General features: G+C 36.9%; 3 protein-coding genes and 1 long non-coding RNA gene across 25 annotated transcripts in view; 3 read left to right on the top strand and 1 right to left on the bottom strand.

Annotated features, from left to right (window-relative positions):
• The first annotated feature begins 6,474 nt into the window (after positions 1-6,474).
• Positions 6,475-20,439, top strand: LOC127643457 (sodium/potassium-transporting ATPase subunit alpha-1-like). Its single transcript, XM_052126223.1, has 22 exons — positions 6,475-6,619; positions 7,006-7,119; positions 7,242-7,301; positions 7,660-7,863; positions 7,991-8,104; positions 8,363-8,497; positions 8,586-8,703; positions 8,854-9,122; positions 10,407-10,715; positions 15,926-16,060; positions 16,145-16,340; positions 16,459-16,634; positions 16,717-16,853; positions 16,951-17,101; positions 17,197-17,365; positions 17,447-17,601; positions 17,689-17,812; positions 19,345-19,490; positions 19,615-19,745; positions 19,888-19,989; positions 20,097-20,188; positions 20,293-20,439. Exons 1-22 carry the CDS (start codon positions 6,608-6,610, stop codon positions 20,319-20,321), a joined length of 3,078 nt encoding a protein of 1,025 aa, XP_051982183.1. The 5' UTR covers positions 6,475-6,607; the 3' UTR covers positions 20,322-20,439.
• Positions 20,440-25,198: 4,759 nt separating this feature from the next.
• LOC127643461 (uncharacterized) lies at positions 25,199-28,353 on the top strand. The gene is made up of 3 exons (XR_007970521.1): positions 25,199-25,806; positions 25,879-26,032; positions 27,778-28,353. It is a non-coding gene; the product is annotated as an uncharacterized LOC127643461 (long non-coding RNA).
• An 8,137-nt stretch (positions 28,354-36,490) lies between these two features.
• On the top strand, positions 36,491-45,202 carry LOC127643459 (sodium/potassium-transporting ATPase subunit alpha-1-like). The gene is made up of 22 exons (XM_052126225.1): positions 36,491-36,621; positions 36,798-36,911; positions 37,542-37,601; positions 38,028-38,231; positions 38,521-38,634; positions 38,728-38,862; positions 38,942-39,059; positions 39,139-39,407; positions 39,586-39,894; positions 40,043-40,177; positions 40,269-40,461; positions 40,578-40,753; positions 41,220-41,356; positions 41,454-41,604; positions 41,716-41,884; positions 41,966-42,120; positions 42,203-42,326; positions 43,750-43,895; positions 44,017-44,147; positions 44,286-44,387; positions 44,815-44,906; positions 45,072-45,202. The coding sequence occupies exons 1-22, from the start codon at positions 36,610-36,612 to the stop codon at positions 45,098-45,100; spliced, it is 3,075 nt and encodes a 1,024-aa protein (XP_051982185.1). The 5' UTR covers positions 36,491-36,609; the 3' UTR covers positions 45,101-45,202.
• A 3,274-nt stretch (positions 45,203-48,476) lies between these two features.
• The window catches only part of LOC127643460 (uncharacterized), a 119,969-nt gene continuing 105,794 nt past the window's right edge, over positions 48,477-62,651 (bottom strand). Inside the window, exons 7-14 of one of the 22 annotated variants that reach the window (XM_052126246.1) lie at positions 61,519-61,818; positions 60,922-61,185; positions 57,230-57,337; positions 55,186-55,227; positions 55,053-55,091; positions 54,740-54,772; positions 54,135-54,222; positions 48,479-49,556 (exon numbers count right to left, since the gene is read on the bottom strand). In XM_052126246.1, the coding sequence (XP_051982206.1) occupies positions 49,463-49,556; positions 54,135-54,222; positions 54,740-54,772; positions 55,053-55,091; positions 55,186-55,227; positions 57,230-57,337; positions 60,922-61,185; positions 61,519-61,818 (968 nt within the window). In that variant the 3' untranslated portion in view covers positions 48,479-49,462. The other 21 variants (XM_052126243.1, XM_052126240.1, XM_052126237.1 and 18 more) reach the window with 21 other exon arrangements.

Here is a 62,651-nt window from a genome sequence, read left to right as displayed (position 1 = left end):
CCCTTGCATTTATGTTACTTAAAATAACCAAATAAGGCCTCAAAATAACTACATTGAAAATTAAAGTTTACAGGGACGGATTATGACTTGCAAAGTCATAGGGCCAATTATCTCCAAGGCCCACCCCCTCCACCCAAAAGTGGGTTGAGAGAGAGGGGGGGTTTGGTCTTCATGACCAAAAGGGTTTTTAAGAGGGGGGATCACCAAACTAGATAGTGCAGCCTTAAAGCCCAAGGCACCCCCGGGCAGTCAAGGACCCCCTGGGCACTGGCTCCATTGGCCCGGTCGGTAATCCGTCCCTGGGTAAAAATATTGATATATTTATTTTGTTGCACTAATACCGCTGTTCGAAAGATTTTCAAAAGAATCACAAAGTGCAATATGATTTCTGTAAGTCATCAAATACAAATGTCTCTTTTATGCAACGATCACTGCTGCTGTAAGACACAAATAGCTAAAAAAAACTTTATATCTGCTTTTAATTTAGAGCCATTACTTAAATGTCTGTGAGCTTGCTTGACTGAATAATCTAATAATCTTTGTTATGTCCAGAACAAAATATGCCATCCAGAAGGAAAATCATGCAAAATATGTGTATGACCCTTGATGATATCATCAAAGGGGAGGATCTCAGCTTTATAATGACACTTAGATTGAGCTTGTAGTCCACTCAGAGGCCGAGATATTCAATGAAATAATGAGGGTGTTGCTTGAACTGAACATTAGACTGAATGTCTATGGACGAGCACATCTGTGAGGGGTAAAATGTGTTAGAGCGCCCCCTACAGTTCACATCTGTGAGGGGTAAAATGTGTTAGAGCGCCCCCTACAGTTCACATCTGTGAGGGGTAAAATGTGTTAGAGCGCCCCCTACATTTCAGATCTGAATATTGTGATGGAATGTGATAGAAATTTTTTTTTTTTTTCCAGTACTTGCTGCCATCTAGTGGAATAAAATGTAACAGAATTACATGTTTACAAAGTTAGGACAACAAAACAAAAAAAATTGTTTTATAATAATATTATAAACACATAAAATATAATTTATTAATAATTGGAGTCTTTTATTATTTGGGGGTTTCTCTGAAAAATTAGCTGTGGACTTCAGCTACAGCTGAGTGGCTGTGGCTCAGGCGGTAGAGCGGGTCGGCCGCTAATCGCAGGGTTGGCGGTTTGATTCCCGGCCCGCATGACTCCACATGCCGAAGTGTCCTTGGGCAAGACACTGAACCCCAAGTTGCTCCCAATGGCAGGCTAGCACCTTGGCATCTCTGCCATCATTGGTGTGTGAATGAGACACTTTGAATACCGCTAATGTTAAAAAGGTGCTATATAAGAACAGACCATGTGTGAACGGTGAGCTTTTAAATTTGAGAGTGAAAAATTGCGAGCGGCAGCCCAAAAATGCTCCAGAGTTTAAGCAGTTAATCTATACGTTTATTCTTGATTAAATATTGATACTTTTCAGAACTAAATTTTTTTTGTGTGTGTATTTTACCATTATTCTGACTATTATTCTAAGATATAAGGAAATGATATAGAACATGCAGGTGTTTTCAAACGTTTGACTGGTCGTGTCCATGTTTTAATGTTGAAATTCCTGTACAAGGAAGAAGCAGAAAGGAGTGCTACTTTGTCATGTAACATCAACCATGGAGACAGACACCTCAGAACAGTGTCTCTGTTAAATAAAGATACCCACTGCTTCTCTCTCTTTACAACTTTATTATTAGCTATTTCTTAGTTTGATTTGTTCATCATAAAAAAAATATTGCTGCAATATTCTGAGAAGGAAAACGAGAGGCCAGTGCATAGATACATATTCCTCGCAATGCCCTCCCTTGCTCTCTGTGTACCCACTTTTGAAGGTTATATTATTAGCCATTCCTTAGTTTGATTGTTCATCATAAAATTTATTGCTGTAACATTCTGAGACAGAATGTGCCTAGTGTACATATTCCTCACAAAGCCAAGAACATATTCCGTATAATGAATTCTAGGTATTGCAAGAGTGCCCAAACCAGCTATTTCATGCTATCCCAAGTTAATAAGTGCCAGACTTTTATTTGAAACAAAAAAACAAACAAACAAAGAAAACAAAATATAGCTGAAAGCCGCAAATCTGGGGTCATGCGTACCAGCAGCATATACATGACTAAACAACAAAGTGCAGAACTACGACTTTAGACATGGCGGTTTAAAGATTATAAGTAGCTGTGACCCTGTTTGGCGTGTTTGCCGTTAAATTCAATGCACGATTTCAGGAGAACTGTTTTTACTGTTTTTTTAAAATGAACTGTTTTCATTTTAAGTGCTTCTATACGATACATCAGCAGTGGTCTGGACAGTAACCACTTGAATGATTGAAATGCACTTTGATTATCAACAATCATTAGTTAAATGACAATATGTCCAGATTGCAAAATCTTTCCAATTCCCAACGTGGTCTCATGAGAATTAATATTTAGTAAGAGGTGGCAAAATTGTAAGAAATGGTACGACTTGCCTCGAACAAGAAACCTACGATTTTCATTGCCATAGAGAAAAATAAAAGAACCAACGAAACATGTAAATCCGAAGTTTATCCTCTAACCCAGACGTAACCATAAATCCCTAATGATGATTTGAGCTAACATAATTATACGTAGACATACATCAGTCAGTTGTATTGCAGAAATGGAGTGATGGTGGCATAGTGGCTAAAGCACATAACTGGTAATCGGAAGGTTGCTGGTTCGAAACCCACAGCCACCAGCATCGTGTCCTTGAGCAAGGCACTTAACTCCAGGTTGCTCAAGGGGGATTGTCCCTGTAATAAGTGCACTGTAAATCGCTTTGGATATCAAAGCATCTGCCAAATGCATAAATGCATATATAGAAATATAGAAATAAATATGGAGTGACTAACAAACGGACGTTTCCTTTCTTAAAATAAAGTGATGGAATGAAGGATAGCTAAAATGTGATGCCTGTATTGTATTGTTTTTAAATTGTGTTTGTTGATTGATTGGTTGTTCATTGGTTGCTCCGTAATAAAAGTCGTACCTTTTGGTATAAGTCGTACAATATCTTACGATTTCGCCATCTCATACAAACTATTACGAGTTGTCATGAGACAATGTTGCCCATTCCATGGCATGTAACATCACAGAAAGCTAACGTCACCGTTTTCCAACGCATGCAGTAATAAAGAGCATTTTGTTAATTAAATGTTTTCGGTTGAGGAAAACGCTGTTCTAGTGTGGTTGAAAGGTGTCAAAAAAAAGCAGTACCAAAGCCCAATAAAAATACAACGTTTTTCATTTCAGTTCGTTCTGAGCAAAAACATAATTTTTTCGTTCTGGTTCAAAAGTTTCGCAGCCTCCTTTCGGTTAGAACAGAATAAAAGAACAGTTAATAACGATCTTTTTAAAGTGACAGTACTCTGCGCTAAGGGGCGGGTGCAATACCGATTACCAATGTTACCTTTAATAATGTTTTCCTTGTATCTGAATTAGCCGTGCATGTATACGTATTAATTATACATAGTTGTTAAAAAGGTCTTCATCACAATGAACATCCACAATGATAAGAAATATAGAATGCATGAGTTTCCTTCAGGATCAAATCACGGGCTTCGTTTTTTTTCGGGTAACATGAAGTGGTGTAGTTCCAAAAATATACTGTGATAAACCCTTTGGCCTTTAGTTTCATGAAAAAATGATCGGAATAAAATTAACCAGTTATAACCGGTTACCAGCATTTAAAAATAAAATGTTCACTCTGGAACAATCGAAAATCGTTTTGTTCCGTTTTTCCGTTACGTTCTGCTAAAAATGTTGTTAGTTTTCGTTCCTTGGACCGTTTTTAGTTCCTGTTTAGGGCTGGACTGGTAATCTGGCATACCGGCCATTTTCCCGGTGGGCCGACGCACTTTCAGGAGCGGACTGGCCATCGGGAGAACAGAGCGGGCCGGTGGGTCGGCCGCGAAATGGGCCTAAGCTAAAATGAGCCAGTAAGTTGCCACAAAACGGTGCCGTGATATGCAGAAAAAGACAGCGAACACCCCCCCACCCCGCTCAACTTTTGGGCCAGTTGCTGTGTAAAATCCTCTTCACCAAAAACACTGAAAAAATTTGAAAATGAATATTGTCCGACTTCTAAATCATCGTATTTTTTATCTACTCAACAAAACGGTGTTTCTTTTCTAAACTTGTTTTCTTTGCTTTCGATTCATATAATTAACTAATTTTTTGCATGACGTATGAATGTGAACCAATCAAGTATGCTTTGCATGGGACATGATGCAGAGAGTAAAATGTTGAAATAAAAATTTTTTTTTTTTACTTGCAAGATGAGAGAATGGGGGGGACGACGACTTATTAGTGTTTATTGTTATTTTGGGATTTAGAACCGATTCTGTTAGACTGGGTTACTATTGTGGCCAAGAGTGGCACTTTTGCTTTGGTTGAAGACGGGTACACAAAGAAGGAGCAATTTCTATTTACCATTTAGCATGCTAACGTATGCTATTGCTAGCTGAAAGTTCGCTAACTAGCATAATCTTATAACATAAATCAGTTCAGTGAAACAAAATGAATATGTAACACTGAATAAATGAATCACAAGGACACATAAAAACGCTGAGGCTGCTTCATTGGGTCATAAAATATATATATTTTTTGCATCCCATTATGTTGAAATTACGTGAACAAGTTATGTTTTTTGTCAAAGAATAAATGAGCTAACCTAAGAGGAAAAATTTGTTGTTGTAATGTAATTGATTCATGTGGAATTGTACATGATTACATCATATAAATTCAAAGCAAAGCATTTTCTCCAACACCGCATACTTTGGAAAACAATGACGTTTGGAGACTGAAAATGGAGGTCTTCAGCCAGACTCTTTTCTCTTTACTGACAAATTCATTCGTTTGTAGTAGCTATGGTAGTTTAGAAAATCCAACATCTGGCTGATAATTTTGTAATAATTGATCTAAAGATCAAACAACCCAAATTTAGTGAAGATTAGACAAATTTGGAGGAGATTCTTTAGTTTAAAAAGTTAAAAAATGGCAAAAAGATGGCAGACAGAAATGGATGCCACTAGGTTCATCGAACTTGGATGCAAACTCTGGATTTTTCATGCTGTATTATGTAAAAACTCACACCCTCAACTGTGTTATGATGCTACAGACATAAGTGTGGACAAAACTTTTAAAGTGGTGTGAAGGAGGACATGGGTGCTGTGAGGCTTTGTTGACTAACAACAGACACTAAACCATTTACAAAACACACACGAGGTTCATCCCAGATTAATCAGAATTCTTAGGGCTTGATTCTGCCCAAAAATAGAAGCAATTTGATTTCACAGATTTATTACAGTATGTTCGATGCCAAAGAACACAGTTTACACAGTCATCAATTATTTACTTTGGAAATGGAGAATTGACTCAAGCCATAAAACTACTATCAACCCCTATAAAATACAAGCTAGCACTAACATGATATTACATGCAGGTCCAAGCTGGTTTACGCTGGTTAGTGATGTCTGGCTGGTGGATAAATATAGCCACGATGCTCTTATCTGGTAATGCTGGTCACCAGCTAAGAACGCTGGTTCTTTCTAGTAAAGCCGGTTGACAAATGAAGCTTTGCGGGTTAAGCTAGTTAAAAAAGCCTAGTGGGAGCACCAGAACACCAGCATCCAAAACTCACCATGTGCTCATCGTTTAATCAGGCAAAGTAGAAATTTCACACAAAAAGAAATAACACAAAATGCTATACAAATTAAAATTGCTTCTTTGTTTTTACATGTCTGCTGCAGATTTATGAGCCTTGTGGCCAGAAGGCTTTCTATCCTACAGAAGGGAATGAAGTATGTCAACAAAGGTTTTGGTTCAATGAAACTGTGAAATATTGGCCTGATATCTATCAGCGGTCATTGTTTGTTCAGTTCCAGCTCATGGCAGCTCAAAAAGCCAGAAAGACCACCATGGGGATGTTATATCAATTTGATCTTTTCTTTCATAGAAACAAAAGTCTTCATCTTTGGTCAGCTCTGGCAACTTTCCAGTGATATTGTCCAGGCACGGCTTGGATTGGATTAGTATTTTGTACACAAGCAGTGGGGATCTTCTTGTAGGCCATAAATTACCTGTTTGGTATTAACTTTGTCCAAAATAAAATAATTTAATATTTAAACAACAGTAATTTGGTTCTTTCACTTAAATGATAACAATTGTCTAGTGGTGAAAACGAAGAAATATTCTCAAAACGTCACAGACAAAGAAGTGTTAACATTAAGCAGACGGTAATGCTAGTAAATGGTTATTAGCGAGCTACCACAGAGATCTACTAATGACACATCAACATACTGTATGTCAAAGACCAGTCCTTCAACTGAGTGTCACCGAAATGACCTATATGCATGAAGGTTAAATAGATGTTAAAAATGACAGCTGGTGAACTCCTCCCCAAAACACAGGTGAGTTGGCATAATATAAATTTGTGAACTTGGCTTGGACACACAGGGACTTGAGTGTCTCCAGAGACGCTATTGAGAAGACTAATTGGGGGTTCTTCTGAAATCCAAAGCATCAGAGTTTGGGTTGAAACAAATTCGAAAATGGGGCTTGGCGTGAGTGGACTATGGTCATCTTTATTATATTTGGTGAAAAGAGCAGCATATGTGGTGTTTTGAATGCTGGTCCCAATCACAGGATGCTGGTGTGCTGATTTGTGCCAACCAGCATCTGGTGTGCCAGCAGGCTGCTTGATTATCTTAACCAGCAGATCTTTCTTGGTCAACCAGCTTTACCTGAAAGAACATGCAGGTTTACCAACAAGACTCGCACCTAACCAGCATAAGCCAGTGTGAACCTGTATGGAAATGCATGAGGGTGTATGCTGGTCTTTTCAACAGGGATTTTGGTGGTCTCATCACACTTGGTTTAGATGTTTTTGTAATCAGGTAAGGTGTTGGTTGTATATGTTATAATATAAACTGTTTTATGTGTTTGACAGACGGGGAATGATAAGTACAAATTGACAGCGACTTCTGAAAATGAAGTCAAAAAGCCCAAAAAGGTGAAACAAAAGAAGAGGGACATGACTGACCTGAAAAAAGAAGTGGAACTGGTGCGTAATTCATTTACAAATACACACAGTACATGCATTACACATGACGTTAAAATGTCAACAAGGACGTTTACTCTCGACCAGTGTTGTTTGAGATTTCAAGCCTCTTTATTCTTCTATAGGATGACCACAAGTTGACATTGGATGAGCTCCACCGAAAATATGGCACTGACCCAAACAATGTAAGTAGAGCTTTAGTTAAACTTTTGGAAATTGTACATTTACATCCACATTCTTTGGCGATGCTAGTGCCATGCTCTTTCAGTTGAGCTGCAGGAACCCACACATTAAATATTTATGATATTTCTAGAGTGCTTCTTAAGCATCTTTATGTTTATACAAATACAAATGCTTAACTAAGTTAGGATTACTTACCTTATTTAAGTTCACTTGGTCACTTGTTTTCAGACTTGCTTTACGTTAAGCTGAAGATACCTTTCCTGTCTAATCAAAACATTTTCAGTACAAATTGTATAAGAATATCTGTCTAGATCTTTACCAATATTGGTAATTTAACTGCATTTTCATACCCTGTGACAGGGCTTGACCTCTTCTCAAGCAAGGGAGATCTTAGAGCGTGATGGGCCCAATGCTTTGACTCCACCTCCTACAACTCCAGAATGGGTGAAGTTCTGCACACAGCTCTTTGGTGGATTCCAAACTCTGCTGTGGTTTGGTGCATTTCTTTGCTTCATGGCTTATGGAATCCAGACAGCCTCTTTAGAAGAACCAACAAACGACAATGTATGTCAGAGAAAATACTTTGTCTTACTTACTTTAACTTCATTTAACTCCAATTGACTTAGTATCGCAATGAGATTATCATATTCATACTTTGTCCCCAACTAAATACCTAATTATGCTTTTGCAGCTGTATCTGGGACTTGTGCTTGCTTTCGTTGTTATAGTCAATGGATGCTTCTCATACTACCAAGAGGCCAAGAGCTCAAAGATAATGGAATCTTTCAAGAACCTTGTTCCCCAGGTACAGAAATTTACATTTACATTTATGCATTTGGCAGACGCTTTTATCCAAAGCGACTTACAGTGCACTTACAGGGACAATCCCCCGGAGCAACCTGGAGTTAAGTGCCTTACTCAAGAACACAATAGTGGTGTCTGTGGGGATCAAACCAATGACCTTCTGATTAACAGTTATGTGCATTAGCCCACTACGCCACCACCACTCCTGTGATATCTATGAGAAATGCTCATTGGTTTTTATTCTGATCATATACTGTAGCAAGCGCTAGTTATTCGTGATGGAGAGAAACATATCATCAGTGCTGACGAGGTGGTTGTAGGCGATCTTGTGGAGGTCAAAGGTGGAGACAGAATCCCAGCTGATCTTCGTATAGTCTCTGCACAAGGGTGCAAGGTAATATCTAAACCATTTAAAAATGCCAAGAAATCTATGCTTCCTCAAGTGAATGGCTTTTTATGAATCTTTCCTCCTTTCTTTCAAGGTGGACAACTCTTCCCTCACTGGTGAATCTGAGCCCCAGTCTCGTACTCCTGACTTCTCCAATGAAAACCCCCTGGAGACAAGAAACATTGCGTTTTTCTCTACGAATTGTGTTGAAGGTACAAAATTGAGACATCTATAGATAGATATATATATATATATATATATATATATATATATATATATATATATATATAAATATATAACACTTTACAATTTCTGAATGACTAAATTGCTTGAACTTCATGAAAATTCACAATATTTAACAGGTGCCGCCAAAGGTGTTGTCATCAACACTGGGGACCATACCGTCATGGGTCGTATCGCCACCCTTGCCTCCAGTTTAGACGGTGGACAAACACCAATTGCTAAAGAGATTGAGCACTTCATTCATATCATCACTGCAGTAGCGATCTTTCTGGGTGTGTCCTTCTTCGTCCTCTCCATACTCCTTGGTTATGGCTGGTTGGAAGCAGTCGTTTTCCTAATTGGAATAATTGTTGCGAATGTACCCGAGGGTCTCCCTGCTACTGTAACTGTAAGTCAGAGTGAATTTTAATAAAGCTTCTTATTAGTGGTGCTTGCTTTTGGCAAGGCATCTCTGTTACTATTGCTTTGACCATAGTTGAGGGATTTTCCAAAGTCCCTAACCTAGTTCTTCTTCTTCCGTGCAAATTTCGGCATCTAACTCATCCTGCACAGTTTGTGCTACGGAAATTGTGCCACTTAGTAAGGAGATGTTTGATATGACGTTTCTAATCGATTGGTTGTATTATGTTTGCTGGGTGGGTGAAAAAATCCCATGGACATTGGAAAGTGGTCAGAGAGTGGTCACATCATAGGGAGGTGGTGGGGGTGGGCTCATTTGACTTTAGCCAGCAAGCATTCATTAGCCGCATTTCCACTATCGGGCTAAATGAGCGCATGCTAGTGCAAGCCAGGGCCAGTTTCGTTCCCACTGTCACTTATGGGAATTCATCTTGCTTCCTCTGGGCTATCTCAAGTCAACAGCCAATGGCACAGTCAAAGGCGCAGCACATAACAGTACAGGTTCGGGAAATAAATTAATAAAAAAAATGCGGGCACAGAACAAATCTGTTAAAACACCCAATGGACAAAGCAGTGCCCAAAGAAATTACTTTCCATGGTTCAGTGAACTTTCATAGATGTGTGCTGGGACATCATACTGCTGTTAATGGAGAGACCACTCGGGACACCATGCTAACTTATCTTGCTGTTTACATTCAATATAAACTCATTATACTAGATAACATGATACCTCAGCTTGAGCTTCCTTCTTGCTTGTGAAATGGGCAGGGTGTGTGACGTTGGCACCACAGCTTCATATTAATAGCAGGTTTCTTGGCAACTCTGTGGAGTTATTGGCCCAATGGTGGTCTTGCGACTCTAGGTCCAAGGCTACTGGCCTCGGCTGGCCAGTTGATAGCCCTGGCTCGAACTGGCCCAATAGTGGAAATGCGGCTATTCAGTAACACCAACTGGCTTGCGATGCCCTAGCAACCATCCAGAGCATCCTTGAATCTGTATAGCAATTCTACCCAGCCATATCTCTGTACCAGAACATTGTAGAGACATGGGGAGGGGCTTTTTGATATGGGGCAGTGTAGTGAGGCCCTTGATGGGACATTGTGATAGCAGGTTTTGTTACGGCAAGCACCACATATAATTATTTAATCTACTGGATTTACATTGAATGGAATCATTTTGTTACAACACTCCCTTAAATCTAAGGCATATTATAGAGTATGCCTGAGGTCAAACATGTCAAAAATAATTACTCATCCTGTGTATACTCATGTAGGTGTGTCTAACTCTGACCGCCAAACGTATGGCAAAGAAGAACTGCCTGGTGAAGAATCTCGAAGCTGTGGAGACTCTTGGCTCAACCTCCACCATCTGCTCTGACAAGACTGGAACTTTGACCCAGAACCGAATGACCGTGGCTCACATGTGGTTTGACAACCAGATTCATGAAGCAGACACCACAGAAAACCAGAGTGGAACATCTTTTGATAGGAGTTCAGCTACATGGGCCGCCCTTGCACGTGTCGCTGGCCTGTGCAACCGTGCTGTTTTCCGTGGTGATCAGAACCATCTGCCAATCCTAAAAGTGTGTTTCTCTCAATATGTTCAAGGAATATTTCAGATTCAATACAAGTTAAGTTCAATCAACAGCATTTGTAGCATGAAAAAAAAATCGACTTGTGCCTCATTCATTTGAAAAAATATTTGTAGATTACCCCAGGGCACATACAATGTAAGTGAATAAGGCCAGTTTGTGAACATTAAAATACACACAGTTTAAAATGTATTGCCGCAGTATGTAAACATTACACATTTTAACATATTTAAGTGTGATAAAATCACTTACTAACCTTATCCGTGTAAAGTTGGCATGACAACGTAAACACTGTAACATGGAAAACATTGTAACACCAGTAAATCCTTGATTTTACCTGATTGAAATCATGTTAACATGTAAAATGTTAATATACATTGTGGCTGTTTTTTGCCATTAACTTCCATTGTGTACGGAGCACCCCTTAGAGAACAGGGCGGTCATTTTTTTTCCGGAAACAGTTTTAGAGATTTGCATGCCCTCGCAATATGTTTTGCATGGTACAGTAATCATTTACTAAAGTAACCATATTTTAATCTTGATATATGTAGTGAAACCTTGGTGATAATACAGGAAAACCAAAACTATTGTCATAAAAATCATTATTTTGTGGTTATTAAGGATTTACTACAAATATTTGTAATAAAACCATATTAACCACAAGAATTACCATGGTTAATCTATAGTAAAACCATGCTATATGTAGACAGTATATTTAATTAAAACCTTAAAAAAAAAAACACTTTTCATGATTATTACAATATTACTACAGAAAAAACAGGATTTCTGCCAAAACTATGGTTACTACAGTCTACAATATTAATATAGTAAAACTAGTTAAACTTTGGTTTTTGTATAGTAAAACCATAATAACCACAAAATTATTATTTTTATTACCATAGTTTTAGTTTTCTTGTATAATCACGGTCAAAATAAGGTTACTATAGTAAAACCATGGTAAACTCATTGCGAGGAAAGGCAAACTATTGCAAGAGCACGTAGGAACGCAAAACTCATTGCGAGGGAATGTAAATTATTGCGAGAGAATGCAAAACTTATTGCGAGGTAATGTAAAAATTTCTGCGAGGGAATGCAAAACTTATTGCGAGAGAATTCAAAACTTATTGCAAGAGAATGCAAAACTTATTGCGAGAGAATGCCAAACTTATTGCGAGGGAATGTAAACATTTCTGCAAGGGAATGCAAAACTAATTGCGAGGGAATGCAAAACTTATTGCGAGGGAATGCAAAACTTATTGAAAGGGAATGTAAACTATTGCGAGAGACTGCAAAACTTATTGTGAGAGAATGCAAAACTTATTGCGAGAAAATGCAAAACTTATTGTGAGGGAATGCAAAACTTATTGAGAGGGAATGTAAACTATTGCGAGAGAATGCAAAACGTTTTGCGAGAAAATGCAAAACTTATTGCGAGGGAATGTAAAACTTATTGCGAGAAAATGTAAAACTTATTGCGAGGGAATGTAAACTATTGCAAGAGAATGCAAAACTTATCACGAGAGAATGCAAAACTTATTGCGAGAAAATGCAAAACTTATTGCGAGGGAATGTAAACTATTGCGAGAGAATGCAAAACTTATTGCAAGGGAATGCAAAACTTATTGCGAGGGAATGTAAACTATTGTGAGAAAATGCAAAACTTATTGCGAGGGAATGCAAAACTTATTGTGAGGGAATGCAAAACTTATTGCAAGGGAATGTAAACTATTGCGAGAGAATGCAAAACTTATTGCGAGGGAATGTAAACTATTGCGAGAGAATGCAAAATTTATTGCGAGGGAATGTAAACTATTGCGAGAGAATGCAAAACTTATTGCGAGGGAATGCAAAACTTATTGCGAGGGAATGCAAAACTTATTGCGAGAGAATGCAAACTTATTGCGAGAGAATGCAAAACTTATTGCGAGGGAATGCAAAACTTATTGCGAGGGAATGTAAACTATTGCGAGAGAATGCAAAACTTATTGCGAGGGAATGCAAAACTTATTGTGAGGGAATGCAAAACTTATTGCGAGAAAATGCAAAACTTATTGCGAGAGAATGCAAAACTTATTGCGAGGGAATGCAAAACTTATTGCGAGAGAATGCAAAACTTATTGCGAGAAAATGCTAAACTTATTGCGAGAGAATGCAAAACTTATTGCGAGAGAATGCAAAACTTATTGCGAGGGAATGCAAAACTTATTGTGAGGAATGCAAAATTATTGCGAGAAAATGCAAAACTTATTGCGAGAGAATGCAAAACTTATTGCGAGGGAATGCAAAACTTATTGCGAGGGAATGTAAACTATTGCGAGAGAATGCAAAACTTATCACGAGAGAATGCAAAACTTATTGCGAGAAAATGCAAAACTTATTGTGAGAGAATGCAAAACTTATTGCGAGGGAATGCAAAACTTATTGTGAGGGAATGCAAAACTTATTGCAAGGGAATGTAAACTATTGCGAGAGAATGCAAAACTTATTGCGAGGGAATGTAAACTATTGCGAGAGAATGCAAATCTTATTGCGAGGGAATGTAAACTACTGCGAGAGAATGCAAAATTTATTGCGAGGGAATGCAAAACTTATTGTGAGGGAATGCAAAACTTATTTCGAGGGAATGTAAACTATTGCGAGAGAATGCAAAACTTATTTCGAGGGAATATAAACTATTGCGAGGGAATGCAAAACTTATTGCGAGGGAATGCGAAACTTATTATGAGGAATGTAAACTACTAGGAGAGAATGCAAAATTTATTGCGAGGGAATGCAAAACTTATTGTGAGGGAATGCAAAACTTATTGCGAGGGAATGTAAACTATTGCGAGAGAATGCAAAACTTATTGCGAGGGAATGTAAACTATTGCGAGAGAATGCAAAATTTATTGCGAGGTAATGTAAACTATTGCGAGAGAATGCAAAACTTATTGCGAGGGAATGCAAAACTTATTGCGAGGGAATGCAAAACTTATTGCGAGGAAATGCAAAACTTATTGCGAGAGAATGCAAAACTTATTGCGAGAGAATGCAAAACTTATTGCGAGGGAATGCAAAACTTATTGCGAGGGAATGTAAACTATTGCGAGAGAATGCAAAACTATTGCGAGAGAATGCAAAACTTATTGTGAGGGAATGCAAAACTTATTGCGAGAAAATGCAAAACTTATTGCGAGAGAATGCAAAACTTATTGCGAGGGAATGCAAAACTTATTGCGAGGGAATGTAAACTATTGCGAGAGAATGCAAAACTTATCACGAGAGAATGCAAAACTTATTGCGAGAAAATGCTAAACTTATTGCGAGAGAATGCAAAACTTATTGCGAGAGAATGCAAAACTTATTGCGAGGGAATGCAAAACTTATTGTGAGGAATGCAAAATTATTGCGAGAAAATGCTAAACTTATTGCGAGAGAATGCAAAACGTATTGCGAGGGAATGCAAAACTTATTGCGAGGGAATGTAAACTATTGCGAGGGAATGCAAAACTTATCACGAGAGAATGCAAAACTTATTGCGAGAAAATGCAAAACTTATTGTGAGAGAATGCAAAACTTATTGCGAGGGAATGCAAAACTTATTGTGAGGGAATGCAAAACTTATTGCAAGGGAATGTATACTATTGCAGAGAATGCAAAACTTATTCAGGGAATGTAAACTATTGAGAGAATGCAAAACTTATTAGAGGAATGTAAACTATTGCAGAGAATGCAAAACTTATTACGAGGGAATGTAAACTATTAGCAGAGAATGCAAAACTTATTATGAGGGAATGTAAACTATTAGAGAGAATGCAAAACTTATTGCAGGAATGTAAACTATTAGAGAGAATGCAAAACTTATTGAGGAATGTAAACTATTGAGAGAATGCAAAACTTATTAGAGGAATGTAAACTATTAGGGAATGCAAAACTTATTGGGAGGAATGCAAAACTTATTAAGTAGGAATGTAAACTATTAGTAGAGAATGCAAAACTTATTAGGAATGTAAACTATTGAGAATGCAAAACTTATTATGAGGAATGTAAACTATTAGTAGAGAATGCAAAACTTATTAGTAGGAATGTAAACTATTGAGAGAATGCAAAACTTATTAGAGGAATGTAAACTATTACGAGAGAATGCAAAACTTATTGCGAGGGAATGTAAACTATTGCGAGGGAATGCAAAACTTATTGGGAGGGAATGCAAAACTTATTGCGAGAAAATGCTAAACTTATTGCGAGAGAATGCAAAACTTATTGCGAGGGAATGTAAACTATTGCGAGGGAATGCAAAACTTATCACGAGAGAATGCAAAACTTATTGCGAGAAAATGCAAAACTTATTGCGAGAGAATGCAAAACTTATTGCGAGGGAATGCAAAACTTATTGCGAGGGAATGTAAACTATTGCGAGAGAATGCAAAACTTATTGCGAGGGAATGCAAAACTTATTGCGAGAAAATGCAAAACTTATTGCGAGAGAATGCAAAACTTATTGCGAGAGAATGCAAAACTTATTGCGAGGGAATTCAAAACTTATTGCGAGGGAATGCAAAACTTATTGCGAGAGAATGCAAAACTTATTGCGAGGGAATTCAAAACTTATTGCGAGGGAATGCAAAACTTATTGCGAGGGAATGCAAAACTTATTAGAGGAATGTAAACTATTAGAGAGAATGCAAAACTTATTAGAGAGAATGTAAACTATTGTGAGAGAATGCAAAACTTATTGCAGAGAATGCAAAACTTATTAGAGGAATGTAAACTATTGTAGAGAATGCAAAACTTATTGCGAGGGAATGCAAAACTTATTGCGAGGGAATGCAAAACTTATTGCGAGGGAATGTAAACTATTGCGAGAGAATGCAAAACTTATTGCGAGAGAATGTAAACTATTGTGAGAGAATGCAAAACTTATTGCGAGAGAATGCAAAACTTATTGCGAGGGAATGTAAACTATTGCGAGAGAATGCAAAACACATTGCATTACATTTTGGTAGTAATCAACATCATGCTACAAAAGCAGGTTTAGCTTAACTTGTATTGAACCTGGAACATTCTTTTAATATTGTTATCATTCATTTATATTTTTAAATATTACCTACATTTAGACTGCATTACAGGCTTGCAACTTAAGAGTGCCAGCAGTGAATAAACCTTTTTAAACACTCATTAGTGGAGTTTAATTATTATTAATTATTTATAAAATGTTGCAGCGAGACACAGCGGGTGATGCTTCAGAGTCTGCTCTGTTGAAGTGTATTGAGCTTTGCTGTGGTTCGGTGAAGGAAATGAGAGAGAAGTTCACAAAGGTTACTGAGATCCCTTTCAACTCCACCAACAAATTCCAGGTAATTTTTTTTTAAATGCTGAGGTATAGTCTCTGGAGATGATACAGATTTGTATAGTCATCCTAACAACTTGCTTTGTTCTAGCTTTCAATCCACGTGAATCCCAATTCCTCTAAGGAGTCTAAGCACCTGCTGGTGATGAAAGGCGCACCTGAAAGAATCTTAGAGAGATGCTCCTCCATTTTGATTCACGGAAAAGAACAGGCTTTAGATGAAGAAATCAGAGATTCTTTCCAGAATGCTTATGTAGAACTCGGAGGTCTTGGAGAAAGAGTGCTGGGTAAAGACATCTTTGGAAGTTCATCTAGTGACATAACAGTTAAAACACAAAAGATTTAGCTGCAGAAAAAGGTAGATTATTACAGCAGGCATTAGTAATTCTGTGTTCTCTCTCACAGGTTTATGCCACATGTTGCTCCCTGATGACCAGTTTCCTGAGGGCTTTGCATTTGATTCTGAAGAAATGAACTTCCCCACTGAGAACCTGTGTTTCATTGGCCTTATGTCCATGATTGACCCTCCTCGGGCTGCTGTACCAGATGCTGTGGCCAAGTGCCGGAGTGCTGGAATCAAGGTGTGTCCTTTAGTTCAAGATCTATTATTTGAATTTGTTGTGCACAATTAATAAAATCATTATTATGAATCTTCTGTGACAGGTTATCATGGTTACTGGTGACCACCCAATTACAGCCAAGGCTATTGCAAGGGGTGTTGGCATTATCTCTGAAGGCAATGAGACCGTAGATGATATTGCAGCTCGGCTGAAAATCCCTGTTGGGGAGGTGAATCCAAGGTAAACTTGTTACTTCAGCCATTTACAACAAAGCCACAGTATAGCAACAAAAGCAGAGTTTGCTCTGGATGTCTAATAATTAAAAGTGTGCCTCTAGAGATGCTAAGGCCTGTGTGGTCCATGGTGGAGAACTGAAGAATATGAGAGATGAAGACCTGGATGAGATCCTCCAACACCATACAGAAATTGTGTTTGCCAGAACTTCTCCACAACAAAAGCTGATCATTGTAGAAGGCTGTCAGCGACAGGTGTTGTCAGACATTTAATGTCTATCCAATCATACTGATACTAGAGGATTTTACAAGGCAGGTAAAAAATGGTATGCATATTTTTGTCTTATCAGGGTTCCATTGTAGCTGTAACAGGAGATGGTGTCAATGATTCTCCTGCTCTGAAGAAGGCTGACATTGGTGTGGCTATGGGCATTGCTGGATCGGATGTATCCAAACAGGCTGCTGACATGATCTTGCTGGATGACAACTTTGCTTCAATTGTCACCGGAGTAGAAGAAGGTGTGGAATGCTTAGTTTTAACTTAATAATTATGTATGGTAGATGGAAAATTGATTTTCAAAAATGTGTTTTCTACTTCAGGTCGTTTGATCTTTGACAACTTGAAGAAGTCCATTGCCTACACTCTGACTAGTAAGATTCCTGAGATGTCACCCTTCCTCATGTTTGTCCTTGTGGGTATTCCTCTACCCTTGGGCACCATCTCCGTTCTCTGCATTGACCTCGGCACTGACTTGGTAGGGAAAAGAACCATTTTTGTTAAATAAATGTAGAGGACTTTAAATTCTGGATTCTATTTGTATTTATTTTACTTGTTGCCACAGATTCCTGCTATCTCATTGGCCTATGAAAATCCAGAAAATGATATAATGAAGAGACAACCCAGAAATGCTCAAACAGATAGGCTGGTGAATCAAAGACTAATCAGTATGGCCTATGGTCAAATCGGTAAGAGCATCCTTATTCTAACATGACCTGTTTAGTGTTTAGAACATGACCTCTTTAGAAAGCAACAGTCTGGTTACAACAGTTTATAAACCTTTACAGACAGATCTACCGTAAGGTTTTTAATCAATGGTATATGCTTCTGTTGACACCATCAGAACAAGTTATTTCAACTTCACTTTAAAAAAATAGTTTATAATAGCAGAATTCCTGAACATACATCAACTCCATGACCCTAAAGAGAAAGATCGACCAATAAGAGAATCACAGTATAAAAATGAGCTTGCCCACTCCCATAATGCATTGTGAATGACACAATCGACTCTAAAACTACTTATATATTTGTACATATGTGAATATTTGGCAACAAACTTCAAATAAATTGTATTAATACTTGGACAACAACATAAAATTAATAGTTTAAAATTTTTCCATCATTATTACTTTCGAAATGCTTTATGGGATTATAGTTCATTGCATCATTAAAGACGAAGTAGAACAGTCTTGTATCTTTGTCTTTTATCTAATTTTCAAATAAATTTTTTGCTTCAAATCAAAGTTTGTAATGTTGTGATTTACCTCGGAGCTGGTTGGTTTGATTCATGGCTTACAAAGCTTTTATAAAGACTTTAAAAGAAATCCCAATGGGAAAAATGGATGGGAAAAACGGCTGAAAAAGTGGGTGGGCACTGTTGTGCATTGGCTTTAATAAAATAAAATATTTTTTAACTCTTATACTGTTAAAGAAATATTCCAGGTTCAATACAAGTTAATTACATGTTTACAGCATTTGAGGCGTAATCTTGTTTACCACAAATGAACATTTCTTCTTGTTTCTCCTTTTCTTAAAAAAAAAAAGCCAAAACTGAGGTTACTTACAATGGAAGTGAATGGGGAAAAGTTTTGGAGGGTTTAAAGTTAGAAATTTTAATTTGTATTACACTTGCACTGTATTATTTGAGCTGTAAAGTTGTTTTTATGGCCGTTTCATGGTTTACAGCATTTACATTTATGCATTTGGTAGATGCTTTTATTTAAAGGACTTACAGTGCACTTATAACATGGACAACCCCCCCCCAACCTGGAGTTAAGTGCCATGCTCAAGAACACAATGGTGGTGGCTGTGGGGATCAAAACCAGCAACCTTCTGCTTACCAGTTCTGTGCTTTAGCCCACTATGCCACCACCGCTCAGCATTGCGTCATCATGGTAACGAAGTTCTAAAATTGGGTATAACTTTATACAGAAAAGTCTAGAAAGTAATGTAATGTGAATGTAATTTTAACATTTATGGACTGGCCTCCATTAACTTCCATTAAGTGTCTCACTGTAACCCAGATGTGTGGGTTTTTTTTAAAGAAAGTACAGATGAGACGAAAGTAACTTCTGTGGTACTCAACATTATGCCACATATGCTGTTGATTGGGCTTCATTTGCATTGAACATGGAATATTCCTTTAACATAGCTTTTAATATAGAAACATGGGCCACATCGATCAAAATTCTCATTTTATTGTCCTCATGTTTCTTGTTAGGTATGATCCAAACAATTGCAGGGTTCTTTACCTACATTGTTGTTATGGGTGAGAATGGATTCAGGCCCAGTGATCTGCCGGGACTTCGAGTTGGCTGGGAAGATAGGTCTATCTCTGATCTAGAAGACAGCTATGGCCAGCAATGGGTAGGAGTCACAGCTTTCACCATGAAACCGAACCTCTCTGAAACCTAAACCAAAACTATAAAAGCTCACATTTGAAATGTGAATATAACAAATACACTCCTATATCTTCTCTTGTCTGCTATAGACCTATGAGAGCAGAAAGATTATCGAGTTCACATGCCACACAGCGTTCTTTGTCAGTATTGTGGTTACGCAGTTGGGTGACTTGATCATAGTCAAGACCAGGAGGAACTCCATTGTACAGCAGGGAATGAAGTATGTAAACAAAGGGATTCAAACAAGCCTCAGAAGCCACAAAATATTCATCCGAAATCACCTGTTCCAGCTCATGGCTGCTCATGTCACCCACCGGGGGTAAACGATATTTATAATCATGATTATCTTCTTTCCATCATAGAAACCGAGTTCTCATCTTTGCTCTGTGTGAGGAAGCTTCTCTGGCAGCTTTCCTGTCCTGCTGCCCAGGCATGGACGTTGCTGTTAGAATGTATCCGCTCAGGTAGGTGAACATATCTAATATTTGGCACACAAGCAATGGATCTTTAGTTTTTATGTCTATCTGTCTAATACTGACAATAATAACAATGCTTGTGCTCTTTCCTTTAGACCGTTGTGGTGGTTCATTGCCTTCCCATTCTCAATGCTCCTCTTCATCTATGATGAAATCAGAAAATACATCCTTCGGCAGAATCCTGGAGGTAATATCGGATATATTATTTTAATGATAGAGATAACTTCTATTACTTAAACATTACTCACTCTGAGAGTTAATGGATCTAATATCTGTGCTATTTTGTTTCAGGCTGGGTGGAACAAGAAACATACTATTAAAACAAGAAGACCTTTTAGTTGGAAACTTACTGTATGCAAGAAAACATTCCTTTTCAAATACTTACACTTGTTACGAATCTGGTCATTGTCAGTAAATAAATGTGTCACATTAGATGAAGCTGAAATTGTCTTTGTGTGTTTTTCGAATATATTTTATATGAAACTAATAGGAGGCGGATGAAAGTGGTGATCCAAATGACCATGCACAAAAGTATAAACAGGGTATCTACACAATTAAGAGAATTACATTTAGGATCTTTTAATAAAGTTTAAAAATCATATTTGGCAATTAAATATGGATGTTTTAACAGGGACTTACATGGAACGTTTAAGGAGGTTCAGATGCTGCATTTCACATTTCATTGACATACAGTGCATTCAGAAAGTATTCAGACCCCTTCATTTTTTTCACATCAATCTACTAGATTTTCGATAACTTTGCAAATGTATTAAAAAGAAAAAACTGAAATATCACATTGAATTGAAGCCCCTATCGCAGCAATTACAGCCTCAAGTCTTTTGGGGTATTTACATTTACATTTATGCATTTGGCAGATGCTTTTATCCAAAGCGACTTACAGAGCACTTATTACAGGGACAATCCCCCCGGAGCAACCTGGAGTTAAGTGCCTTGCTCAAGGACACAATGGTGGTGGCTGTGGGGCTCAAACCAGTGTCCTTCTGATTATCAGATTACCAGTTATGTGCTTAGACCACTACACCACCACCACTCTGTATGGGTATGATGCGACAAGCTTTGCACATCTTCTCTCAGATCCTCTCAAGCTCTCTCAGGTTGGATGGGGACTGTCGGTGGACAGTCAGGTCTTTCCAGAGATGTTCGATTGGGTTCAAGTCCGGGCTCTGGCTGGGCCACTCAAGGACAATCACAGAGTTGTCCCAAAGCCACTCTTGCATTGAGTGCTTAGGGTCATTGTCCTGTTGGAAGGTGAACCTTCGACCCAGTCTGAGGTCCTGTGCGCTCTGGACCAGGTTTTCATTAAGGATATTATATTTTGCTGCGTTCAGATTTCCTTCATCCCTGACCAGTCCCCAGTCCCTGCCATTGAAAAACACCCCCGCAGCATGATGCTCCCACCACCATGCTTCACCGTTGGGATGGGATTGCACAGGTGATGAGTGGTACCTGGTTTCCTCCAGACATGATGCTTGGAATTGAGGCCAAACATTTAAATCTTCATTTCTTCAGACTAGAGAATCTTGTTTCTCACAGTCTGAGAGTAGATTTAGGGATTTAATGTGTCTTGCACTGAGGAGAGGCTTCTGTCTGGCCACTCTGCTATAAAGCCCAGATCGGTGGAGTGTTGCACTAATGATTGTCCTTCTGCAAGTTTCTCCCATCTTTTCACATGATCTCTGGAGCTCAACCAGAGTGACCATCGGGTTCTTGGTCACCTCTCTTACCTAGACCCTTCTCCCCCGATTGCTCAGTTTAGCTGGGCGGCCAGCTTTAGGAAGAGTCCTGGTTGTTCCCAACTTCTCCCATTTGAGAATAATGGAGGCCACTGTGCTCTTGGAAACCTTCAAAGCAGCAGCATTTTTTGTAGCCTTCCCCAGATCTGTGCCTCGACACAATCCTGTCTTTGAACTCTACAGGCATTTCCTTTGACCTCATGGTTCGGTTTTTGCTCTGATATGCATTTTCAGCTATAATACCTTATTTAGATAGCTGTGTGTCTTTCCAAACCATGTCCAATCAATTGAATTTTCCACCGGTGGACTTCAAACAAAGTGTAGAAACATCTCAAAGATGATCCAGAGAAATGGGATGCTAATTAGCTAAATTTCAAGCATCATAACAAAGGGTCTGAATACTTACGCCAATGTGATATTTCAGTTTTTTTTTCTTTTTTGTTTTTTTAATTTGCAAATGTATCAAAAATATGGGGGTTTCTTTGTCATTATGGGGTATGGAGTGTGGATTAATCAGATTTTTTTTTTTAAAGCTTTTATCATAAGGCTACAACATAACAAAATGTGAAAAAATGAAGGTGTACGAATACTTTCTGAATTCACTGTATATCCACCATTACACATTGACCTCAGATAAACACTTCTGCCTATCCATTTCCAAATTCCAAAATACAAACAATACTATTTATTTATTGTGTAACTACATATTGTTCAGCAAAATCCTCACAAAATTCACATTTGCTGCTACTGAGGTTGAAGTACAGTTATGTTTAGGAATAGGGTTGGGTTAGGTTAAGGTTTAGGGTAAGGGTTAGGTTAGGGGTAAGGTTACTATGGATGTAATTAAATGCAGATACATCAAATGCAAGTACAATGCAACAACATTCAGTATATGTATATAGTAGGTACATTTTTTCAAATTCTTAACCCCTTGAACTCTAAAGGGGGCGCTATATTGCATAAAAACGTTTACGCTTAAAACATTAAAGTCTCCATATATATAAGTCACACGTATGAGGTATTATTTGAAAGCCTAGAATCTGAACTTTTCCGAAATAACAATCACCTCTGCATTTATGTTCCTTAAAATAACAAAATAAGGCTTCAAATCATTCGCGTCGCAAATTAGCGCCCCCTAGAGGTAATGCGGAACAAATGTTTATGTAAAAGTCCTTCACTTAGCAGCTAAATTGACAAGTCTTATATCAAATGAAAGCTCCCATTCACAGGAATGTGGCTGTACAGTTAATACCACAGTTCAAAAGATTTTCAAAAGAATCACAATGTGATATATGATTTTTGTAACTCATCAAATAAAAATATCTGTTTTATGCTCCCAAGAGTGTGAGTCCCAAGTAGCCAAAAATGTTATATCTGCTTTTACCTTAGGCAGTTTTAAAAAATAAATGAGCCATTTTTACTTGTCTGTGAGCTTGCTTAGCTGAATAATGCAATGTTATATCTTAGATGTCCAGAACAAAATATGCCATCCAGAAGGAAAAGCATGCAAAACAAATCATCAGAAATATATGGTGATAAAATGTTATATATCATCACAAAGAGGAGGATTTAATGATGCCTAGATTGAGCTAAAACAATGAGGGTGGTGCTTGAACTGAACATTAGACTGAATGTCTATGGAAATGCGTTATAGCGCCATCTACATTTCAGATCTGTATATTGTGATGGAAGGTGATAAAGAAGAAAAATATATTTCTAGTGTTTTCCGCCATCTAGTGGAATAAAGTAAGACTTTTCAAAGTGAGATAGAGTGAACAGAACCAGAATTACATGTTTACAAATTTAGGAAAAATGTCCGTATATCATAAGATTATAAACATACAATGTTCTTTATGTTTTTTATATTTGGGGGGTTTTCTGAACATTTTGACTATAAATATACTATAATATATTATATATAATTATTATTATTTATATATATAAACATAACATATTTTTGCAGTTATTGCACAATATGTGTGAAGGGTGAGCTTTTAAAATTAAAGTACATACACACCTAATGTTAAGTGGGTCCAATTGTTTTTTAGAATACTTAAGATTTTTTTTCTTGTCCTAAACATACATGTAATCCTGATAGATCCATTTGGATATATATATATATATAGCAATATAGTAAGATATAATCCAGCTATTTTTAAGAAATGTATTTCTACAAATAAATGACACCAGCTGGACATCAGTCAAACATTTTATTCAAAAAATAAATTGTTCACCAATCCTAATGAAATCTTCATGCAATATTCATGTGTAAAGTGTTCGTTTTTGGCACCCTCAGCTGTGCACAGGTGGTGTAAGTGGGAATTAAGCTTTAAATGAAGTGGGAAGGACATGAGGTTATTGTTGACAGACAACAGACAGCAAATTATTTACAAAACACAGCCGAGGCTCACTGAAAATTCACATTCACATTTCTAACTTTAAGCTTTATTTGGCTCATGTATGAAAGCAATTCGATATATTATATTTATTATATACTATTATTTATCACTTACTTAATCAGCAAAAAGTAAGGTAGTACCTTATCATCAACGTAAAAATCTTTCATAAAACATTTAGAAGAAATACTCAAATAATCTCAACATTGCAGACAGAAGAGTACATAAGTTACATTAAAAGGACATTACTGTGACTACTAGCAGAATGGTATTAGTGGTCCTTTATGGATGACTATTAATGAGACTTAATGAAGGTTATATGAATGTTAAAGTTAGATGACACCTGCCAAACTCCTCCCAAATTTTCCCAAACTCCTGCCCATAAAACAAGCGAACCAACAAGGTACAAATTGACTCGTGTCTCTGAAAGACGAACAGGAAGACTAAGATTGGGGCTCCTGGAATCCAACTCACCATAGTTTGGGATGAAATAAGGAAAAACGGGTTCAGCACGAGGGTGTTCTGAATTTTATTCCATCTGGCGATTTTCTATTTGTTGAGTAGATTTTTGTCTTTAGCTCTGCTTTGTTGGGGTCAGGTAAGGTGTCGGTTTTATATTTAATATCACTGTATTATGTTTAATAGACAAGGAACGATGAGTACAAATATACGTCAACTTCTGAGGGTGAAATCAAAAACCAAATCCAATCTGGTGCAAAATTCCTATAAAAATACACATATACATTACATTAGTGTGGTATGAAATTACAACCACCAAGAATTGTTAAAAAAAATGTCTAAAGTAATACTTCATTATTTTATCATGGGTGTTTTGTATGGCATAATATGATACAGTATTTGTGCTCTGAATTTTACCTACCCTTTATTTAACAAGTTTACATCCTACTTGCAGAATCATTGGGATGTTTTGCATGTTTTAAAATTAAAAAAAATAATTAATATTTAATTGTATATATATATATATATATATATATATATATATATATATATATATATATATATATAAATTATAAAATTGCTCCCAGTTGTCCTGGCACGCACATGGAAGGAATTGAAAAATATTCCGTAAAATGTTTTTCTCAAGATGCATAAGGAAAAAGTTGACAATTACTTTGAATGAATTCAATACACTCACTGAGCACTTTATAAGGAACACCAGTACACCTAATCAGCCAATTGTGTGGTAGCAGTGCAATGCATAAAATCATGCAGATACGGGTCAGGAGTTTCAGTTCACATCAACCATCAGAATGGGGAAAAAATGTGATCTCAGTGATTTCGACCTTGGCATGATTGTTGGTGCCAGACGGGCTGGTTTGAGGATTTCTGGGATTTATATGCACAACAGTCTCTAGAGTTTACTCCGAATGGTGCCAAAAACAAAAAACATCCAGTGAGCGCCAGTTCTGTGTACGGAAATGTCTTGTTGCTGAGAGAGGTCAACGGAGAATGGCCAGACTGGTTTGAACTGACAAAGTCTACAGTAACTCAGATAACCACTCTGTACAATTGTGCTGAGAAGAATATCATCTCTGAATGCACAACACATCGAACCTTGAGGTGGATGGGCTACAACAGCAGAAGACCACGTCGGACACTTTATTAGGACCAAAGTGTTTCTAATAAAGCGCTAAGTGAGTGTATATCCAAATATTTCATGTTAATTATTTGAAAAGATGCAAACTATAACTCACTGCTCTGCACAGCTGGTGGTGCAAGGTGTGTCTCTGCTTGACTAATGGAATCCTGGATGGAGATAATGAAACACCGGCTGATGGAGAAACTGGCAGAGATGTGATCAATCCATGAAGGGCCGATCTGCTGTTATCGAACCTACAGAAACACGAAAAGAAGATGAAAGTAAGTTGCTCAGCACACAATCTACCTTTAGACTATTCACTTTGTAACAGTGACAGTATTGAACTCACCAATGTCTCCAACCTTAAAGGTGCAGTTTGTAAGATTCAGAAACTCTTGTTTTTAGTGACACCTGTGGCCGTTATGTGAACTGCAGCAGCTACCTGTTGCTCGTGCTCATGCTTGCACACACACTCCATAGGGATGTGATTTAGTGAGCATCCAAAACAATGACGTAATGTACAAAGAGACAGCGTGATTCGCCGGCATCATGCAAAGTTATGATTGTTTTACTAGAAACTTTGAGACTGTATATTATATTTGACTCTCCAGTGCTGGAACAGGGCTAAAACAAAGTGTGAATATCGGTCTGACAATGTGAGACTGTAGTTTGAAGTAATCACTTTTCTTTGCGTGATACATTGACTGCATTTATACGAAAGCATATGTCGGCGTTAGCTAGCTGGCCAGCATTATCAATAGCTGTTAGCTAAATCTGGTTGACGATGAGAGTAACGTTTTTTAAAATAGACTGTACATTATAATTATGTTGACACAATTCAGTATTGATGTGATTTCATAACAGCAGTTATTCTGATATATTGATACACTATTGTTTTATAATAATAGAATGTATATATTTTCTGTTTGACCAAGTTACGTTACACTAATGAATGGAGATTTTTGCATGATCTTGATCATTGTCTAGCATTCATTTCTTGTGTTATTGTAGTTTAGCTAAAATGACACCGATCAATCCTTATGGCACTATATTTCACATGCATTTGCAGTTATGTACATTTATCTCTCCAATAAGAAGAACGCCAATTCAGGGTCGGTTTTGATCCCCACAACCGAACAAAGCTCCCTCCAGAATTCAAATGCCCTGCCATTTGAATGTTCACTCACTAGATAATATCGCTCAACTACGATCATGTTCCCGTTTAGCCAGACGGGATTCAGTAGATCAATTTATTTAATATTTGTTTTTGGCTCACTCTGAGTTTGAGTTACTCTAGTAATGGTGGCCGGACGTTTGCTGGATAACATCTCTACGATAACGTTACCTAGTGTTGTAGACTATCTGTTGAAGTGAAAGAGAAGCTATTACTGAGGCAAGACTCTCGGGAGCGCGCATAAACGTCACATCCTTTGGATTTTCTCGGCAAAAGTGACCTGCTCCCTTCACATGAAAATCAGTCTACAGGCTTTAATAGGCAACCTAATAAGTCCGTGTTACAAGCCGTTCACACATTGGCAAAAAAAACACGAATATTACATGAAAATTGTTACATACTGTACGTTTAATGTGAGGCACTGTATAAGTGTTACCCCTGGGATGCCAACTACTCTTTGCCATCAGCAGCTGTTCTTTTATTATTATATCTTGCCAATCCATTCAACATAACTGGTTGTGCTAGTCACATGCTTGATTCTGAATGATACCTTAGTCAGTGATTCAGAACCTGGGGCGGAGCTAGGGGAGGCCAGGGGTGGCCATGGCCACCATGGAATGAAGCCTGGCCATAACACTCGCAATTGCCATTTTGGTCATATTTTGAGTTGGGCACAATTTAGTAAGTCTTTCTACACCAACAACCACCATACACCCCACATGTCTAATGATACGAACCCCACCCTAGACGATTTGCCACCACAGACTGATTGCTGGACAATGCCCGGCCACCCCTGTAAAAACTCCTGGCTCTGCCACTGTTCAGAACTGATTTCTTCTTTCTGATTAACAGGCCAGTAGAATCACCTGGAATCAACACTGTAATCCAATATTCAGGATTTGGAAGGACCACATATAAGTCCACAGCAGAATTCCAGAACTCCATAAGTGATGAAAGGAGATGGACCAGCAACTCCTGCAACACTGCAAATGGCTCTTTTCTGTCTGGTTTTGTTATGACGGCTTCAAGGCATTTGAAAGCCTGAGCTGATCAGTAAAATGCAATACAGTTATAAGATGTATGGCAATAAGTATGTTTTGGATGTCAATAGGACGTTCAGCAGATGTCTTTGAGATGTTTATGATTTAGAATGTTTGTAAATCTGATCTTTTTAAGATGTTGATTACATTGTTACGCTTTACAAGTGAAAAGATCTAAAACAGACATCTCGGAGACGTACATGTGCTATCTGGGGTAGTACAAGTCAAGTACAACAACTTAAATTACATCCAAACTCTTTTATAATTATTATACATGACTTTTGTATCACCCGATATTTATTAATAGTGTTTGTCCTTTAAATTTTTTTCCATGTTTGTTAACTACCGAGAAATACCTAGAAATGTACTATAACACAAAAAAATAGTATTGAATAAATATAAACATAACAATATATATATACAGTGAGGAAAATAAGTATTTGAACACCCTGCTATTTTGCAAGTTCTCCCACTTGGAAATCATGGAGGGGTCTGAAATTGTCATCGTAGGTGCATGTCCACTGTGAGAGACATAATCAAAAAAAAAAAATCCAGAAATCACAATATATTATTTTTTAACTATTTATTTGTATGATACAGCTGCAAATAAGTATTTGAACACCTGTCTATCAGCTAGAATTCTGACCCTCAAAGACCTGTTAGTCTGCCTTTAAAATGTCCACCTCCACTCCATTTATTATCCTAAATTACATGCACCTGTTTGAGGTCGTTAGCTGCATAAAGACACCTGTCCACCCCATACAATCAGTAAGAATCCAACTACTAACATGGCCAAGACCAAAGAGCTGTCCAAAGACACTAGAGACAAAATTGTACACCTCCACAAGGCTGGAAAGGGCTACAGGGAAATTGCCAAGCAGCTTGGTGAAAAAAGGTCCACTGTTGGAGCAATCATTAGAAAATGGAAGAAGCTAAACATGACTGTCAATCTCCCTCGGACTGGGGCTCCATGCAAGATCTCACCTCGTGGGGTCTCAGTGATCCTAAGAAAGGTGAGAAATCAGCCCAGAACTACACGGGAGGAGCTGGTCAATGACCTGAAAAGAGCTGGGACCACCGTTTCCAAGGTTACTGTTGGTAATACACTAAGACGTCATGGTTTGAAATCATGCATGGCACGGAAGGTTCCCCTGCTTAAACCAGCACATGTCAAGGCCCGTCTTAAGTTTGCCAATTTGGCCCGTCTTAAGTTTGACCATTTGGATGATCCAGAGGAGTCATGGGAGAAAGTCATGTGGTCAGATGAGACCAAAATAGAACTTTTTGGTCATAATTCCACTAACCGTGTTTGGAGGAAGAAGAATGATGAGTACCATCCAAGAACACCATCCCTACTGTGAAGCATGGGGGTGGTAGCATCATGCTTTGGGGTGTTTTTCTGCACATGGGACAGGGCGACTGCACTGTATTAAGGAGAGGATGACCGGGGCCATGTATTGCGTGATTTTGGGGAACAACCTCCTTCCCTCAGTTAGAGCATTGAAGATGGGTCGAGGCTGGGTCTTCCAACATGACAATGACCCGAAGCACATAGCCAGGATAACCAAGGAGTGGCTCTGTAAGAAGCATATCAAGGTTCTGGCGTGGCCTAGCCAGTCTCCAGACCTAAACCCAATAGAGAATCTTTGGAGGGAGCTCAAACTCCGTGTTTCTCAGCGACAGCCCAGAAACCTGACTGATCTAGAGAAGATCTGTGTGGGGGAGTGGGCCAAAATCCCTCCTGCAGTGTGTGCAAACCTGGTGAAAAACTACAGGAAACGTTTGACCTCTGTAATTGCAAACAAAGGCTACTGTACCAAATATTAACATTGATTTTCTCAGGTGTTCAAATACTTATTTGCAGCTGTATCATACAAATAAATAGTTAAAAAATTATACATTGTGATTTCTGGATTTTTTTTTTTTGATTTTGTCTCTCACAGTGGACATGCACCTACGATGACAATTTCAGACCCCTCCATGATTTCTAAGTGGGAGAACTTGCAAAATAGCAGGGTGTTCAAATACTTATTTTCCTCACTGTATATATAATGTACTATACTGTTTGTCCAATCTGTTGTCATTGTTTTCTTAGTGTAAAGTGTACACAATAGTATATTTGAACTGTCAGCACACAGTACAGGATGAAGTTTAAATATAGTTGCCCATATTTATACATAATAAGAAAAAAATGGGCAGCAATGAATGAATTAAAGTGACAGTGCTGTAACACAACATACAAGGTTACAAGGCTAATTTGAAGAACGTTATAGCGGGATTGCATATTTAAAATATAAAATATTAGTAACTGTATTGCACTACAGTTAAATTATTGGTATTCAGAATATAGTTATGCTGGTGGCCAAATGTTTTGAATAATGTACAGATTTTGCTGTTTTGGAAGGAAATTGGTGCTTTAATTCACCAAAGTGGCATTCAACTGATCACAAAGTATAGTCAGGACATTACTGATGTAAAAAACATCATCACTCTAACACCTTATCCTTGAGTAATCATGCTAAATTGATCATTTGATACTAGAAAATCACTTGCCATTATATCAAACACAGTTGAAAGTTATTTGATTTGTTAAATGAAGCTTAACATTGTCTTTGTGTTTGTTTTTGAGTTGCCACAGTGTGCAATAGACTTGCATGTCTTCAGGTCAATATTAGGTCAAAAAAAAAAAAAACGTCTTTCTCTAGAAACTCATCAGTCAATCATTGTTTTGAGGATTGAAGGCTGTACAATGCTTAAAATTGACAAAAAACTGAAGATTTCATCCAAAGGTGTAACTACAGTCTTCAAAGACAAAGGACAACAGTCTCTAACAAGGACAGAAAGAGATGTGGAAGACCAGATGTGCAACTAAACAAGAGGATAAGTCCATCAGAGTCTCTAGTTTGAGAAATAGACGCCTCACATGTCCTCCGCTGACAGCTTCATTGAATTCTACCCGCTTAACACTAGTTTCATGTACAACAGTAAAGAGAAGATTCAGGAGGCCTTATGGGAAGAATTGCAAAGACACTTTTGAAACAGAAAAACAAAAATAAAAGGTTAGAGTGGGCAAAGAAACACAGACATTGGACAACAGATAATTGGAAAAGAGTGTTACGGATCTTAACCCCATTGAGCTTTTGTGGGATCAGCTAGACTGTAAGGTGCGTGAGAAGTGCCCGACAAGACAGACACATCTATGACAAGTGCTACAGGAAGTGTGGGGTGAAAGGTCACCTGAGTATCTGGACAAACTGACCGCTAGTATAACAAGGATCTGCAAAGCTGTCATTGCAGCACGTGGAGGATTTTTATGATGAGAATTCTTTGAAATAAGAGTTCTGAACATTTTTCTTATTGTAATATTAATTTGTCACGTAATTAATGTCCTGACTATACATTGTGCTCAGCTGAATGCCACTTTGGTGAATAAAAGTACCAATTTCATTCCATAAGAGCAAAATCTGTACATTATTCCAAACATTTGGCCACCAGTATACATTCATAAAGTATTTTGATTACTAATGAGATCATTTAGCATTTTATTGTCATTTGTTTAATTTAATATATAGTCTATTCAGTTGTAAAACATTTATCCATATAAGTGATGCGATCAGAGGAGGGTTGGAATGGCATCAAAACACTTTCATATGATGTGATACGTGCAGACAGATGTAGAGGTAAGATGTAGGCTATTAAATACTATGCATATTTATGTGCATCAGTATGCAACAATAAACATTTTAAATAATAGTTTGCTACATTGTTGTCACATTATGTGACCAGTTATCATTTTCATCTATTTTGTGTAAACATGACTTATCTTCTGGCAGACCAATCAAGTCAGGAGTCAGGAAAGAGCTAGAAGTCACAGTTGATGTGTTCTGGTTCATTTTTCTTATTTTTTAGCTGATTTCCTTAAACTAATGGGCTCTACACGGTCATAGCAATGCAAATGCAAAGATCAGTGATGTTGCATTTTATTCTGAATTAAGATGAGATACCTATATCATAGTTTAGAAAGTTAGGGTATCCATCAAAGAAGAAAGCTTGTTTGGCAATCATAAACACACTTTGTTCATATAATTTGGGTACAACAATATGTGTGTGTGGGGGGGGGTCACTTAAATATGACTTGCTTGATAAACTTTCTTAGAAAATGATTTAGTTATTCATTATGCCTCTTTCTACTTCCTGTCTTTACTTGTCTGGTGAGGGGATTTTCATTTCTTTCCTGAAATCATGACTTTCTCCCCACGTGAACTTTTCTCTTACTGCCCTGAAGAATATCACTGATCCGCTTGCAGCAAAGCAAAACAATGATGCTATTTGATGTTGAATATATTAAATAAATTACACTGATTGCAACAAATGTGTGCTTAAGTTTTAAGGTCCCTTTGAAGTAAGTCAAGTTTCACATCATGATCCAGTTCACTGGGCCTCTTTCTTATCAGATGCAGTTAGAAATTATTTAGTTAGAGGTCTATAACAGGCAACACCCTCACAAAATGGGAAGATGGCAACACATGCCACCACCACTAACCCTTTAAAACATTGGTTAACGAAGAGAAAAGCAGAATAACCAACTGTTTTTTGTTTTGCTGATACAGCGTATCTAAAACACATTTAAATGGCTGAAAAACAACATGGAAAATGGGAACTCTCCTAAACAGATACAAAAAATAATAACATGACACCATTGAAGGAAAAGTACCTGTTGGAAAGACAACTCACAAAAGAGATTAAATTACTTGACAAGATACAAAAGTCTACAAGGAAAGGCCAGAGATTTCCATGAGAACTTATCTGAGACCATTATGCAATCCACATTTATTTCATACATCTATCGTCTTACTGTATGTCAACAATTGACTCATATTGTCAGTTTTTTTTCCTCATAATTGCTACTTCAAGAGGCTGAGAAGAGGCATCGGAGGGATATAATTAGTGGCAATTATTAAATCCCCAATGAGGGGATCAAGTGGCACAATATAGGCCTAGAAATCAAACAATGGCCACTTTATTCCCAAAACTTTATTCAGAAGTGTTTGTCTTAAGGAAAGATTTAAATAGCTTCAAGAATTTCTTACAGGGTTAAAGGTCTTATAGAAATAGTTTAGTTCCTAAAAAGAAAGCAAGCTTTTCTGTCTTGTTGTTGGTGTCTAAGAGAAAGTGATGAGTTGAAAAACAAGTTTTAAGAGAGATTAATTGTCTGTCTGAGAGAAAGACTGTTTGTCAACCTAATAAAAAGGCTGTTTGTTTGTCAAAAAGACTGACTGTTCGTCGATCTTAAGAGAAAACTTCAGTTAGAAAAGAAGGTCGTGCACCCTGGTCATAAAAAAGAAATATAAAATAAGAAAAAGAGGATAAATTAAATATTTAACAAATATTACACTTCCAAAGAATCTCAAAACAATACATATCAATTGAGGTAGCCTACATAACATTGCTTCACCAAGATTCTAGCGAAATCATTGTGAAGGAAAGCCAGGAGATTTTTTTCACCTGCTCATTTTTTGACCTGCCAAGGCATGGATTCTACAAGACCCCTGAAAGTGTCCTGTGGTATCTGGCACCAATACATTAGCATCAGATCCTTCAAGTCCTTAAGTTGTAAGGTGGATCCGCCGTGGATCGTACGTGTTGGTTCCAGCACATCCCACAGATGCTCAACCGGATTGAGATCTGGGGAATTTGGAGGCCAGGGCAACACCTTGAACTCTTTATTATGTTCCTCAAACCATTCCCGAACAATGTGTGCAGTGTGGCAGGGTGCATTATCCTGCTGAAAGAGGCCACTGCCATCAGAGAATAACACTGCCATGAAGAGGTGTATCTGGTTTGCAATGATCTTTATGTAGGTGGCACGTGTCAAATTGATGTCCACATGAAAAGCTGGATCCAGGGTTTTCCAGCAAATCATTGCCCAGTGCATCACACTCCCTCCACCGGCTTGTTGACATGACGATTAAGGTTTATTTTCCACTGTGGTGCTGTAAAATCAGGATTTGAATAATGGACAGGTCTAATATGGGAGCTGGGGGTGGGTTCCATTCCCCAGTATATTTGCAGTGAGCCACCCTGAAACTTCAGATGCCCACGCCATGACTGAAAACAATCAAGGGGCCCTCTGCTCCCCAGACCAATGTAGAAACTATCAACATTGCCCCCCCTAAACATACAAGTGGCCCACCAAATATTGCATCCTCATACCGGCCTGATTAGAAAAGACCGACAGAGCAAGTGACCAAACGCGAGTTGCCACATCAACTCACGGCGTTCCACCAGAACGGTAAGCTAACCACAATGAGAAATCCATGTCGGGAACGGTTTGTAATCGAATACCATATGAAACTGTGCAAGAGAAAATGGTACTAGAATGGTCACTAACCATCCTTGAACTGTTCGGCTCAATAGTGGAAAAGCGCTAACAGTGTTTTGTTTCTTTTTTGAATTATTAAAATTTTTTGATGTTAAGTTAGTTTCCATTTTTATTATTTTACTCAATCCCTTAAGCAGTTTTGTTTTTGCATTTGGTAAGGAGAATCTCAATAACCTTGAGAATACCTATTGCTATAAAAGGTTTATTTATGTTACACCCTGAACTTAGATCCTGGTAGTAGTACTCAGAATCAAAACGTTCAAGCTGCATTCAGATGCAAAGTGATGGTTCCGGCCTTTTGCTGCTGGGGGCATAAGTGTGGACTAAACTTAAGGCAGTTTAAAGGACATGTGGGCTGAAAGAAAAGCAATGGGTATCTTCTTCCTGTATGATTGTCTACTTGACCTTAGAAAAAGTGTCTTTTAAAGTTGTTGAGAAAACAAAATGCTACTACTACTGCTAATAATAATGATAATAATACACTGTATATTTTAACAATGCTATGTTCCTTCATTTATATCATACTGGTGGTTTACTGCTAATCTTTGTCTATAAGGAGGTAAAATACTACCTCTTTAGGCATAGCCCAGGTGGTAATACTAGAGTACAGGTGAGAACAGACTGTGTTATTAGCCTCAACAAAGAGTGTTTTTATTTGAGAGCTAATATATCCATTTCCCACATAGAAAGTTGCATTGTGACTGACACAGACAGGTTTCGTTTCACCTCATCTTTAAATCACTGACCTCACCTGATGTTAACATGCATAACGTTTACATCTTGTGGCTATATTTCTAAATCTGTGTATTTTAGCGTTTATGGAAGAGCCTTGCTGTAACCGTGACTTTTTTTCTCCCCAATTTGTAACGCCCAAATCCCAATGCACTCTAAGTCCTCATGGTGGTGTAGTGACTCGCCTCAATCCGGGTGGTTGAGGACGAATCTGAGTTGCCTCTGCGTCTGAGACCGTCAATCCGCACATCTTATCATGTGGCTTGTTGAGCATGTTACCACGGAGGCATGGCGCTATTCTCAGCGGAATTCACAAACAACTCATCACACGCCATACCGAGAGCGAGAACCACATTATATTGACCACGAGGAGGTTACCACATGACTCTACCCGCCCTAGCAACCGGGCCAATTTGGTTGCTTAGGAGACCTGGCTGGAGTCACTCAGCATGCCCTGGATTTGAACTCGCCACTCCAGGGGTGATAGTCAGCATCTTTACTCGCTGAGCTACCCATAACCGATTGTCAAAATTGTTAATTTAGCTTTATTTGTCTTAATGTCCTTTAGAATGCTACAAATGTGGAAATAGCGATTTTAGCGTTTTATATCCATGCAGAAAAATTTATATATTGCATACCCTGGCAATTTTAAATGGTACAAATGACAAAATCAACCAGCAGTAACTGTGATAAGTTTATGCATTAAGCTTTTGCAATCTTCAATCCATCCGTTTCACCGTCATAAACTCAGGATTTCTCCACTTAACCAAACCATGTTCCACTTTGTGCTTTTTACTATCTTCATTATTTGACAAACACATAAAAAGGCTACAAGGGCCTTACAAATGGATGCAAACTCAAGAAAGAAATGTTCAAGCTGTTCCAGCACCCCCAGCTGTGGTATGCTGATAGGGGTATACTGCATTATAAGTGTGTAGATTAAACTTTTGAGGCACTGTGAAGGACATGGGGGCCATTGTGCTCTGTTGACTGACAACAGACGTGAAATTCACATCAAGAATCCAAACTTACAGTATAATGCTTGATTTCATGTAAAGATGCTATTTGAGTAATCAGATGTATCACTTGGTGCTGGATGCCACATAACAAAATTATACAGTCGTCAATCGCTTACCATGGAAGAAGGAAGAAATGGACAAAAGTAATAAAAAAGTGCATAATTATAAACATAGAAATGTTTAATACAAAAAGAAATACTCAGGCTTGAATTAACTTCAAAAGAATGTTCATGAATTATTATTAACAAGCCATAGATCTATTGATAAGAGAAGAGTTAATAGACCAGTCCTTCACCTGGGTGTCACAGAAATGACTTACCTGTATGGATGAAGGTTAAATAAATGTTAAAACTAAATGACACCAAAAAACTCCTCCCTTATTTCCCAGAACACCTTCCCATTAGGTGAGATGGCAGGGTATAAATTTGTGAACCTGTCTTGGACTCACAGGGATTCGTCTCCCAGAGGCTTACAGGGGGACTAACGGGACTTCTTCACAAAAATAAGGAAAATGGGGCTTGGGGTAAGTCGACTTTGGCTTGTCTACTGGTTTCATCACTAACCTTAAAAGTGGCATAAAATGTATTCATCCCCTTCTGTAGATATTCCACTACAGACTTATGTTTTTAGCTCTGCTTTTTTGGGAAAAGACACTGATTTTACAGTATATGTTACATATTGTTTTATGTTTTGATATAGACGGGGTTTGATAAGTACAAATTGGCAGCAACTTCCGAAGATGGCGCCAAAAAGCCCAAAAAAGGAAAGAAGAAGCAGAAGGACATGGAGGAGTTGAAGAAAGAAGTGGAACTGGTATGTCATTCAAATACATATATACAGTAGATTACATTCTTTGTAAGCATGAGTTAATTTTTTAGGTATCATGAAATAACAATAAAACAAGCTTTTTAAGATTATTTTATAATCTTGGATAATGTTAATTTATCAGCTAATTTAAGTTAACCTATTAAAATAAATGTAACATTAACCAGGATTAATACATGCTGTAAAAGTATTGCTCATTGTTAACTGATTTTATTTATTGTGCTAACTAATATTAAAGAATACAACCTTATTGGAAAGTGTTACCAATTAATATATAAATCACATTAAAATGTCACAAGGGCATATGATATTTAGAGAGAGGTGAAAAAGGTGACAGATGGTCTAGACTTCTTTTTATGGAATTCTCTGAAAAGAATGAGCTGAAGCTGCATTTCATGTCATTTAAATGATTTCAATGTAGAAATATTTAATCATCCAATTCCTGCAAATTAGCGGCAAAACAAAACTGCATTATTGTGCATGTTTACCTCTCTTCCGGATTAGAATTATACACTATACCTATCTAATTTGATACGTTATATGCTTTAATGCTTATGCACATGACGTCTACACAAATGGGAATGAACTGAGAATTCAAGCCTCTTTGCTTTTCAACAGGAAGATCACAAGTTGACCTTGGATGAGCTTCACCGCAAATACGGCACTGACCTGACCAGGGTGAGTAAAGGTTTAGTGACACTTTTGGAAGAAATGTTTCAGATGTATTTCTATTTTAATTATGTGAAACAAATGATTAGATTGGAGGAGTACTTACCTTATAGTTCAAAAGAAAGACTTTCATCCCCTTTTCTTTCAAAACAGTGAAATTATATTGTGTTAAGCCTAAGATACTTTTCTGGTCTCCCTAACCCCAACTAACCCTAAAAACAGCAGTCCAAACAATTTTAGCAGTTGTTTTCAAAGTATTGCTTATTTTATTTAATTTGTTTTATTTTTTGCGATAACCTCCTAATTACTAATACAGATAAAAACTATGAATCTGAAGCCTTCCTATGCATATATTTTTATGCATGTAATATTTGTATTCTTGTGCAACTTTATTTTGTGTATACCTTTAATTACTTCATTTATTTTAATATACAGGGCTTGTCTGCTTTCCAAGCAAGGGAGATCTTAGCTCGTGATGGACCAAATGCCCTGACTCCACCTGTTACTACCCCAGAATGGGTCAAGTTCTGCAAACAGCTCTTTGGTGGATTCCAAACTCTACTATGGATTGGTGCATTTCTTTGCTTCTTTGCATATTCAATCCAGGCCGCCTCTGAAGACGAACCAGCAAGAGACAATGTATGAAAGAAAATTTTCATTTTTACATTGGAATAAATAGTTAATATATCATGATTGTTAATATACTTTTCTCTGAAAGATGCATTGTAGATGATAATGATCTAGGCTGCTAACCAGCAGGATGTAGGTTTTAAATCTCCAAGGGACAATCTGTGAGCTATGACCATATTGCCAAGTCACTTAATGCCAAGTTTCTCCAAGGAAATTATTCTAATTACTGTATAAATTTGTACTGTAACTCACTTGAATAAAATAATCTGCTAAATGACTACTTACAATATTTTTACAGCTGTATCTGGGACTTGTACTTGCTTTTGTGGTCACAGTCAATGGATGCTTCTCATACTATCAAGAGGCCAAGAGCTCTAGGATCATGGAATCTTTTAAGAACCTCGTTCCACAGGTACAGTATAGAAATAAAAATTCATTCCATACTTAAAAAGTAGTTTCCCCAATTTACAAAGGATTTGTATTCTAATGTATCCTGGTCATATAGCAAGCCCTTGTTGTTCGTGATGGTGAGAAAAAGGTCATCAATGCTGAGGAGGTAGTCGTAGGTGATCTCGTGGAGGTCAAAGGCGGTGACAGAATTCCAGCTGATCTTCGTATCATCTCTGCACAAGGCTGCAAGGTAAAACCTGAAGCAGTTTGTTGCAAAGATAATATGCAACCAGTGCACATTTCATGAAACTGCCTACCTTGCTTTCCAGGTGGACAACTCTTCCCTCACTGGTGAATCTGAGCCCCAGTCTCGGACTCCAGATTTCTCCAGTGAAAACCCCCTGGAGACAAGGAACATTGCGTTTTTCTCTACGAACTGTGTTGAAGGTATACAATTTAGATTAATTTAAAATTAAATGAATGACTAAATTGCCTGAACTTAATTAAACATTTCATTGTTTCATAGGTGGTGCCAGAGGTGTTGTCATTAATACTGGTGACCGTACCGTCATGGGTCGCATCGCCACCCTTGCCTCCAGTCTGGAAGGTGGACAAACTCCAATTGCTAAAGAGATTGAGCACTTCATTCACATCATCACTGGCGTAGCGGTCTTCCTGGGTGTGTCCTTCTTAATCCTTTCTGTGATTCTTGGCTACACTTGGTTGGAAGGTGTCATTTTCCTTATTGGAATCATTGTTGCTAATGTACCTGAGGGTCTCCCTGCAACTGTAACTGTAAGTCAAAGTGCTATTATTGTTACACATTGTTTAAAAATGCTTATTTTTGTTTAATCTAACGAATCTACAGTACATTAATTTATTTATGTTTTCAATCCTTAGACTTTTCCAAATCCTATAATTTCTAGTATGCCTGTGCTTAAAGTTATTCTTTAGTTTTTTTCTACTCATGTAGGTGTGTCTGACTCTGACCGCCAAACGTATGGCAAAGAAGAACTGCCTGGTGAAGAATCTTGAAGCTGTGGAGACTCTTGGTTCAACAACAACCATCTGCTCTGACAAGACTGGAACTTTGACCCAGAACCGAATGACCGTGGCTCACATGTGGTTTGACAATCACATTCATGTAGCGGACACTACAGAGAACCAGAGTGGAACCGCCTTTGTCAGGAGCTCAGCTACTTGGGCCGCCCTTGCACGTGTCGCTGGCCTGTGCAACCGTGCTGTTTTCCTTGCTGAACAGAGTCATCTACCAGTTCTTCAGGTGTGCTAGCCATATTAATATCTAGACAATATTTGTTACATAGAGCATCACTGCAGGTTTGCAACTTTTAGAGTTCCAACAGAAAATATGCACTCATATTAGTGTTCTTTTAAGTGAAAAATGTTTCCAAATATTTTGTGTTGTGCAGAGACTAACAGCCGGAGATGCCTCAGAGTCTGCTCTGTTAAAGTGTATTGAGCTTTGCTGTGGTTCAGTCAGTGAAATGAGAGATAATTACACAAAGGTTGCTGAAATCCCTTTCAACTCCACCAACAAATACCAGGTATTTTTTTTCATGATGAGGTTCTCTTTGAGGATGAGATGGTACAGATTTGATGGGTCAACCTAACCACATTTAATCTGCCTTGATCTAGCTCTCTGTCCACAAGAATCCTAATTCCTCAGAGTCTAAGCACCTGCTGGTGATGAAAGGCGCCCCTGAGAGAATCTTGGATAGATGCTCCTCCATTTTGATTGAAGGAAAAGAACAGGCTTTAGATGATGAAATGAAAGATTCTTTCCAGAATGCTTATGTAGAACTCGGAGGTCTTGGAGAAAGAGTGCTGGGTAAAGACATCTTTGGAAGTTCATCTCATTGCATTGCTGCAAAAACTCTGCAGAAGAATACAAACACAAAGAAAGTTATAAACAGGCATTTAGTAATTATATGTTCTCTCTCACAGGTTTCTGCCACTTTTCCCTCCCTGATGACCAGTTTCCTGAAGGTTTTGCATTTGATTCTGAAGAAGTGAACTTCCCCACTGAGAACCTGTGTTTCATTGGCCTTATGTCCATGATTGACCCTCCTCGGGCTGCTGTACCAGATGCAGTGACCAAGTGTCGGAGTGCTGGAATAAAGGTGTTGACCTTAATTCAAGATGTCCATAATAAATTGAATTAACCAACTCAGAAGTCTACACTCACTGAGCACTTTATTAGGAACACCTGTACACCTACTTATTCAGTTCTGTGGAAGGAAACGAGAGGTCAACGGAGAATGGCCAGACTGGTTTGATCTGGCAGAAAAGCTATGGTAACTCAGATAACCACTCTGTACAATTGTAGTGAGCAGAATAGCAGCTCAGAATGCACAACATGTTGAACCTTTAGGCAGATCGGCTACAACAGCAGAAGATCACGTCAGTCTCTTTATTAGGAACATGGTGTTCTTAATAAAGTTCTCAGTGAGTGTACATATTCTATAATAGGTTAACATGTATTTTTACCATTCGTGACCATTCAATTGAGCCAAGGCTATTGCAAAGAGTCTGGATCCACTGCTTACATGTTGTACCTGACTTAAATTAATGAATCTTCTCTGACAGGTTATCATGGTTACTGGTGACCACCCAATTACAGCCAAGGCTATTGCAAGGGGTGTTGGCATTATCTCTGAAGGCAATGAGACCGTGGATGATATTGCAGCTCGGCTGAAAATCCCTGTTGGGGAGGTGAATCCAAGGTAATCTTGTCACTTCAGCCATTTACAACAAAGCCACAGTATAGCAACAAAAGTAAAGTTTGCTCTGGATGTCTAATAATTCAAAGTGTGCCTCTAGAGATGCTAAGGCCTGTGTGGTCCATGGTGGAGAACTGAAGAATATGAGAGATGAAGACCTGGATGAGATCCTGCAACACCATACAGAAATTGTGTTTGCCAGAACTTCTCCACAGCAAAAGCTGATCATTGTAGAAGGCTGCCAGCGACAGGTATCACCAGACACTGATTGTCAAATGGTGTCTTTGATCCTACTGATACTAAGGGATTTTAACCAGAAGTTGGCATACATTTTTAATGCATATTTGTTCTCTTCTTATCAGGGTGCCATTGTAGCTGTAACCGGAGATGGTGTCAATGATTCTCCTGCTCTGAAGAAGGCTGACATTGGTGTGGCTATGGGCATTGCTGGATCGGATGTATCCAAACAGGCTGCTGACATGATCTTGCTGGATGACAACTTTGCTTCAATTGTCACCGGAGTAGAAGAAGGTGTGGAATGCTTAGTTTTAACTTAATAATTATGTATGTTAGATGGAAAATTGATTTTCAAAAATGTGTTTTCTACTTCAGGTCGTTTGATCTTTGACAACTTGAAGAAGTCCATTGCCTACACTCTGACTAGTAAGATTCCTGAGATGTCACCCTTCCTCATGTTTGTCCTTGTGGGTATTCCTCTACCCTTGGGCACCGTCACCATTCTCTGTATTGATCTCGGCACTGACATGGTAGGGAAAAGTAAACATTTTAGTTATAGAAATTTAGAGAAGAGTAAAATCACTACATAATTGTTTTTTATTATTGTCATAGGTTCCTGCTATTTCATTGGCCTATGAAACTGCTGAAAGTGACATCATGAAGAGACAACCCAGAGATGCTAAAACAGACCACCTGGTGAATGAGAGGCTAATCAGTATGAGTTATGGTCAAATCGGTAAGAGCATGCTCTTTCTGTACATGGCACTCTTTATGTTTATTGCAGCTAATTCTGCCAGAAAGAATATAATTAATTCAAATTTTACGAGTTCGCCTGCCCATATAATCTTTGAGTGATAAAGCGTAGATGTATTTGGGGGTCAAGGAAGAGGCTCAACTCGAGCTCTAAAGGGACTACTTAATAGGCCATTTCCACTGGAAGTACTAAAGCCTGTTTTAGGTACTTTCCCTCAGGACTAGTACTTTTCGTCGCTTTCGCACCTAAGGAACTATAGTTCCTCTGAGCCATTTTTGGGGGATTTTTAGCACCTACTCTGGAGTAGGTACTTTGGGGGCATATAGGGAGACTGTGGGAGGTGCTGCAGCCTGTGATTGGTCAAAAACCTATGACACACAAAGCATTGAGAAAGTCCACAGCCGCCATTTGTAAACAACTAGCTTCTAGCATGCTACTCAGCGGATTGCGCTAATTTTACAATTCCCTTAACAGAAATCAAATAAAATCAACAACGTATAGAAAGAGGATCACTGGTTTCACATATGTGTGTGTATGTAACTTCATTGGGATACTCGATTAGGGTTTCAATCGCATCTGTACTGTTTGTACTATGTGACTATACAGAAAATAATGTGGTTTCTGGATTACTACATCAAATTTTCCCTTGAATGACGAATACAACTAATCAAATGTTTATTGAGAGTGGGTAATTTGACTCTATTGTACACTAAACCATCATGAAATCTAGTTAACAATAGGGAAGTATTGCGTGCCTATTCCTGTGTGGTAACTTGCATCAAGTCAATGAGTTAATATTTCAATACAGTAATTTATTTTGAGTCATAAAAGCTTTTATTGTAAAAGATTGTGTTGATAAATAGGTTGATTTATCTGGACTGTAGTATGAAGGAAGCTATAGGGCAGGAAAGATTGAGGATGGAGATGGGGAGGGATCTCGGAAAGACTGTCATTAGAGTGAGGTAATCTGTGGATTAAATACTCTGCAGCCTGCAGGTTGATTGGCAGATTAGATGAGCAAGCTTCTCCCAGACTTTCGTTTAAGAACTCCATACAGTGAGAGAATAGTTTTCTTGGCGCTATCTCCTTCCTACGGTTCTGAGCTCAGATTCTCGCTCAAACTGTCAGATCCTACAAAAAGACAATGACGGCAGGGTAGAGGAGCTTACCCCTTTCAGCCAGACAATACTCAAACTGGTGGGTGATGGGGTGTTGTGGGTGAAAACAACAAGGACATAACGAAGCAATTTAGGACAGTGGTGTGGAGCTTATAAAGCATAGGCTGGATTATGATTGGATGAGATGTCTGAATTTAATGAATGATGTGATGCTTACTACACATCTTCCTGATAGAACAAATCGCTTAGGCTTCCATTTTCACACTTTAATTTCATATTATTTTTAGGTATGATGCAAGCAGTTGGAGGGTTCTTTACCTACTTTGTAATTCTTGCTGAGAATGGATTCTTGCCCAGGGATCTGGTAGGAATTCGTATGGGTTGGGAAGATAGGTATGTCAATGACCTGGAAGATAGCTATGGTCAGCAATGGGTAGGTATCAAAGCTATGAACATACCTGACAACTCTTAAAAACAAAACACTTTATAATGCAAAACATAATGAAATATTAAACTTGTAAATATTTCTTCTGTGTTTTATTTGTCTGCTCTAGACCTATGAGCGCAGAAAGATTGTGGAGTACACATGCCACACAGCATTCTTTACCAGTATTGTGATTGTCCAGTGGACTGACCTGCTCATCTGTAAGACCAGACGGCTCTCCATCGTACAGCAAGGAATGAAGTATGTAAACATAAACATATTTGGCCTGATAATTATAAAAAAATAGATTTTTGTTCAGTTTCAGCTCATTTCAGGTTTAAAACTGCACCATGTGGATAACTATATTCATCATCATTTGTATTTTTCTTTCCCCCATAGAAACCGAGTCCTCACCTTTGGACTGTTTGTGGAAACGGCTCTGGCAGCTTTCCTGTCCTACTGCCCAGGCATGGATGTTGCTGTCAGAATGTATCCTATGAAGTAGGTGGACATATCTAGTCTATTTGCACACAAGCGTGGTGTTCTTCATAGGCCACCTACACACTGCAGCTAAATAATGTTGTCACCTTTGAGTGCTTAATCCTGTTCTGTACACACACATTTCAATAACTGAACCCTTCATTGGTCTTGCAGGTCATTTTGACATGTTTTTAACAAAAGACGGCGAATCTGTCGATGGTAGCTAATGAAGCAATGATAATATATCTCTGGGATAATCTCTTTGCTCTAAAATAGCAAACACAAAACGGGTTAATCTGGTGGCATGGAGCATCTATGTTTAACACTTTTCAATCATTTGGGGGAGTAGCTCCTGTATAACATACACACATTGAATGAACATGTAAATGTCAATTAAATTGACCTGTTTTGCAGTATTTTTTATAATGAATCCTGTTCTCTAATTTAGACCATTGTGGTGGTTCTGCGCCTTCCCATACTCACTGCTCATCTTCATCTATGATGAAATTAGAAAATACATCATTAGGCGAAATCCAGGAGGTAGGCTACTATATAAACTTTCATTACATATCTGTATGTTATTTTATGCACTGCATATGTTTTATACATTTCTTCATAACACTCAAAGAGAATTGTTTTATTCATTTCATTCCTTTGAGTGATTAATAATAAAATATTTCTAATATTCATGCTATTTTGTTTCAGGCTGGGTGGAACAAGAAACATACTATTGAAACAAGAAGATCTGTGGCAGACATATGAAAGAAGATATTTTACAAATGATACAGAATCTGGTGATTGTCAGTCAATAAATGTCAAATTCCATGGAGCTGAAATAGTTTTTTGTGTTTCCATTATTTATTTTTCAAATAAGAAAGATGTAGGCTAGATAAAAATAGTTATCCAACTAACTTGCACAAAAGTATAACCTAGATGTAGCTGTATGTATTTATATAAGCAAAAAAGTGCTACTCTTGGCATTATGTACTGTTGATATAAGTTGCTTGAAAATTACATGATTTTTTTTTATATACAAATACATTTTCTTTAATATATCTAAATATGATTAGATGACAAAATATTGAGGGATAGTAATTTATACACAAATGGTTGGTTTCAGTTTAATATTATGGTGGCCTTCATGAAAGTACTGTAGACTTGGAAATGTACATACTTTAATGCATATATTTCACAAAAGACATTTTGAGGGGCAGTGGCTCTAAACCTTTTAGAGGGGTTTGGGGGGTGCACATGCGTGACCTCAATTTATTTTATGCTATAGTGTTTTTTTTGTAATTCTTTTGCCTTTTGTTAGTTTTAAAGCTTAACTTAAGAAATTAATAACACTTTTATCAATGGAGTAGGTAGGCCTGTTAATGTATCAAAATATTATGCTTAATAGCCTAGTCTAGTTCAGATTAGTCATAAAACTCGTTATTAAATTATTAAATTATATTACTCGTTGTTAAACTAAATTATTTTGTATCCATAATTATTTTCCAAAATATGCTAAAGATGAAAATATAAATGTTGGGAGAAGTTGCACTATACAGAAAAAAACAAACAAAAAAAAACACCTTGGGTTTAGGTTACATTCACCGGTTCAAAAATGTATTTGTGGATAACAAATACATTGTGTTGAACAGAAAAGTGCACAACTTTAAGAAGATTCAAAATCTTTTCCAAACATAATTTTTATGGACTACATGGAGATTTGGTCTATAAATAATAAATAATAAATAATAATATAATACTGTTGTTACGAATTACTGAGCTAATATCAATAAAGTATTATAATACCTGACTTTATGCAAACAAACAAACAAACAAACAAACAAACAAACACAAAAAGACAGTGAATAGACTGCTGATTATGCCTTATAATTGATTATTATACTCTGTAATCGATACATCAAATATTCAGCATAATGTTGATGCATTTTTACACCCTTACATACTTTTATAAAGCTTAAAAAAGTATTGGGTGGAATTTGTACACCCTGGAACACTGCTGTTTTGGAGGGGCACCACAGCAAAAGGGCAGGGGCTCAAGCCCCTAAAGCACGTGCCTACAGGACTTTTTTTCTACAGGTGGAATTTGCAGTGCCGCACGCGGGAAATTCAACGCTCGTCGTCATGGAAAAATAGCTGTAAAAGTTGACAGAATGTTTATGTGGGCTCTCACTTATTGTTCAATCACAAGAAAACACAACATGTAATCAGAAGTGTAACACATTTTGGACGATACTGTGTGAGGTAGAAGAATAGTCTTACTTGTCTGTGAAATTGCAAACTGCGTGTGGGGTTTGCAAATATTATTTTCACTTACACATTTGCTCCAAGACTAAAAGAAAAAAGTCCACTATTACGTTTGAACAACTATCCAGAAGAGGAAAACAGACCGCGTTGGATTAAGTTTAATGGGAGAAAATGCTGTCACTCTCTCAGCAGCTGTAATAGAAACCCCCTCGCAGATGTGGTAATAATATTTTTAAATTAATTCCAGTGTAATATAACAAACAGCATAATGTTAAAAATGTACACTCAATATTTAAAACATGTATAATACAAAAAAATTGTGAGATTTAAGCTGCTAAATATAATGGAAACGCGTCATCAGTCTGTGAAAAAGATCTATTGATATATTAGACGTCAAATGATTGGACGAAAGTTGTCTATACGTCACAAGCTTGACGACGCCTTCTGATTGGATAGCTATTTTACGCAGTTAAGAATGAAAACAGTTGAAAGACGCAGCAAGAGAAAGACGGACAAAACAGTTAAATCTCTTTGTTGGTTATTTCATACTTGATAGCTCCATACAGAAAATAGTATTCACCTTCAAGATAAGTCATTAGGGTAATTCTATAACTTCTGACACTTTGCCGTTGCGACAGTAGAAAAACAATTGCTATGGAGCTATGGAGTATCTACAATATATATATAAAATCCTCCACATACTGTATGACAGCTTTGCAGATCTTTGTTATTCTAGCGGTCAGTGTGAATACTTTCCAGATGCACCGCACTGTGCAAAAGTTTTAGGCATTTGTGAAAAATTCCAAAGTGCAGTAAATATAAAAAAATCTAAATCAATATTCGGTGTGACCACCTTTGCCAATTCTCCTAGATACACATGGACACAGTTTTTCTTGGTTTTTGGCAGATAGGATGTCCCAAGCTTCTTGGAGATTTCACCACAGTTCTACTATTTCGGCTGTCTCAATTGCTTCTGTCTCTATATGTAATCTCAGACTGACTCGATGTTCAGTGGGGGCTCTGTAGGGGCCATGACATCTGTTGCAGGGCTCCCTGTTCTCCTATTCTAATCTTTTTTATTTGCAAAAGTAATGTTTGGGAGTCTAACATTTATATTTCCTATTAAAACACTAAAGCTGAAGATATAAATAACCATCTTAAGACAAATGCTTTTGTGAAACATCTTATGTGCCTTTTGCACAGTACTGTATATGTATATATATATATATATATATATATATATATATATATATATATATATATATATATGTATGTGTGTGTGTGTGTGTGTGTATATACTGTAGGTATTTATAACCTATAATTAAACATTCTAAATTATTAAAAACTAATTGTAGAATTAAAGATAATAGATTATTGAAAAGAAGTGACAATTACATTGAGCTGCATGGAATATACTTCATAGTAAATATGATTATGAGTAAATCATACACTGGAATATTCAAACATGCATGTGATTATTTTGTCTAACTTGCATTTAACTTTGAACTTAGTGGCCGTTTGTTTTTCTACAATTTATAAGATTATGTCCCTCTGTTTACTATGGCCTTGGTGGCACGAGAGGGTCCTACACAATATTAGGCAGGTGGTTTGATGTTGTGGCTGATCGGTGTGTGTACATACTGGTTTGTGGTGAGTTTACTGGTGCACTATGGCTGATGTTGTATCATTCAGGTGGATGCTGCACACTGATGGAGGTTGAGGAGATTCCCCTGTTCACCGTGTAAAGCGCTTTGAGAGAAGTGTCAGAAAAGCACTATATAAATGTAACGTTCATTCAGACATACAGAGACAGAACAAAGAATAAATCTAAATGACATATTTGACAAAAAAACTTCTTGCCTTCCTGAATACAGTTATTATACATTTGCAGTGCCAGAGAAAAGGTAAAACACATTTCATAAAGCCAAAACATCAAGGTACTGACATCATACAGCCTTGTTTTGTGAGGTTTTTCATAAATCCAACTGTGAACATTTGTGGATTGAAATTTACATTTACATTTATGCATTTGGCAGACGCTTTTATCCAAAGCGACTTACAGTGAACTTATTACAGGGACAATCCCCCAGAGCAACCTGGAGTTAAGGGCCTTGCTCAAGGGCCCAACAGTGGCATCTTGGTGGTGCTGGGGCTTGAACCCCCGACCTTCTGGTCAGTAACAAAAAGAAATAAAAGGTAAATGAATAAATGTTGTAAATAGACAACTAGAGAATACAGCGACAAAGTGAAAATAATACTGTATTTATTTCCTTTCCGTTATCATTTAAAAGAAAAAATGGAACAAAATAAATAGCAGTTTATCTTCATTGCAAGACAACATTTTATTGTGGTTGGAGCACATGTTATCTCAAATAAAAAAAAATCTAAATAATTCCAGTTGTAATGACTATAAACCTGTGCGCACACACGCGTGCATAAACTGTATTGCATTACAGTTACTCTATTTTGTAATGAATGTAACATCGTAGATAAAACAAATGAAAAAAGTAAGAGAATAAATTCATAGAAAAGCAGATGTCTTGTGTATGATACTGCAGACCACAAAGTCTCACTATCTGTGGCTTTCTCTTTAAATAAGAACACATTACCAGATATCTTGCAGACAACAAGGATTCATTTTCATGCTCACAATCAGAGTAACAATAGTGCAGGATGATGACTCAAAAACTTCCTTAATTTATCCTTATCTAAGCAGAAAAACAAACAATTGTCGTAGTGTTCCAGTATGGTTCCTTCTTTAAAAGAAAAAGCAGCAATGTACATTGAGCACCATTCAGGCAATCTGTTTTATATTTTTATACATTCAGTGCCATATACTAAAAGAATCGATGTATGCACGGACCACAGGAGGGCTCAGGGTTTACATGTTTGTCAAACTCCTCTCGGTCAGTGGGGTCATTCATTGGAGCACTTTTCAATGCAAAAAACAAAAGAAAGAAAAAGTTAATGATCATTTCGAAGAAAGTTCATTTTAGGTCATTCTAATCTGGTGTTTGACATTGCAAAATTAACAATTAAAATTATAACAGATAAATGAAAAACACAAATTTTACATTATAAAGAAAAATGAACTGTGATGTGAATGAAGAACATTCATATATTTGGAATAATAGACACAAGATGTGGCAGATAAAGTAGTGATAAAGTTTTGAAATAAAGTTTAATACGTAACTCCAAAACATTACAAATATACTTCCAAAATGCTTCGATCATCTTGCAAAAACAATATTTTCAAAACTCCACCCAAACACTAAGGGAAAGTCCAAGCCAAGCAGCTATGCAACACTGGGTGTTACCCATTGGCTCAAAGCAGCTTAAGCCATGAATCATGTTTCTGGTATTCACTGTTCTTAAAAGAAGAAAAGGAAGAATAAATTAAATTAAAAGGAAGGAAGAATAAATAGGAATATAAAAAAAGATTATATGTACAGGACTTCCTCTTTTCATGCACTCAAGTATGAAGTATTGTATACACTACACATACTACTATAGAGAATTAAAAAATGATGAAGAATACAGGGAATTAATTTAGATTTTTAAAGCCCAGATTAAATTTGAGTTTCCACAGTAATGGTACAATTGCAGAAGCGACAACTGAACTAGGATGACATTTCCTGATTAACAGTATTTTCACACTATATTGGAACAAATTTTAGACCATTTTAAGTGGACAGAGAGAAGAACTCAGTCAAAAAACAAGGGTTATTAACACCCTCGTGCCCTATCAAGAACACACACCTGAGATCAACGGTCAGTGAACATTTTCACTAAAGAAAACATTCGATTTCAGTTTGTTTCTCATCAAATCTTATCGTATGCTTCTATAACAATCATGAGTCTCATTTAGGGTTGCAACAGTATGAGAATTTCACGGTATGAGAACCGTCTCAGAAGATATCACGGTTTCACGGTATCACACAATTACTAATATCAGTGAAAACATGTTATATAAATAAAGCATGTTAGTTTACATGTTATCATAGCATGTTAAATGAACTACTAAATGAAAAATAACATCAGCTGTGTGAGCTTTTAAAGTAATGTCCTATGATTATTAATATATACTGTAGACGGCTCCTGTCTGGAGCTTTAACTCGGCGCTTCTCAACTGGTTTTGCTTCAGGACAGATTTGACATTTGAAATCATGTGTGGACCTGCGATAGATTAAACATAACCTGTATTTAATGTAGCCTGGGTCGCATTTCCTTTTACGCTGCATAGTTTTGTTCATGGTTTTCCAGTACCATTACATGCATCAAGTGTCATTATTTTTGTTGATGACGTCAACAACCAAATCTACAGGAAGTTTCTCTCCCCCTTTTAAAAATTGAAGCGCATATTTACTTATATGAGCCCATTATTATCCCGTTTGTTAACTAATATTACATATTTATACTAGGGCTGTCAATCGATTACAATTTTTAATCAAATTAATTACATGGTGTCCCGATTAATGAATCGCATATACAAATATTTGCTGAGAAAGCCCCTCATATAACAATAATTCAATATATAAAGATTATACATATTTATATCAATATATAGTTATACATAGTTATCTTTAAATATTAAAAAATTATATATATATATATATATATATATATTCAGATAATTAAAATGCATTACATTCTTGTAGCAGAACAGTTCATCATTAATAAGACAAAAAGCGGTTTTAGAATACAATGTATTGTTTATTACCATATTATTGATCATAAGTCAATCATTGTCATACAGTTCATAACAATCCATTTCACAAGTGAATTTATCAATCAGTTGGAGATTTATTATGAGGGCTTGTTTAAGGTCGCGTCAATGTACACCTGCGTCAGACATGCTTGTGTAGCGTCATAAACATAAAATGTTTAGGTCACTGTGTCAAGTTAAATATAGTTTAATACTCAATCTTTAAACACATCTTGAGATCCCTTAGTTCGCATTTACGCTCCTTCGAGTATTTTGAACGCAAGAACGTAATGCATGTTTGTGTTGTTCTGCTACTGAAGTGTTTTCTTCACTATATAAACTGCACGTTACTCATACAGATGAAATTTCATTTACTGCCCTCTGGAGTAAACAGGTGGTACTGCAAGCTTGCATTTCTCAGGACACGTTAAATCGACAGCCCTAATTTATACACATATTACACAGGAGGAAAGGCTCCTTATTACCATGGTTAAGTCAGTGTGCTAGTCTTAAATAATAGTAATAATAATACATTTATGTATTTATGAAAAATAAATACTAGCTGAAACATCTTGAAACTTTAACTACAACTGCCACTGTTGATATAAAATGAGGTCTAATAGATTTTACTTTTAGATTATTTCATATGAAACTATAACTTTATCAAAATATAAAGTTTTTATTACTTTTACTCATGTAAAATCCTGAAAACAAATTTGTAAAGGTGATGGTGTGTAATAATTAATATTTGTAAATATTTTGGGGCCGCATCGAGCTTTAAGTTGTGCATGGGGGGCTACATTGTATTCCTTTTGAGATACAATGTTCTTTTGAACTTTTAAGCCCAGAAATAGTTGTGTACTCAATTTTCTGAAGTGTATCTGTGACTGACGGGACTATTCTACAATTGCCCAAAGTATTATATTGCTCTACATATTTATATACTTTTCTATCAGGCATTAAAAAACTCAATAAAGCCTGAGCTTATACATTTATTTTACCATCTCTGCTTCGCTGTTAATTTATTATTCAATTTAACAATCTCTACTAGTGTTGTCAAAAATACCAGTACTCCGGTACCAAGTCTGTACTGAAACAAAAAATGTTTTACGATACCAGAATTTCTGAAGGTACCGGAGTACCGAGTACCGGGTCTACCATGCAGAGTCGAGAACTTTCGAACTCTCACAACAAGCAAAATATGGGGACATTTGGAATGGTTTGGAAATTCTTTGGATTTGAGGCTGATGAAAAGGGAAACATCATAGATCAGCGAAAACCTATTTGTAAACGCTGCTTTCACAATTTTCTGACGAAAGGAGGAAACACGTCAAACTTAATAAAGCACCTGAAAGACAGACACCCAGATTAATTCAAGCAACTAAAGCATGTGAGTTTAAAAGCATATTATCATTTGCATTAGGGCTGAAACATTTAGTCGACATTATCGTCAACGTCGAAAATAAACAATTGTCGAGAGAATTTTTCATTGTCTAATAGTCGTTGGATCTCATTTAACGTAACATGAAATCACATTAAAGTGTAATGATGAAGCGTGAGAGCAGCAGGTCATGCCTGACAGAGGAGAAGAATTACAGAGATCAGTCCAGATGCACTCAACTTTCACAGCTTCATTTTATGTAGATCCCAAAGTATTAGGGAATTATAAAAATAAAATTAAAAAAAAGAGGAGTAAATTCAGAAGCAGTCTCGTTGTGGAATAAGCGGAGCCGGAGCTCTTTAAAGGAAACATGTGTTACATCTTAAATGCAGTTATTTTAATGCGTTATAGCTTTATTAAAGTTCAAATATTACAGAAGCAGATCATGTTAATAACTTTAAACTCAGAAACTGGCATTTCTCTGTGTGGTCGGTGCTTGTGTGTCGCAAGTTGACGAGTCTGACAGGCAGACAAGGAATAAAGGAGATGCACACGCGCAAGTGAGTTTCTCCGTCCGGTTGCATTTTGTTCTCAATACCGTAGACAAGCAAATGTAAATGTTCAAACCGTGGTATACTGTGAAACCGGTATATCGCTGCTACCCTAGTCTCATGAATAAATTATTAGACTTCTGAATTATACTTTTGTGTTCTGTTGAACCTTGAAGATGTGTCACCATAAACTGCCATTGTATGACATCACTGACAACATGTTTCCACAATTTCTCTCTTTGCGTTAAGAAAAAGAAATGAAGTTGTATAGAGTTATAACAACACACGGATGAGTATATGACTGAATTTACATCAAGCTGATCTGAACGTATTTGACACACACTATCTACTGTAAGCCTCGAGGGGATCAACACACAATTTCATCATGATTATGATTTTTGCCATAATCAAGCAGAAACTTGCAAATAACATTTAGGAGGATCAGTCCTAAAATCAGATTTGAAAAACGCATCAGCATTGTCTGCATTACAAACACAGCACAGCAAACTCAAAGTTAAAACCTCATGGGGGATTTATAAAAAAAAAAAACATATGGTTTATATATGGTCCTTTCTATTGAATTGATAATTCAAGAAAAACAAAACAAAGATTGTTCCTGTTTAAGACATTTCTCCCGACAAATGATTCTTCAGATTTGGTAGATGAGGTTCAGATTAAGATTTCCCCGCCATAATGCAGAAGCTTGTTGTTTATCAGATTCAGCACTTTTAATTTCTAGAATGTCAAATAAACAACGAGAGGAGTTTGTCTATTAATATATTCATTGATAAAATGGTTTTGATATTAAGGATAATGATATAAACTTTACATTGAGAGATCAAGAATGATTAAGAAAAAGAGAAGCATCAGACCTTATCAGGCTAGACATCCATTCCCAACTACGAATCCAGATTTTCCCCTCCTTTGGGGATGCAGTCACATCTTTCAGCGGCTGATTAGCTATGAAAACACAACCATTACATAAACAGGAGTCAAGAACAGGCAACAACTAACAGCGAGTGTCATTAAAAAACAAGTCATTATCTAAGGAAACATTTCAACCAGCAGAGTGAAGAACAATAAACATCTCATTGCTTTTATAAAACTAGTTTTCCAGTTTTCCTTTATCCATCATAATGTGTTCAGTGTTTCCGCTAGGAGTTTTCTCAGCAGCGGTTATGCGCATGTGTTGTGAGTTTGCAACGTGCGTTAGTGGAGGAATAGCTTATAACTGAAAACTCAATTTTAACATGCGCCACATCAGGATTTATTTGTGTCCTCAAAGCACCCGTTGAAAATTTGGAGCCCTGTCGGCATTTAAGCATTGCTGTGACATGCAAATGACCTAAAGTTGAGGACATTTACTGACATGGTCCATTTGGACATGATTAAAATCACAAAAAATCTCTAGTAATTATTATATTACCCCACTTCCCATTGCAATCTTTTGTTATAGACAGAACTTTGATCAACTTACCGGCATTGTCGGGATTTTCATTTTTATCTGTGCCTTGATAATCAACCAAATAAGAAACAATTACCCATCCACTCAAATACAATCCTTTATTACACATCTGCATTAAATGGAAGCATTTATAGAGAAATTGTTCCTTTTAAATGATTTTCAGACACTTCTACAAGGAACTATCCAAGAGGTCCCATCAGCATCTCTAACAATAGATCATTTTTAATAAACCGTCTGATGGAAATAACAGTAACATTATTTAATACTATATATAATAAATAGTGTTTATGACTAATGATAAACATAGAAAAAGAAAGCCACATACCTGGGTTTTTTCGGCATCTATCCAGACAGCGCAAAACTCCTGAAGAGAGAAATTTGCTTCAAATAAAAATACCCTTTAGCAAAGTTTGCAACTTGTCGATTAATTGACAAAACAAACACAAACACAAACTTACCCCCCAAGATTGGTGCATTTCCACAGGAATTGTGAACAGATTCTGGTGAAGGAAAATCATAAAATTATAAATGTATCACTTTTTTAAATGACCAATAGAGATCCTTCTGCATTGTAAATAAGGATGCTTGGCTCGATAATAATATTTGTATTTTCCAGGTTATCTGCCAATAATATATCAGCCGCCGATATATCGTACATCCCTAATTATACTGTTTCACTAGCCTAGTTTCCATCCACTTTTCGTGTATTGTGTATCGACAATGTGAAAATGCATAAAAAATCTGTTTGTGAAATTTGCCATCTTCTGCCTGTTTCTATTCAAATTAACTTTTATAGATACATTTGGAGTGCGTGATGACGTCATTCCTAAAACACTTCGTCGCATAAGTTTTGGTTTATCCAAAAGAAATCTGCCCTTAACCTGTTTCCATACAGAAATGTGTTTATCGCTAATTTGCTCCCAGATGTCCTCCTAAATTTTGGTAAAATGGGAGATTATTGAGACATTTGATTGAAATTAGCAGTTTACTGTTATTATAATTTCACAAATAAAAGCAATCAGAAGAAGAATTGCAATCAAAACGGAACAGTTGCTCTTCTGATGAGACTGTAATATCGGTGCTGATGTTCCGACTATCGCAGGTTGCCATCGACCGGTTCTGACCCGAAAGCGGATCATCATGACCCTGTTCAGGCTGGCAACCTGCACTGAGTACTGGGGGAAACGTTCAGTCTCAGGATCATCCATCGATGTGTATATGATGTGTGCACAGATATTAAAGAAATATTGATGTGGTGTAATATCAGGATTTACACATGATACATTCATCTAATCTAAAGCATCACAGCTGCATCATGTCCCACATATTTCTCCAGCAACTTTTAATCTAAAATTAATTTAATGTCCTAATGCAATTTACATTTTCTGAAGAAGCTCAGCAAACGTGATCTGAGATAAAGTGGGTTAGATTTAAAATATGTAAAAGTTTTAAAATGTTCAAAAGCTCGTTTTCTGAAAGTGAACTCATTGGACAAATAGTTTTAAAAAATGACTTTATTCATCTACAGAACAGGGTACGTCTAATTTAAGTTTGTGTACAGAAAAGGCAATTATATAGGTCTAAAAATATATTTTTGTTTCTTTTGGGAATTTATTTAATTTAACACAGGGAATTGTGCTGGTATTTTTTCAAAAGTATAAACAATAATGTTATAGAATTGGGTTATATGTTAGTGTTCCAAAAAAGCACACTGATGCTTTTCTCCTAATATTGTTTATTTATTTTTAATTTAAAACATCTTTGTGCATAGAAATTATGTGTTTTTTGTATTGTGGATTAATTTCGTGACTGCTGTCTATTATTCTGAATGTGTGGAAAAGAAACTTTAATAAATAAACGGATGTCTACCATGATTAAATTAATCACAAACAATGGCCATTCATTTGTCCTCCTTGCACTTGTTGATGACCGGTGAATGATACGAGATATTTGTGTTGGCACTCCTGGAAGTGTCATGTTTGCAGCATCGGATCTATTTGCCGTTAAAATCAATCTATTATCATGTCAAATAAATTGGCTTTCAAGTCATCATGATTAACACATAATTTACGATCAGGGTAAATTCTGTCATGTGACACTACATTTTTGCGTAAATTATTCGTCAAAAAGTGTTTCCAAACCAGTTTTTCGTGACATTCAAAGTATCAACATTTTATGCACTAGAGTTAAACGGAAAAATATTATGCAGACACTTGTGAAATTTTAGCAATAATTTGCATTTCCCTCAGCTTTATTTTGATGCGCTAAAACAATTTTTGCAAAAGATCCTTGGATGGAAACGTAGATATTGTTCATTTTGTGACAATTTTCTATTAATTAAGGCGATTTTCCTTTTCCTTTGAATACAATACAACCAGGTACAACAAGGCAAGGTAAAGAAGTGCCATTTTCCTGTTTAAACCAGAAGTATTCATTAATAAACACATACACATTTTTTGTGGTTTTGAAAAAGGTAAATTCAGTAATCATTGCTTAACATACCATGAGTGTTGTCGTGGCATATATACAGCAGACATGCCACGATTCCAAGGAAAAGAAGAACCAAAAAAATTACCAAAAAAACGATTAATCCAGTAGAGGGACCGGGATCTAATGAAGATAAAAACACATTAGTCTGAGACATAAACATAAATACTGGAACAAACATTCCTAGAAACTGAAACAACACAAGGATATATTCTGGTTAAAAATAAAGTTAGCATTTAAAATAACTCACGACTTACAAGAAAATAATTTGGCATAAAGATTCGAACATGGTTGATCTGAAGGTACAAGCAGTATTTTTGTATTTTTCAAGAAGAATATGTACAAAGAAGATCCAACATTATTTTTTAAAAGCTTAGTTGCAGGAAGTAGATAGAGTGCCTAAATATAGATGTGGTGAATCTGTATTCAAGTGCTCACAAAAGGACTGCGAGTGACTGATTTGCATAAACATTCTTCCACTGAGGAACAGAAAGTGAAAAGGACCTTAATATTAAAAACTTTCTTTGCATATCTTTATTTAAAATATATATATATGAACAACAATTGTAGAAAGTGATTTGCTTTGGATATGAGTGAAGTGAAGATTTGAAGTTCAGTAAATGTGTCACTTTATATTTAGTAACGGTAACTGTAAAATTCAGCTTAAATAAAAGATACAAAGATATTGCTTAAATAAATATATGATTATTATCTTTAAAGAAATATTCTGGGTTCAATGCAAGTGAAGCTCAATCGACAGCATTTGTGGCATAATGTTTACATTTACATTTATGCATTTGGCAGACGCTTTTATCCAAAGTGACTTACAGTGCACTTATTACAGGGACAATCCCCCCGGAGCAACCTGGAGTTAAGTGTCTTACTCAAGGGCCCAACAGTGGCATCTTGGTGGTGCTGGGGCTTGAACCCCCGACCTTCTGGGCAGTAACCCTGAGCCTCAACCACTGAGCCACCACTGCCCTCAAGAATAGTAAATTCTAAAAATAAAAACTAATGAGACACCTACAATGGAAGTGAACGTGGCCAACATGATTTTAGTGTGATAATATCACTTACGAACCGCATTTGTGTAAAGTTATATCCAATTATACAACTTCGTTACTATGACGATGTAATGTCAACAAACCCTAAAACCCTTTTATGCAGCTCTTTACCGGTAGTGATGAACCTCCGCTAAACCTTTGGCAACAATGGACAATTTGCCGCAAAGATCATTTGCATGTGAAAATGATCAAATATGCCACGAACTCTCGATTTTCGTCAAGGGTAGTTATACAGTAGTTATATCTCTCTGTTTGTTTGTTTGTTTTTGCACGTCCATTTAAATCAAGCTTTTATTTTGGCAGAAAGCTCAGAGAAGACCTTTTATATTTCTGTGTTTCTTTTGACTGTAGTTTGTCAGCTTCGATTAATCAGTTTGCTACATGAGCTAGTGCGATTATTATGATGCAAAAGACTGAGATTAATAGGGGTGGTGGAAAAAAAATATTCCCTTACAAATTGCGATTCTTGAGATCACTGATGAAAAATAGATTCTTAATGTATTTTTAAAAATGATAAATTTAGCTTAATGCTCGTACAATTATTGATATATCAATATAGGAAGCAAAATTTGTGCAGAGTTCCACAAGAACAGGAAGTTTAGTCTCTTTAATTCTTTATGTTAATTCATTTAATTGACCGCTGCTACAGCCATCAAAACGCTACTTGTTCACTGTTGGACGTCAAATGCCGTGAACCACATGTTGCGCCCCTTCAATATTTATAACAACAGCTGTGCACTTCTAAATGTGGATTGCTATGGGTGAAGTCAAACACTCCGGTTACACTGAAGCGAGTCATTCTGCGTTTGGGATGTGAATAAACGGTTTTGTGCCGCTCTGTATTGGAGCTTTTCTTGTTTATTACTTTAAATGTTTTCTGGGATAAGAGGCTAGCGATAATTATTTAGCCTATTTATCTTTTTAACATCCCCATGAAGCACGTCTGATTGGGTAACATGGACACAATGCAGATTTATACACACTGACTGGTCGATTAATAGCTCAGACAATGAACCGACTGGTCGATTGGTATTTTTAAATAGAGATAGACCAATATTTATTTTTTACAACCGATACAATGGCAATTATTTGTAAGTTTACATGTCCGATAACCAATATGCAGAACCTATTTTTAATTAATAAAAAAATGCATTTCATCTTTATATTGTACAACTTAAAAATAGAGCTTGCACTCAAGTAGGACAAATCGTACACGAATATTCATTTATTTATTAAGAGGACGCAACAGGACACCAGTTTTTATATTTAAACAATAAGGCATAATAGGTTGTACTATATCATGAATATAGTCATGGCTGTAAGGCATTGTTAGGCCTGATATGGCACAGCCTCGAGTGACTAATTCAGGGCTCCAGGCCAAAAAAATGACTTGGGCTATGTTCACACTGCAGGCAAATCTGATTTATTTCTCAAATCAGATATTTTCAGGCAGACTGTCCGTACTATTAATTGCAAGTGATCAGATTTGCGCATTCAGACATAACCAACCTATATGAATGGGTTGCTTTGGTAACGACGTAGGCATACCCACGTGATGATGCTTTCAAAACGGATGCGGGAAAAATGGAGGTGCATCTTCTCGCTCTCCAAATAAGCGCCCTGTCGTGCTTACTAATAATAAAGGACAAAATCATCTTTTAAAAATAACTCTAAATTACATTCATTAATTTACAAAAAAAAACTTGTTTAATTCATTAAAAAAATTCACTGCAAAGTAATCCTGCAGTTATCAAGTGTTTTTGTCTTGTTTTCCATTTAAAATGAGAAGAAATATATAAGATGTTTAGACTTGATTTAAGAGAATATATCTTAAATATAAGTGTATTTTGTATAAGTTTATATTTTCACTTGTTCATACTTCTGCCAGTGCTGTAAAGACAAAATATACTTTCAAATATAAAGTCTTAATATCTTATATGTTGCTTTTCAGTTAAACGTATCTTATTTTATGGATTTTTAGATATTTTACAATATTAAAATATGTTAAACATTATATTCAACATTCTCTGATAACAGTTTTTTCTTCTGCAGTAGCTGCTAAATTAAATGTATGTAATGAGTTTCAGATATTTATATTGGAAAATGAACCAAAAAGACAAATCAAAAAACTTTTTGCAGTGTATAAAAGACTATCCTCTCTCACCTTTTTGTTCACTTCTATCCATCTTTAACTCACAAAAAACAAACTCTTAATAGAGCTGTGTAATGCAGATTTTCTTTACGATAAGATACAAATCGTGACACATACAGAATATTATGATTCAATACATCATGTGCCGATTATCAGCCGGGAGAAGTTTGAAATTATCGCTCTGTTTTTCACATGACTCGTGATGAGGAGGAGGGCGTGGCCAGGACGTGAGGGTGCACGGCTGGCGCTGTATGTTTCTCGTTGATCATCTGACTCGGTGTCGGCCGTGCACCCTCACGTCCTGGCCACGCCCTCCTCCTCGTCAAACTCATGTTGCGTTAAATTTGATTTAAATGAAAGGGATCCTCTACAATATTTAACGCTGACAAATCGTTTCAGCCCTAACATGAATACATGAAAACAGAAATGAACTTTATTAACCTCTAATAAAAATCCACGTACTGTCGTCTCTAGAATAAATCATGTCTTACCAGGAAACAGATCTTTCTCATAGACTCGATCACTGGTCTTCTCGCTCACATCGTTCTTGAGTGTGCAGGTGTAGTAGTTGTCTCGGTTCTGAGTATTTTTAACTGTTATGGACTCTCCTTTTGGAGGACCGGAAATGGGTGTGCCGCTCAGTGTCTCTCCAGCAGAATTCTTCCAGATGATTGTTGCATCAGCATCACATATTAAATACTTGACATCACGATTACTTGTGGGCTCTATTCTTATCTCTGGTTTGGGGACAGGCTCTGTAAAAGACACCATTTAAAAATGTATAAGAGTAAAATCCACCAAGACTACAACAACATAATGAAGTCAAAAACGATTAAACTACCGTAACATAATATTCTGTTGGCAGTGTCATATAGCTGTGCCCTCACATCCAATGATTACCATACTGTGGTACATGTCCAAAAAACATGGTAGAATCTTAATACTTATTGGTTTGTTTAGATCAAGAAACTATTAATCTTATTACCATTTTATTCCACGGTACATACTAATATATGTCACAGACTATTTCTAGTTAAGTGTGGCATCTGTTTGAGGAAAATCTATACTAATAATCTACATTCACTCACCCATAACAGTCAAGGTGAATTTATTTTGTTGCTCTTTACTGTTGATCTCAATGGAATAAACTCCACTATGATGAAGCTTTAAACCGGTTAAAGTGATTTCTCCAGTCTTATTATCGAGAGTTGCGATGCCTTTAAATTTAGGATTCGGAACATCATCACCATCCACAGGCTCCCACTCAATCACCTTGACAACAGTTCCAGCATTGTCTTTGTGTTTCCATAGAATGCTGGTGGTAGGAGAAGGAATATTGTCTGGACGAAATTTGACATTCTCACCCACTGCTCTCTTCACATCTTGACCTGTGAATGAAGAGAATATGTTAGTGAACATTTAATAAGTAAGTCAAATATCATTCTTGTGCCCCCCAGAAAATTCTGACGCCTCCACCACAGTCAGATGGTGAAACGAGAGAACCTATTGCCCACCCTAAAGGTCAAAATGCGTCCCCAAAGATCTCATCCTAGTACCGGCCATGTTTTAAAGTACCATGTAGTTATTCAAGTTCAGAGTTCACCAAGCTTGAACTTTGCAATTTCTTCACATGACCTTGCGGTATCGGTCTGTCACGTTCAGGTACATTTGAATGGGAGTGAATGGGACGCGTATAAGTGTATGTGTGACCGGCCCCTTACTCAATATTTCGGTACAGATCCCCTTAGACTACAGGCGGGAATGTTTTTTTCTGAAATAGTTTTGCATTCCTCGCAAAGAAAATACCATGGTTTTATTATTACTAATCTTATTTTAACCTTAATATTCATAGTAAAACCATAGTGATAATAGAGGAAAATGAAAACTATGGTAATAAAACTATGGTTTTACTACAAATACCATGATTAATCTATAGTAAAAAACAAAGGTTACTATACAGTATACTGAATGAAAATCATGGTTTCTGCCAAAACTTTTCCTAGTTAATACAATATTAGTATGGTTTCATGGTTTTACATTTAGTAATGTTGCAGTAACTATGAAAAGTAAGTAAAGTAAATCATAGAGCATAACCATAATTACCATAGTTTTAGTTCCCCTGTGTTATACTGTGGTTTTATTACGAATATCAAGGTTAAAACATGGTTACTGTAATAAAACTGTGGAAAAGTTATTATATGGGAAGGCAAAAGTATTTCAG

The sequence above is a fragment of the Xyrauchen texanus genome, chromosome 5 (assembly GCF_025860055.1).
Source record: "Xyrauchen texanus isolate HMW12.3.18 chromosome 5, RBS_HiC_50CHRs, whole genome shotgun sequence".
Lineage (NCBI taxonomy): Eukaryota > Metazoa > Chordata > Actinopteri > Cypriniformes > Catostomidae > Xyrauchen > Xyrauchen texanus.
The sequence above is the reverse complement of the archived record's forward strand: the minus strand, read 5'-3'. Positions and strand labels throughout refer to the sequence as shown.

What these genes read in the sequence shown, in the direction of transcription:
- LOC127643457 (XM_052126223.1), top strand. An exon ending in GTCTCCCTGCTACTGTAACT is followed by an intron (nt 9,123 to 10,406) that starts GTAAGTCAGAGT and finishes ATACTCATGTAG; the next exon opens with GTGTGTCTAACTCTGACCGC. An exon ending in TGTCACCGGAGTAGAAGAAG is followed by an intron (nt 17,366 to 17,446) that starts GTGTGGAATGCT and finishes TTTCTACTTCAG; the next exon opens with GTCGTTTGATCTTTGACAAC.
- LOC127643459 (XM_052126225.1), top strand. An exon ending in ACGAACCAGCAAGAGACAAT is followed by an intron (nt 38,232 to 38,520) that starts GTATGAAAGAAA and finishes ATATTTTTACAG; the next exon opens with CTGTATCTGGGACTTGTACT. An exon ending in ATCGTACAGCAAGGAATGAA is followed by an intron (nt 44,148 to 44,285) that starts GTATGTAAACAT and finishes TTTCCCCCATAG; the next exon opens with AAACCGAGTCCTCACCTTTG.